General features: G+C 45.6%; 1 protein-coding gene across 1 annotated transcript; it reads left to right on the top strand.

Moving 5' to 3' along the window:
- The first annotated feature begins 24,382 nt into the window (after positions 1-24,382).
- On the top strand, positions 24,383-57,891 carry LOC134345845 (RING finger protein 145-like). Its single transcript, XM_063047147.1, has 10 exons — positions 24,383-25,187; positions 28,443-28,551; positions 33,447-33,538; positions 38,432-38,667; positions 39,873-40,051; positions 45,636-45,776; positions 47,410-47,592; positions 52,178-52,325; positions 53,287-53,643; positions 55,178-57,891. Exons 1-10 carry the CDS (start codon positions 25,019-25,021, stop codon positions 55,865-55,867), a joined length of 2,304 nt encoding a protein of 767 aa, XP_062903217.1. The 5' UTR covers positions 24,383-25,018; the 3' UTR covers positions 55,868-57,891.
- The last annotated feature ends 14,198 nt before the right edge of the window (positions 57,892-72,089 follow it).

Below are 72,089 nucleotides of genomic sequence, written 5' to 3'. Positions count from 1 at the left end.
GAGTGTTAAAAGCTGTTTTCCACTCATCTCCCTCCCTTATCCTAACCAGGTGATAGGGACTCCACAGGTCCAACTTAGAGAAAATTGTGGCTCCATGAAGGGGCTCGAAAGCAGAGTTGATAAGGGGCAATGGATACTTATTCTTTATGGTGATGCTGTTCAGGTCATGGTAGTCAATGCAGGGGCACAGTGAGCCGTCTTTCTTCCCCACACAGAAGAAACCTGTGCCTACAGGGGAAGATGACGGTCGGATAATGCCAGCCACGAGACAGTCATTTAGGAAAGCCTGCATTACTTCCCTTTTTGGTCGGGAGAGGTTATACAGCCGACTGCTGGATAGAGGGGCTCCGGGGAGAAGGTCAATTGCGCAATCGTAAGGGCGGTGTGGAGGCAGGGAAAGAGCGCATTGTTTGCTAAACATTTCTCCCAGATCGTGATACTTTGCTAGAAACTTGGATAAGTCGGTGGGGGCAGGGGGAGTGGTGGGATTCAGAGGCAGACGAGGTTCTGATGACCTCCACTGGGGAAAGGGCTGATTGTAGACAAGTAGAGTGCCAGAACGAACTCCAGCTGACTATCTTCCTGGTGGACCAGTCAATGTGGGGGTTATGACGGCTTAACCAGGGGTACCCAAGAACTATAGGAGCTTGAGGAGAGAAGGAGAGACAAGGGTGGTGTGCAGTGTGTGACTCGGGCCAGTAGTCTACTGTCCAGTGCCTGGGCTTGCAGGGGGGCCTCAACGGCTCACGAGGAATTCTAAGTCTTCATCCAAAAGTTTTCCTTCAGTGCCGGAGTCTACTAGCTGACAGAGGCAGGGACTTTTTGTTGTAAAGTAGCTGGAAGCTGCATCCGGGTTTGGGGAATGGAAAGGAATGTTGTCTGGCTCACCAGGGTCCTCCTTTCTACTGGTGAGCCTTCTCTTTTTGGCCGAAGGTGACAGGTAGCAAGGAAGTGGCCGGTCTCGCTGCAATATAGACACTCAACCCACTCTCAATCTCTGTAGTCGTTCTGTGGGAGAAAGGCGGTTCCGTCCCAGGTGCATGGGTTCCTCTCCCAGGGCGGTGGAAACAGCAGGGCTGGGAGCTACTCTAGGAGCAGGAGGAGGAGAGATGCTTGTTCTTGCAGGAGGCAGAAATGAGTGCCGAGAAGTGGCCAAAGGTGGTGGACGGCCAGTTCTTTCTCTATGGCGTTCTCGGAGACGATTGTCCAACCTGGTAGCTAGGGAGATCAAGGAATCCAGGCTGTCAGTGTCGTTTCTTGCCGCCAACTCGTGTTTCACCAAGTTGCTGAGACCATTCCGAAATACCCCTTGGAGTGCCTCATCATTCCACCCCGAGTCAGCCACTAACGTCCCGAACTCAACGGAATATTCCGCAACACTGCGTGAACCCTGACTGACAGTGATTAGATGCTTGGCGGAGTCTTAACCACGGACGGGGTGGTCAAAGAGCTTTCTCATTTCCGTGATATAGGTGGTGAAAGAAGAGCAGATATCTGGTTGGTTATCCCAAACAGCTGTGGCCCACGCTAAGGCACTTCCTCGCAACAACCCCATGATGTAAGCAATCTTTGACTTATCTGTGAAGTACGTGGATGACTGCTGTTCGAACACCAAGGAGCACAGAAGAAGGAAGTCCTGGCACTTCCCCAAATAATAATTTGGCTTCAGCATTTTTTTTAGATTTGAGGACCTGGCCACAATACTGCAGGGGCCCTGACAGAAATACAGGCCCAAGTAACAGAAATATCCACTGAAATGATTGCAATCCGGCAAACAGACCTATAGAACCGGATGGCTATTGATTTCATTCTGGCAGAAAAAGGAGGAACATGCGCCATTTTTGGGGAAAGAATGGTGTACCTACATACCTGACGAATCTAGTAACATATTGTCCCTTTCTGAGCATATAACCCAGGAAATACGAAAGATTCATAATGTAGGATAGAGGTTGCATTGGTTTGGCAGCAGGACAGGATGGTGGTCGTTTGGGAGCTTCTTCAGGAATATCGGTGGTATGCTATTGCATTATGGAAGTATTGTACTTATTGTAATTGCTGTCATTCTTGTATTGCGATGCTTGTGGCTACTGGTGACTGGCTGCTTCAGCCGTGGGATCCGATTGTAACCTTTGGGCCCTGAGAGTTATCATGAAATGATAAAAAGGAGGGAATGAGGAATTGAGGATATAAAAAAATCATTTTGAACCTATGTAACCTCTGGCTAAAAGAATAAATGGGACTGAATAGGAATTTTTGAACTGAAGAAAACTCTGTCTTCAGCAGTTAGCTAAAACCGGCTTATACTAGTTCTCCCTTGGTTTGCAGAGTGACATTGAGAGTTTTCATAACATAGTACATTGTATCCTCTTTTGAGTAGGGGAGGAGAACTCACTGATAAGGACAGGAATGAACATCCATCTGTAATTAAGTCAGGGCCTAGCAAAAGGAATAACTGATGAGGACTGGACAGCACATCCATCTGTAATTAAGCCTTGATTTAGTGGACTCTCTTACCTGTAACTACGTTTTGCACCAACAGACTTGATGGGCGTACCAGTTCAAGTGACATCTTGCAACAGTAATGCATGGGGCTTACTATGTATAAATATACGGCTGTAACCCGAGAGAGTGGCCCACTTGTCGGATGGTGGCAGTACTTACGTGCCTTCCCTTTGACAATTGGGTCTCAAACTCCTGCAGGAGGGTGCGCAATAAACTGTGGTAACTATAAGAAGCTGGTCTCCCGAGTTTGATTCAGATTCGACGTTAACACATTAACCAAATTGTTAGCAGAACTTCATGACTGTTCGTACAGCAGCATTACAGAACTTTGGATATTATTCTATCAGAAAAAGAGGCACTTGTGTTTTTATTTTTTTAATGATTTTTGTGTGAAATAACAAGACACAGGAAGAGGATATTAGGGAAACAAATGGGAACTCATTAAAGTGAACAAATGAAAAAGGAATTTTGAGTTGGGCTTTGAAACTGCATCGTTGCTTTTATAAATATATGATTATTTCAGTTACTGTATTTAGTGAAATATACTGTTGACATGAAATGACAAAAAGGAGGGAATGTGGAAATGTACTTTACTTGTGGTAACAAAATGGCGATTTTGTCTGTAACAAAATGGAACCTGTATTATACCAGAGTGCTTTGCTAATAGTGTTCATGCAATATTACGCCAATGGAGGTGGGGTTCTTGACAAATTGTAGACTGGCAGATGCCATTACTGGAAGAATGCCAAATACACTGATTAAGCAGACAACCAGAATGCACCCTGTCCTCGAACTTGTGTATAAAGGAGTGACTATGCTGTTTCTTGTTCCAAAGCCCTCAATTGCTCTTATGCGGTGCTAGTCATCCCTTTCTGCAAGTAAGATAAATGTGCCTATGATTGAGCCACTGTGAATTAATTGTTGTTTGTTATGGGACATAGTGAAAAGTTGCTCAATGCCACCCACCTCCCCACAGCCTCACGCTCTCACCACTATACCATAAGACATTGGAGAAGAATCAGGCCATTTGATCATAGGTAATAGATTTCCCTCTCAACCCTGTTATCCTGCTTTCTACCTATAACCTTTGACGCTCTTACAAATCAATAACCTAGCAACCTCTACTTTAACTAAACCCAAGGTCTTGTCCTCAGCTGTCTGTGGTAATGAATTCTATGGATTCACCACCATCTGGCTAAGGAAATACTACCTCATCTGTATTCTAAATGGGCATCCCTCTATTCTAAGGCTGTACCCTCTGGTCCTAGACTCCCCCGCTATAGGAAGCATATTTTCCACATCCATTCAAAAGAGGTCTTTTAACAATTCGATAGGCTTCAATGAGATCCCTTGTCATTCTACTAAACTCAACTAGTACAGGCCCAGAGCCATCCAACCCACCTATGCCACCTTTCTTAGAAAAGGGCCCAAAACTGCCCACAGTTCTCCAAATGTGTTCTGACCAATGCCTTATAAAGCCTAGGCATCACATCCTTTCATGTTATAGTCCTCTGAAAATGAATGCAAACATTGCATTTGCTTTCCTTGTTATAGACTCAACTGGCAGGTTAACCTTTGGGAATGCTGCACCAGGATTCCCACGTTCCTTTGTGCCTCTGAATTTTGAATTTCGTCCTTGTTTTGAAAATAGTCTAAGCCTTTTGTAGGAGCCATAGATCTACTTTCTATCTGTATTGTATTTTGTATCGCATGTTTGTTATGGTAGTTAGTGACGTGGCTTGGGGCTTGGTAGAAGCAAATAATTTAGTTATATCATCATGCCTTGTCTTTCGGAGCCTGCCTAGTTTGGTTAGAGTTGGAGACAGCCAGGAATGATGTATTTTTTGTTGACCTCTTACTTACACTGCAAAAAACTTAAACACATTTAAAATCGCTCGAATAGGCTTAAAGATGCTTGAATATTCGTGAATACATTTAAGAACGCTTACCTTAAGAATGTTTAAAATGCAACGTTGTTTATTTTGTTATGTCAGTCGTTTTAGTTTCATTAGTGTTTATCGATTCAAGGTTATTTGTTTTGGTAGTTTCTAAATAAGAGATTGAATGTACAAGGGGTGATTGATAAATTCGTAGCCTAAGGTAGAAGGAGATGAGTTATACAGCTCTCGTTACATGCATATGCAGGTCAACTCTTTGAGTGATTATGCAGAAAGTTTAAAGTTAATAACTCATTTCATTCTACTTTAGGCCACGAACTTATCAATCACCCCTGATGAGTTATTAACTGATGAGTTATGAACTTCAAACTTTCTGCATAATCACTAACTCATCTGTTAATAACTCATCAGGGGTGATTGATAAGTTCGTGGCCTAAAGTAGAATGAAATGAGTTATTAACTTTAAACTTTCTGCATAATCACTCAAAGAGTTGACCTGCATGTGCATGTAATGAGAGCAGTATAACTCATATCTTTCTGTCGTAGGCCACGAACTTATTAATCACCCCTGCTGTGGACACTTTCTGGAGGTCCAAGATCCGTATGCTCCATGAAGGCTGGACTAAGTTTGTAAATGTAGGAGGGGACTATGTAGAAAAATAAATGTGCTAGGTTTTCTAAAATTGACTCCTTCTACCTTAGGCCACAAACTTATCAATCACCTCTCGTATACTTTGACTTTGGAGCCTTGTTATTAGATTGGAGAGCATGTCATACAAGATTAAACCACCCCCAAGTGCCCTTAGTCTTTATACGGTGTTGATTCGTTTGAGTAGCCACTGCAACTTTTATCCATCTACCAAAGTGCATGACTTCTGGACATTGTATTCCATCTGCCACTTCTTTGCCCATTCTCCTGCAGACTCCATGCATCCTTCACATTACCTGCCCCTCCAGCCATCTTTGTATCATCTGCAAACCTGGGCACAACGCCATCAATTCCATCATCCAGATTATTAACATTTCACATGAAAAGAGGCAGACGTAACATCAACCCCTGCTGAACCCCACAAGTCACCAGTAGCCAACCAGTAAAGGTACTTACCCTTGCAAGTGCCTCTACACCTCCTCCCTCACTACCATTCAGGGCCCTAAACAGTCCTTCCGGGTGAGGTGACACTTCATCCATGAGTCTTTTGGGGTCATATACTGTGTTCGGTGCTCCCGGTGTGGCCTCCTATATATCGGTGAGACCCGTCGTAGATTGGGAGACTGCTATGCCGAGCACATATGCTCCATCCGCTAGAAAAAGTGGGATCTTCCAGTGGCCATCCATTTTAATTCACCTCCCATTCCATCCCAATATGTCTATCCATGGCATCCTCCACTGTCATGACGAGGCCACATTTAGGTTGGAGAAACAACACCTTATCCAGTACCATAAATTCTGTCATTTGTCCCGCCCCCAGTATTAGTTTAGATGTGTCCCCTGCTAAGTGCAAAGAACTTTTAAAATTCTTCATTAACAAAGTTGAAGACAGTGGAATGAACATTCCTTCCGCCCCCCCCCCCCCAGCACCTGTGACCTAACTGTCTCACTGGTCTGTTCATCTAAACTGGACTCTTTCCAGCCCCTCCCTTACAAAGATTATTTCCACCATGAAACCTGCAACCTGCCCCCTTGACATTGTCCCCACTGCCCTCCTGAAGGATGTCTTTGACATAGCCGGTCCCAGCATCCTCTCTATTATCAACAGTTCCCTGGCCACTGGTACCGTTCCAACCTGCTTCAAGCGTGTCGTGGTCCAGCCCCTCCTGAAAAAACTCAACTTAGACCCTACCTTAACTAGTAACTACAGACCTATTTCTAAACTTCCATCCCTGTCAAAGGTTCTCGAAAAGGTTATTCTTAGTCAATTGCTGCCCTACCTATACCAAAACAACATCTTGGAGATTTCAGTCAGGTTTTAAGGCTTATCATAGCACAGAGTCTGCCCTGCTGTACAATGATCTCCTCCTCTCTACTGACTCAGGCGACTCTGCCATCCTAATTATTCTTGACCTCAGCGCAGCATTTGATACTGCGGATCACGCCATTTTAATAGACCATCTCCAGTACGGGGTTGGTGTTGACGACGCTGTCTTGAACTGGTTCACATCCTACCTCAAAAATAGAAGCTTCTCTGACAACATATGCAAATGTTCCTCTTCTCCAGCTAGCTTCTCCTGCAGGGTCCCACAAGGTTCCATCCCAGGTCCATTCTTTTCTCTATATACATGCTTCCCCTTGGTCAAATCATTCAAAAACATGACATTTCCTTCCATTGTTATGCTGACTACACACAGCTTTATCTCCCCTTGAAACCAAACGACCAGACAAATCTAGTCAGCCTCATGAACTGCCTTGAGGAGATAAAGTGTTGGATGGTACAAAACTTCCTACAGATGAATAAAGGTAAGTCTGAATTTGTCCTATTTGGCGCTCCTGACTCCATCAAAGTGATTACCAACAGTCTTGGTAACCTGTCCACCCTTGTCAAACCCCATGTCAAAAACCTTGGTAAGATATTTGATTCCGCCTTTAAGTTTGACAAGCAAGTTAATGCAGTAGTAAAAACCATTTTTTTCCAGCTTCGTACTATTGCCAAAATCAAGTTGTTTCTCTCTTTCAAAGATCTCGAGAAAGTCATCCACACCCTTAATCCTCCAATTCCCTGTATTCTGGGATTAGTTAGTCGTCCCTGTCCCGCCTGTAACTGGTTCAGAATGCCGCAGCAAGGCTCCTGACAGGTGCCCGGAAGAGGGACCATATTACTTCTATCCTGGCCTCTCTCCACTGGCTACCAGTACAGTTTAGAATTGATTTTAAGGTTCTCCTGTTTGTTTACAAAGCCCTAAATGGGCTGGCCTGCTTCCATATCGCAGACCTCCTAACCCCTTATTCTATTTCCAGGTCCCTTAGGTCGGCTGACTTAGGGATCCTGGCTGTCCCGTGATCTAAATTTAAGTTCAGGGGTGACCGCGCCCTTGCTGTTGTCACCCCCAGACTGTGGAACAGCATTCCCCTCCCTATCAGATCTGCCTCCTCCATTGACTCTTTTAAGTCCAGGCTCAAAACTTACCTTTATTCACTCGCGTTTGAATCTTCCTGATGTGGCTGATTTTTGGCGTGCCTAGGTTCATGTGTTGTTTATTTTGTGCCTATAAGCTGTGTGCCTTGTTGTTTATATCTGTGTTTCTTGTATTTGTGATTTTAGCTACCTGTTATGATTTGTACAGCACTTTGGTCAACTTGGGTTGATTTTAAATGTGCTTCATAAATAAATTTGACTTGACTTACATGCCATTTAGGTAGCCTCCAACCTGATGGCATGAACATTGATTTCTCAAACTTCCGGTAATGCCCCCCACGCCCCTCCTTCACCGTTTCCCATCCCCTTTTCCCTCTCTTACCTTTTCTCCTTGCCCTCTCATCGCCTCCCTCTGGTGCTTCTCCCCGCTTTTCTTTCTTCCATGGCCTTCTGTCTCATTCACCAATCAACTTCCCAGGCCTTTACTTCATTCTTCCGCCTCCAGGTTTCACCTATCACCCTGTGTTTCTCTCTCCCCTTCACTGCACTTTAAAACTACTCCTCGGCTTTTTTCTCTCCAGTCCTGCCAAAGGGTGTCGGCCCAAAACGTCGACTGTACTTTTTTCCATTGATGCTGCCTGCCCCACTGAGTTCCTCCAGCATTTTGTGAGTGTGGCTTGAATTTCCAGCATCTGCAGATTTTCTCGTTTGTTTATTTGTTATTTGTGCTAGTATATTTCCTGTAATACTATGGGCCCTTATTCTTGTTTGGTACCCTCGTGTGCAACATCTTATCAAAGGCCTCAATAAAATCCAAGTGAACAACTTCTCTTTTGTATATCCTGCCTGTAATTTTCTCAAAGGATCCCAACAGAATTGTCAGGCAAGATTTCCCCTTAAGTAAACCAGGCTGACTTCAACCTGTTTTATTGTGTGCCCCCAAGTACCCCACCGCTCATCCTTAATGATGAACTCTAATTTCTTGGCAACCACTGAACCTAAATGACCTATAATTTTGACTTTCACCTCCAAGAGTAGAATGACAATAGTCCAGTCCTTGAGAACCACTCCAGGATCTACAGATTCTTGAAAGATCAGAGCTGATCCTCACATTCTGTTCACCTGTCTCATTCAGAAACCTGGGGTGTAGTCCATCCGGTCCAGGTGACTAATCTACCTTCTCCTTAGTAATAGTGATGACACTCACTTCTTCCCCTTGCCGGCAAAATCCTTATTCAGTTTATTCACCATTCCTTTCTCCCCCACTACTCCCTCTCCGGTGTCATTTTTAGTTGTCCAATGTCCACTCTGCCCTGATTTTATTCTTTATACCTCTGGCATTTTGGCACCCTCTTCTATGTTATTGGCCAGCTTACCTTCATATTTCATATTATTTCTCCTTATTGGTTTTTAATTGGCTTTTGTTGGTTGGTGAAGCTTCCCAATCCTTCAGCATCCGACTCATTTTTGCTATATTGTATGCTCCCTTTTGATTTTATGCTGTCTGTGACTTCCCTTGTCAGCCACAGTTGCCTCATCCTCCCTTTAGAATACTTCATCTTTGGTTGTATCTATCTTGCACCTTCTAAATTGCCTCCAGAAACTCCAGTCTTTGCTGCTGTGCTGTCATCCCTGCAAGTGTCCCATTCCAACGAACTTTGGCCAGCTCCTCTCAGATGCTTCAGTGATTCCCGTTACTCCACAAAGGGGGAGAGAGGAAGAAAGAGCAGGAGGGAGATGGGGAGTGAGGAGGAAGCATGACGGAGGGGAAAGGGGTAGAACGGGGAGTGGCAGTGAGAAGGAGGGAGGATGGGGAGGAGGAAGAAGCAAGAGAAGGGAGTGAAGGAGAGGGGGATGGAACAAGAGGGGGTGGGGAATGAGAAGGAAGAGGTATGTGGAAGGCAATGTGGTGAGGGGTAATGGATAGAGGAGGGGGATAGAGCAAAAGGGGAGGGGGAGGGTGATGGAGCAAGAGGGAGGGGATTGAGGGGGGGAGAGGTGGAAGGGGAAGAATAGTAGGAAGGGGGATTGAGCAAGAGGAGGGAAGAAGGGGAGGGGAGGGGATGGGAGGGGGAATGAGAATGAGATAGGGGAAGGGGAGTGACGAGGAGGAGGAAGGGTACTGTTGAGGGGAGGGAGGGAAGGGGAGAGGAAGGGGAGAGTTGAGGGAAGGAGTGGCAGGGAAGTTGGAGGGGAGGGGGAGGGGATGTACAGGGAATGGGAGGGGTGAGAGGAGGAAGAGGGAGGGTAAGGAAGGGGAGGAGGAGGGTTGGGAGGGGTGGGTGAGGGGCAAGGGGAGGGGGAGGGAGGGACTGGGGAGAGGGAGTGGGAAGGGGAGTGAGGAGGAGCAAGTGGGAGGAAGATGGAGAGAGGTCTCCCTCAAAAGGTACCAGACCCCCACCCCCTTTCCCTCCCCACCTTCCCCTATCCTCGCCCTCTGGACTTGGCCCCATTCCCTACCTGAGGCTAGGGGTGAGCATGGAGATGCCGAACCTGCAAGAAAATGAATCGTTTGATAGTATATGGTTAACATACTTGGATAATAAATTTACTTTGAACTCCAACTTTGAAATGTATTGTCTGTAAAATATGTTCTGATGAGAAATGGTCTCAATGAATGTCTGAGAGTGGAAAACAAACCAGTGTTCAGTCCCACTGCTCTGTACCAGACAAGAACTTCCTCCTGAGTCTGTCCCATCTGCCTGTACTTGACCCGTCTCTCTCTAAAGTTTCCTGTCTGCATACCTGTCTCAGTGTCTTTTATTTTCTATCTCAAACCAGTTCTTCTGTCTTCTCTCCATAAACTTTGACAACCTTGACTAAACAAACACCTATTAACCTCTGATTTAAATATACCCATTGACTTGAATTCTGAGCCACCTGCGGCAATCAATTACACAGATTCACCAACCTCTGGGTAAAGAAATTCCTTCTCATCTTTAAATGAATATCCTCTGTTATTAAACAGTTTGACTCTGGGGGAGAAGAAGATACCGGCTATCTATGCCTCTCGTAATCTTATCACATTTTTTTCAGGTCTCCCCTCAGCTCCACCACTCCAGACAAAATAACCATAATTTGTCTGACCTCTTCTTAAACAGTAGCTCATGCCTCTAATCCAAGCAGTGTCCTGGTGAAGTACTTCTGCATCCTCTGCCACGTATCAGTGTAGTGTAGTGCTGGGGATGGGGAGAGGGGAGAAGTGGAGGTGTGGGAAGGCAAGAGCAGCGAGCCGGCAGGTGAGAGAGGGTTAGGAGGGAGAGTGTAATTAGGAGGGACACAAGGGGGGCACAGTTGGACAGAGGGAGGGGAGCGGCTGAGGAGAAATGCGGAAGGGGTGTCCATTTGGCGCAAGGTTTGCTGGTATGCACAGGAGTTTCAGTGCACCCAGTGGTGTGCAGCGTACATGGGGATTGAAGTGGCTGTCTAGGGTTGCAGTGCACATAGGAGAGAGTGATGCATGTGGGGACTGCAGAGTGCGCGGGCTGCATACAGGGGTTCCAGTGTGCGCACAAGTTGCAGAGTATGTGTAGGATCGTGGTGTGTACAGTGGTAGAGTTGTGCATGTGGTTTCTGGTGTGTGTTTGGATTGCGTGGCACGTGGGCCTTGCAGTGTGTATGGCATTTGCTGTGTACACAGAAGGTGCAGTATACCTGGGAGGAGTGAGCGAGGGTTGCGGTGTGTGTTGATATTACCGTACGTGCAGGAGATGTGATTTGGTAGGGTGGTTGTGGTGTGCACTGGGGGTTGTGATTTAGGCAGGGGAGGGTGAGTTGCTGTGGTTTGTGGCATGTGCGACGATTCCAGTGTGTGTGAAGGTTTTGGTATTGTGGAGTTGCGGCAGGGGCTGGTCTTGTGTGGCGGGTTACGGTGGTCATGTGAGTTTGTGGTGCCTGTGGGGGGAGGAAAGTGGAGGTTGTGGTGCGTGTGGGCCATTGTATTGTGCGCTATGTGCACAGGGGTCATGGTGCCTGCAGGATTTACGGTATGCACACTATCCACAATACTCACAACCTTTGTGTCATCAGCAAATTTATTAACCCTTCCCTCCACTTGCTCACCCAAGTCAATTATAAAAATCACGAAGTGAAGAGGTCCCAGAATAGATCCCTGAGGCACACCACTGGTCACCAACATCCATGCAGAATATGACCCGAATACAACCACTCTTTGCCTTCTGTGGGCAAGCCAATTCTGGATCCACAAAGCAAGGTCCCCTTGGATCCCATGCCTCCTTACTCTCTCAATAAGCCTTGCATGAGGCACCTTATCAGATGCCTTGCCGAAATCCATATGCATTACATCTAATGCTCTTCCTTCATCAATGTGTTTAGTCACATCCTCAAAAATTTCAGTCAGGCTCCTAAGGCATGAACTGCCTTTGACAAAGCCAAGCTGACTATTCCTAATCATATTATGCCTCGCCAAATGTTCATAAATCCTGCCTCTCAGGATCTTCTCCATCAACTTACCAACCACTGAAGTGAGGCTCACAGGTCTATAATTGGTTTAGGTTGGTGGTGTGGAATGTCTGTCTGGGTCTGCTCCACTCTCACAGGGGATGGCCAGGGTGGGGTGGGAAATGTCCGCCTGAGTCTGTCCCATTCTCACTGGCGATGGGTCAGGGTGAAGGATGTCTTACTGGGTCTGTCCCATTCTCACTAGGAAATGGTCAAGTTAGTGGTGGGGAATATCTGTCTGCGTCCGTCCCAATCTCCCTGGGAAACTCACAGTCTGGGAAACTCTGCTTGGGTCTGTCCCACTGTCACTGAGGAATATTACATCCACTGTGATGACGTGCTTTGAAAGGTTGGTGATGGAACGTATTAACTCCTGCCTGAGAGTGACTTGAATCCACTGCAGTTTGCCTGTTGTCACAAAACTCAACTGCAGATTCTTTGGCTCTTCACTCAACCCTAAAACATCTGGACAGAGAAGATACATACATCAGGATGCTCTTCAGTGACTACGGCTCAGCATTCAATAATATAACCCCCCCAAAACTAATCAATAACATTCAAGACCTCGGCCTTAATACCTGCTTGTTCAACTGGATCTTCAAATTCCTCACTTGCAAACCCCGGTCAGTTTGGATTGGCAACACATCTTTTCCACAATTTCCAGCAGAACAAGTGCACCACAAGGCTGTGTGCTTAGCCCCTGCTCTACTTGTTTTAAGCCTGTGACAGTGAGGCTAAGCACAGCTGTAATGCCCTATTTAAGTTTGCTGATGACACCACTGTCATTGTCCAAATCAAAGGTGGTGATGAATCAACCTTTAGCAGAGAGAATTGGCTGAGTCCCCGGAATCATTCCACTGCCCTGATTCTCCATAAACCCTGTGTCAGTCCTCAACTAACCCCATTCCCCATTCACTGCCCACAGCCATGTCAGCCCCATATCAGAGCCTCAAAAGAAATTCAACATCAGCAAGACAAAGGAGGTGATCAACCTCAGGAGGAGGAAACCAGAGGTCCATGAGCTCTCATCAGAATCCTCACCAGGGGGTCAGCAACATTAAATTCCTAAAATTCCACAAGATTTCTCAGATGGGTCACTGACAGGATGCAGAACTAGGATGAGCATTCAATCTAGAAAAGTTTGAAGTGATACACTTTGAAAGTTCAAACTGGATGGCAGAATACAATGGCAGGAATTTTAATGCAGAGGAACAGATAGATCTTGGGGTTCAAATCTATAGATTACTCAAAGTTGACATGCAAGTTGACAGAGTGGGTGACAGCCCCGTGCCAGTCCCCAAACTAATGCCACTGCTCCCCATCTCTCCCCACAGCCCTGTATCGGTCCCTAAATTAATCCAACCAAGTATTTCTCCCCACAAACTTGTGTCAACTCCCAGACGAAACCCACTGCCTAACTCCACGCCTCTGTGTTAGTAAACAAACTGATCTCACTGCCCCACCCCACTCTTGCCCCATAGATCTGTGCATCCTGAAAAAGATCCCATTCCCTACTCTGTTGCCAGACCCTAGTGTCAGTCCTCAAACTAATCCCACTGCCCCGCACTCTCTCTGCGGCCCTATGGCAGTCCTCAACATCATATCAGTGACTAGCTATCACCCAACAGTCCTGCATAGTCCCCAGAATCATTCCACTGCCCTGATACTCCATGAACCCCGTGTTAGTCCTCAAGCTAATCCCACTACCCCACTTCCTTCCACAGCCATGTCAGAGCCTCAAAGGTAATTCAATTCCAGAGTCCTCTGTCCGAAAATGTCTACATTCTTCCTGTGTGTGCGTGGGTTTCCTCTGAGTGCTCTGGTTTCCTCCCACAGCCCAAAGATATACTGGTTAGTTGGTTAATTGGACATTGTAAATTGTCTTGTGATTAGGCTAAGATCAAATAGGTGGGTTGCTGGGTGGTGTGGCTCGTTGGGCTGGAAGGAGATGTTCTGCACTTTATCTCCAAATAAAAAGGTAAATAAATAATCACATTGCCCCACAGTCTCCCAACAGCCCTGTGTTAGCCCCAGACTAATCCAAATCTCCCATTCATTAACCAAACTAATGCCACACTCTCCTCACAATCCACTGTCAGGCCCCATTTAATCCCACTGTCCCACTCTCTCCCCAAAGCCCCATGTCAATCTACAAACTATTCTCAATGCTAGTATCTCTCTCTCTCCCCACTGTCTTCTATTGACTCTTAAAGAACTTACACACTCAGTTCCCTCCCCACAGCTCTGTGTCAGTCCGCTGCGATCACTTCATCATCCTTGCTAGTCCGAGTTACCCACTTTCTTCCCAGATCCTTCCAACACCCATCCCTCCATGTACTGTATCTATCTAAGTGCTTCTTAAATGATATATTCATATCTGCATTAACCAGTTCATCTTGGAGCTCATTCTATCGTGACGGGGTCCTGAGTTACCCCTATGAACTGTGCTGGATTACCCCTATGAACTGTGCTTTTGAAAAGAGAGAGAGAGAGAGAGCGAGTTATCTAACACTGACATTTTGGTTTGAAAAGAGAGAGAGACGAAGACTAACTGTTGGACTGTCACTTTAAGGCACGAGTAACTTTTGGATTTCTGCTGAGTTGGAGAGAGAGCACCGAGCAGCTCATAAGTCGCTATGGTGATCGAGGGCGGCGTTATTTGATGGACAATCAATGTTATAATTTCTCTGGAGTGTGTTTATACTTCCCAAGGACATTTGCCTGCTGTACATTCTTACACAGACAGAGATGGGAGGAGTTACTTGAGAGACAGCTGGTACTCAGTACGGTGAGATAAATAGGAGGTCAGGTGATAGACTTCAGGCACATCTTTTGGACACTGAATGAGCTTTGCTGTGCCCACAGAAAAAGTGGGCTTTGGAGGATCGATCGGGCGGATCGATCAGTGGCTCTTGCAGTAAGGAAAAGGAGTGACTGGTGGGGAGTTGTCCATGTGTCCAACCTTTGCCTGGGTTGATGATTCCACAACAGAAAAACGGTCCCCTTTGTTGAACTCACAGGCAGTGACTTTTAAAGGATTTTGGAGGACAACGAGAAGATCGATGGGGTCAGCTCACCTGAAGACTCAAATCTCTCCCCCTCTCTCTCTCTCCATCACTACTCAACTCAACACCACGAACTGAACTGAACTTCACTCATTGTCATAAGTGGGCTGGACTGGAACCAATGTCCTAGGGGGAGCGTTTGCTACTGTTGTTCAAGAGGATTTAAACTAATGTGGCGGGGGATGGGAACAAGTGCAGAGAGACAGAGGGGTGTAAAATGAAGGTAGAAGGAAAAAGTAGTAAGGTGAAAAGTAAAAGTGGCAGGCCGGCAAATCCAGGGCAAAAATCAGAAAGGGCCACTTTTCAACATAATTGTATAAGGGCTAAGAGTGTTGTAAAAGCAAGCCTGAAGGCTTTGTGTGTCAATACAAGGAGCATTCATAACAAGGTGGATGAATTGAATGTGCAGATAGTTATTAATGAATATGATATAGTTGAGATCACAGAGACATGGCTCCAGGGTGACCAAGGATGGGAGCTCAACATTCAGGGATATTCAATATTCAGGAGGGATAGACATGAAAGAAAAGGAGGTGGGGTGGCATTGCTGGTTAGAGAGGAGATTAACGCAATAGAAAGGAAGGACACTAGCCAGGAGGATGTGGAATCGATATGGGTAGAGCTGCATAATATTAAGGGGCAGAAAACGCTGGTGGGAGTTGTGTACAGACCACCGAGCAGTAGTAGTGAGGTTGGGGATGGCATTAAACAGGAAATTAGAAATGCGTGCAATAAAGGAACAGCAGTTATAATGGGTGACTTCAGTCTACATATAGATTGGGTGAACCATATTGGTAAGGGTGCTGAGGAAGAGGATTTCTTGGAATGTATGCGGGATAGTTTTCTGAACCAACATGTTGAGGAACCAACTAGAGAGCAGGCCATTCTAGACTGGGTATTGAGCAATGAGGAAGGGTTAGTTAGCAATCTTACCCTTGGGTAAGAGTGACCATAATTAAGATGGAGAGTGATATAGTTAATTCAGTAACAAAGGTTCTGAACTTAAAGAAGGGTAACTTTGAAGGTATGAGACGTGAATTAGCTAAGATAGACTGGCAAATGACACTTAAAGGGTTGACGGTGGATATGCAATGGCAAGCATTTAAAGATCACATGGATGAACTACAACAATTGTTCATCCCAGTTTGGCAAAAGAATAAACCTGGGAAGGTAGTGCACCCGTGGCTGAAAGGGAAATTAGGGATAGTATCAATTCCAAAGAAGAAGCATACAAATTAGCCAGAAAAAGCGGCACACCTGAGGACTGGGAGAAATTCAGAGTCCAGCAGAGGAGGACAAAGGGCTTAATTAGGAAAGGGAAAAAAGATTATGAGGGAAAGCTGGCAGGGAACATAAAAGCTGATTGTAAAAGCTTTTATAGATATGTGAAAAGAAAAAGATTGGTTAAGACAAATGTAGGTCCTTTACAGTCAGAAACAGGTGAATTGATCATGGGGAACAAAGGACATGGCAGATCAATTGAATAACTACTTTGGTTCTGTCTTCACTAAGGAGGACATAAATAATCTTCCGAAAATAGTCGGGGACCGAGGGTCTAGTGAGATGGAGGAACTGAGGGAAATACATGTTAGTAGGGAAATGGTGTTAGGTAAATTGAAGGGATTAAAGGCAGATAAATCCCCAGGGCCAGATGGTCTGCATCCCAGAGTGCTTAAGGAAGTAGCCCAAGAAATAGTGGATGCACTAGTGATAATTTTTCAAAACTCTTTAGATTCTGGACTCGTTCCTGAGGATTGGAGGGTGGCTAATGTAACCCCGCTTTTTAAAAAAGGAGGGAGAGAGAAACCGGGGAATTATAGACCGGTAAGCCTGATAACGGTGGTGGGGAAAATGCTAGAGTCAGTTATCAAAGATGTGATAACAGCACATTTGGAAAGCGGTGAAATCATCGGACAAAGTCAGCGTGGATTTGTGAAAGGAAAATCATGTCTGACGAATCTCATAGAATTTTTTGAGGATGTAACTAGTAAAGTGAATAGGGGAGAACCAGTGGATGTGGTATATTTGGATTTTCAAAAGGCTTTTGACAAGATCCCACACAGGAGATTAGTGTGCAAACTTAAAGGACGCAGTATTGGGGGTATGGTATTGATGTGGATAGAGAATTGGTTGGCAGACAGGAAGCAAATAGTGGGAATAAACGGGACCTTTTCAGAATGGCAGGCAGTGACTAGTGGGGTACGGCAAGGCTCAGTGCTGGGACCCCAGTTGTTACAATATATATTAATGACTTAGACGAGAGAATTAAATGCAGCATCTCCAAGTTTGCAGATGACACGAAGCTGGGCGAAAGTGTTAGCTATGAGGAGGATGCTAAGAGGATGCAGGGTGACTTGGATACGTTAGGTGAGTGGGCAAATTCATGGCAGACATGATTTAATGTGGATAAATGTGAGGTTATCCACTTTGGTGGTAAGAACAGGAAAACAGATTATTATCTGACTGATGGCCGATTAGGAAAAGGGGAGGTGCAACGAGACCTGGGTGTCATTGTACACCAGTCATTGAAAGTGGGCATGCAGTTACAGCTGGCGGTGAAAAAGGCGAATGGTATGCTGGCATTCATAGCAAGAGGATTCGAGTACAGGAGCAGGGAGGTACTACTGCAGTTGTACAAGGCCTTGGTGAGACCACAGCTGGAGTATTGTGTGCAGTTTTGGTCCCCTAATCTGAGGAAAGACGTTCTTGCCATAGAGGGAGTACAAAGAAGGTTCACCAGATTGATTCCTAGGATGGCAGGAGTTTCATATGATGAAAGACTGGATCGACTAGGCTTATACTCTCTGGAATTTAGAAGATTGAGGGGGGATCTGATTGAAGCGTATAAAATTCTAAAGGGATTGGACAGGCTAGATGCAGGAAGATTGTTCCTGATGTTGGGGAAGTCCAGAACGAGGGGTCACAGTTTGAGGATAGAGGGGAAGCCTTTTAGGACCGAGATGAGGAAAAACTTCTTCACACAGAGAGTGGTGAATCTGTGGAATTCTCTGCCACAGGAAACAGTTGAGGCTAGTTCATTGGCTATATTTAAGAGGGAGTTAGATATGGCTCTTGTGGCTAAAGGGATCAGGGGGTATGGAGAGAAGGCAGGTACAGGGTTCTGAGTTGGATGATCAGCCATGATTGTACTGAATGGTGGTGCAGGCTCGAAGGGCTGAAGGGCCTACTCCTGCACCTATTTTCTATGTTTCTATGTAAGACTATCTATTTACCCCTAGACTTGAAGAAGCTTGGTTTTCATATATATTTTCCACACTTACTGATTTACTTACCTATATATAATCATTGCTAACCTGTTTGATTTATCTACATTTATATTAATGTATTGCGTAGTTACTAATAAATATTATTTGTTAATAGCAATACTGGACTCCAAAGTGTTTTCCATCTCTGCTGGTTCTTTAACCTGTCACGGGGTACGTGACAGTATATACTCACCAGCCACTACATGAAAAAGTAACTCCTCAGGTCCCTTTTAAACCATTTCCCTCTAACATTAAACTTGTGCCCCTGAGTTTTAGACGCGCCCAGGTTGGGGAAAAGACTCGCCTCTCCTAATTGTACACACTTATCTAAGGTCACCCATTATTCTCCTGTTTTACCTTGTTCTACCTCAGTGCACTATGGAATTATTTGATCTTCATGAACAGTATGCAAGACAAGGTTTTCGTTGAACCTCAGCACGTGACAATATTAGATTTTTTAGATTAGATTATGAGAACACTCAGTCCTCCTTTTATTGTCATTTAGAAATGCATACATGCATTAAGAAATGATACAATGTTTCTCTGGAGTGTTATCACAGAAAACAGGACAAACCAAAGACTAACACTGACAGAACCACATAGTTATAACATATAGTTACAGCAGTGCAAAACAATACCATAATTTGATGAAGAATAGACCATGGCCACAGTAAAAAAAGGTCTCAAAGTCCCAAGTCGATCGACTCCCGAGTCCCCAATAGCAGGCGGCAAAAGGGAGAAACTCCCTGCCATAAACCTCCAGAAACCATCAACTTGCCGATGCCTTGGAAGCAGCTGACCACAGCCGATACTGAGTCCATCCGTCTGAAAACTTCGAGCTTCTGACCAGCCTCTCCGATACAGCCTCCTGAGTGCCAACCTCTGCCGAGCACCTTCGACCTCTCCCCAGCCGCTGAAACACGTAAAGCTGAGGATTTTGGGGCCTTCAGCTCCAGAGATTCCGGTTACCACACAGTAGCAGCGGCAGCGAAGTGGGCATTTCAGAAGTTTTCCACATGTTCCTCCGTGCTCTTACGTCTGTCTCCATCAAATCAGAATTGTGCATGGTCCCCTACTTGACAGATTACAGACATCATCACCAAAGTGGCTGCGCACGCTGCCGTCGCACCGCCATCTTCTCCCCCCTCCCCGGAGGATTAAATATTAAACTAATTTATCAATGGTTTTATACATCTCTACAACCTGTGCAATCTCCTTCCACGACTCAGTCCCAGCATCAGCATTGGAGATCTCCTTTGCTATTTTTTTCAACAACCATTCACTTTGAACTCCCTGATCCACTCCCATCTACCCCCAACCAACCCCCCCGTCCCATCCCCACTCTTCTTATTATGGCCACTGCAATGTCCTCAGAACAGAAATATCAACATTATGGAATTTTTATCTTCCTTTTAGAATAAAACGCAATGCTAACACATTTTGGGAACCTTGGTTTTTGAGGTTATATTGATGCCCTGGATAAGAAGAGGGATATCAGGTGTAGGCAGTTGAGTGAAGTGAGGTGTTTAAGGAGTATAAGAAAAGTAAGAGAACACTTATGAGAGACATCACCTTAGTAGACAAGGTGAAAGGGAATCCTAAAGGAATTCTATAGCTATATTAAAGGACAAAAAGAAAAACAAGGGATAGAATTGTTGGCTTTGAATATCAGTGTGGGGTTTTATGTAGGAAAATAAGATGGAGGAAACCTTAAATTAATTTTTGGCATCTGTATTTACTTGGGAGCCAGACACTAGTTCTGCACAACTGAGGGAGAAGCATAGTGAGGTGATGGACCGAATCCTAGTTACAGAAGAGGAAATGCTTCCTGTATTGAGGCAAATTAGGGTGGATAAATCCACAGGGCTGACAAACCATCCTTCAGGTCTTGTGCGAAGTGAGTGCAGGAATTTCAGGGGCCTTGGCAGAGATATTTATAACATTCTTAGCCACAGGACTGCAGGATAGCAAATGATGTTTCATCGTTTAATAATGTTTCTTTTCTTTTCAAATCTTTTTATTGTATATATAGGAAAAATAACATGAGTACATTGAAGTAACAACACTTACAATGCCTCAAAAAAACCATCATCTTAAAGATTGAAAACAAAATTTTGTGATAACAAAAAAAACCTACTGAGCAGAAAAGTGGGAAAAAAAAGAGAACCCATTAGGTGTACAACCCCAGAGCCATGCGTCATACAAAAAGTTTCTAAAAATAAACATTAAACCGCCAGTAAGAAAATATACTAAAATAATTTACAATAGATCGTGGAAAAATTATATCAATTAACTCAAATGATAATAACGAGCAAATGAGCCTCATCTTTTCTCAAAATCAAATAAAGGTTCAAAGGTTTGACTTCTAATCTTCTCCAAACTAAGACATAGCATCACTTGAGAGAACCATTGTGACAAAGTGGGAGCGTTTAATAATGTTTCAATGAATAAACCAAGCAGTTATAGGATGGAGAGCCTGACATCAATTGTGGGTAATTATTTGAAGGTATTCCAAGGAACAGGATATATAAGTAGCTATGTCCTATAGTCAACATAGGCTTGTGCGAGGGAGGTCATATCTAACCAATCTTATTAAGTTCATTTGAGGAGACAACGAGGAAGACTGATGAAGGAATGTTGGTAGAAATTGTGCACAGAGACATTAGCAAGGGGTTTGATAAAGTTGTGTGTGAGAGGCTGGTCAATTGGCATTCAGAATGAAGTATTAAATTGGATTCAGCATAAGGTCATCTCTCTGACTGGAGGCATGTTGTTGGAGATGTGCCACAGGGATCGCTGCTTGATCTGTTGTTGTTTATTATTTATATTCATGATTTGGATGATGATGTGACAAACTGAATCATTAGATTAATCTATGGTTTCTATTAGATTTGTGGAAGACACCAAGATTTGGGATGTAGTGGTTAGTGAGGAAGGCTATGGAAGTTTGCAGTGGCATGTGGATCAGTTGGAAAAATAAGATGAAAAATGGAAGATGGGATTTAATGCAAATGTGAGGTGTTGCGCTTTGGGAAGACGGGCCAGGGTAGGACTTACACAGCAAATTGTAGGTGTGCAGTAGAACAAAGGGATTTGGGAATACACAGCCATAATTTCTTGAACGTGGTGTCACTGGTAGCATGGGTCGTAAGGAGACCTTTTAACACATTGACCTTCATACATCGGAGCACTGAGTACAAGAGTTGGGATGTTATAGTTGTAAAAGACTTTGTTGAATTTGGAGTATTGTGTGCATTTCTGGTCACCCAACTACCGAAAAGATATCCAGAAGCTTGAGAGAGTGCAAAGAAAATTTACAAAGATGTTGTCAGCACTTGAATTATCGGAAAAGGTTGATTAGTTTAGGACTTTATTCCATAGACAGTGGGAGAATGGGAGAATGACCTGTCAACAGAGACTAGATGGGCTGAAGGGTCTGATTCTGTGCTGTATTTTCTGACTCTCACCTCATCCTGCTCCCAGGTCAGGGACCTGTACTTTTCTTTCAGATGAATCAGTGATTCAGTCATACATTTTTCCAATCTAGTCCACCACGTTCAGTGATCATGTCGTGGTTTCTTCTTCACTGGAGAAACCGAATGCAGATTGGGTGAGCACCTGGATTCGGTTTACGGGAGAGATCCTAATCTTCTTTGTTACTATCACTGGAGCAGTCATTAATCTGCTGAAGCTGAACATGGTGAACGTGCCATCTCAGCGCTGGAATGTTGGGCGACACTTCCGGGCTGTTCCAGCACACTCTGAAGTGCTTTGGTTGTTCAAGCATTTGATGCAGTTTACTGTATGTTTCAATGTACATGTGATAAATAAATCAAAGTCAGAAATGACAATGGGGGAGCAGTAAGCGAGGGTCTCACTCAGTTTTTACCATGTACTTTCTCCGTTTTTACCCCTTAGTCCCTGTTTTAACCCTTTATCCCTGTTTTACCCCACACCCCATTTTACCCCTCATTCTCTTCCTGTTTTTAACCCACACTCCCATCTTTATCCCTCACTGTCTCTGTCTTACACCGCTCTGTTTTCCCACACACTCCCCCATTTTTACCCCTCATACACTCCATTTTTACACTTCACTCTCTCTTACCCCCTCTCCATTTTATCCCACTTCCTGTTTTCACCCACTCATCTGTGTTTACCCCGACCCTGCTTGTTTTCCGCCTCACTCCATTTTTACCCCTCACTTCCAATATTTTTACCCCAGTTCACTCCCTATTTTGCCCCTCACTCTACCTGTTTTAACCCTTGTTGTCTCTGTATTCCCCTCACTCATTTTCACCCTCACTCCCCATTTTATCCCTCATTCTCTCCATTTTACCCCTCACCTCATGTTTTTACCTCAGTCCTGATATTTACTTCTCCCTGTTTTTATACCTCACACTGTTTTTACCCTCACATTCCTATTTTACCCCTCACTGTCTTCTTGTTTTACACTTCACTCTCTCCATTTACCCCTCACTTCTCATTTTTACCCCCTCTCTGTTTTATCCTCCACTCCCCATTTATACCCCTCACTATCTCCATTTTACCCCTTCCTCCCCATTTTTACCCCTCACTCTCTCCATTTACCCCTTCCTTCCCGTTTTTACCCCTCTCTCCATTTTACCCCTTCCTCCCCATTTTTACTCCTCACTCTCTCCATTTTAGCCCTTCCTCCCCATTTTACCCCTCACTCTCTCCATTTTACCCTTTCCTCCCCATTTTTACCCCTCACTTTCTCCATTTTACCCCTTCCTCCCCATTTCTACCCCTCACTCTCTCCTTTTATCCCTTCCTCCCCATTTTTACCCCTCACTGTTTTACTCGACTGTCTCTGTTTTACCCTTCATTCTTCCTGCTTTACCCCTCAATCTCTGTTTTACCCCTCACTTCCTGCTTTTACCCTGAACTCTCTCCACGTTTTACCACTCACTCTCTCCGTTTTTACCCCCAGTCCCCATTTTACTCTTCATTCCCACTGTTTTTACCTCTCTCCCTATTTTACTACACTCCCTGTTTTTACCCCATATTCCCTCCATTTTACCCCTCACTCCCCATTTTTACCCGACTCTCTCCCTGCTTTCTCCAACTCTCTCCCTGTCTTATCCCTCATTCTCCATTTTACCCCACTTTCCATTTTCACCCACTCGTCTGTTTACCCAACTCTCCTTGTTTTCCCCTTCACTTCCCCATTTTTACCTCCCACTCTCCCTATTTTACCCCTCACTCTCTTCCTGTTTTTACCCCCATTCTCTCCGTTTTACCTCTTGCTTCCCGTTTCACCCCAGTCTCTCCATTTTATCCCTCACTTCCTGTTTTACCCCTCAATCTCCGTGTTTACCCCGCCCTTCCCGTTTTACCCCTCACTCCTTTACCTCCTCGGTTTTTAACTCTCATTCTCCCCCGTTTTACCTTTCAGTCGCCCCTTTTACCCGTCTCCCCGTTTGTCCCCTCACTCCGTTTTGCTCATTATTTCACCCCTGACTCCCCGTTTTACTCCTTACTCACCCTGTTTTAACCCTCACCCCCTCTTTTTCTTTCTTTTTACTTTTCAAGCGCCCTCAGTTTTTAACCCTCACTTTTCCCTCTAACTCCGTCCCCGCCCCCACCCGGACTAGCCCCGCCCATTCCCTTGTCAATCATGCCGAGTAATCCTCTTTGGAACGCTGGGTCAGCCCCCGTACAGCGCGCCGACCAATCAGCGCAGGCGGGGGTGGAACCACGCTGCGCTTTCTCAGCAGGGTAAAAGTTCAGAGAAAATGGAGGAAATGGCAGCGTTGGGAGAGTGAGCAACCGGAGAGGGTGCGAGGTGGGAGAGGCCGGAGGGGAAACAGAGAAGGGGGGCTGAGCAGAGCAACCGAGGGGGGTTCAACTGCAAGGAGAGCAAGGGTTGGAGGGTGTCCCTAGAAGAAAGTGGGAGTGCTGAGAGTTGAAGAGGGAAGAGCCGGACAGGCACTGAGGAGTGAAACAGCAAGGAGGGAACTGTGTATGTGTGTAGGGAGGGAGAGGGAAAGAAAGAGACAGGGACGGGGAGAGTGAGGAAGAGCTACGGGAGGGAGAGGAGAGAGGGTAGGAGAAGAGTAAGTGGGAGAGTACAGGGGAGGGAGAGAGGGTAGGGGAAGAGTGAGGAAGGGAAACGAGAGGGAGAGAGGTGAGGGTAGGATAGAAAGGGGAGGGAGAGTGAGATAGAGTACTGGAGAGAGAGAATTGACTCAGTTTTGCTGGGTCAGAGGAGAGGGAGAGGATAGGCTCGATTTAAGTCTTTAAAGAGAAGGTTTTAGAGTGCATGACTGTGGATTGAACAGTGACTGGGAACTAGACAGGGCAAGAGTGAGTGCCCTGTGTCTTATATTGGATAGCTGGGCCTTGGGAGTGAGATGTGTTGGGTATTTACTGGATGTATGTTGGGGGGTGGTGTGTATAAGGCTTAAGCAGTGAGGTATTTGTTTGCCAGTGTGGGTTATTTACTGTTCAGTCATATATGTGGCCCAATCAAGAGGATAGTGGATAGGTTTTCACATTAACGGGTGAGCAGCCATTTGAAGGGATGGGGGTGTACAATTTAATGGATGCAGGAGCTGATGTATACAGGGCTGATTGCGAATGCAGGGTATACCCAAGGCAGGCCTGAGGGGGCACTGCATGTTACTTGCTAGTACACATCACACTGGGGTTTTCAGGCCACCTGCTGCATACTCCTGTGACTCTCAGCCCGAAGGCTACGGTGGTAAGGCAGCAGTTCGTGATAATCCGGGAGGATGTCTCTGACAGAAACGGTGGCTAATGTGGCCCTGCGGCTCCCCACCCTCGTGGTGCTCAACTTGCTGTACAAGTGGGATGTTGGTCTCTTTGCCGAGCAGATCCGAGCCAGGAACGAGGAGATGCTGATCAAGTACAAGTATGTCCTGTGGAATGTCTACTACCTGGGTAAGCATTGCATATAGCCTTCTCTTCTGTATGAATCCTGGTGGACTTATCAAGGCCAAAAGTCGAGCATTGTGGGCATGCTGCAGTACTATGCAAAAGACTTGGGCACCTTAGATTTTTTATATGGTTTCAGTTGGGATGGCCTCCACGGAGCCCTAATCTCAACATCATTAAGGCCGTCTGGGATTATCTGGAGAGACAAACGCAAGCGAGATAGCCAAAGTCGGCAGAACTGTGGCATGTCCTCCAATGTGCTTGGAACAACCTACCAGCGGATTTTCTTATAAAACTGCATGACAGTGTACCTGAGAGAATTGATGCAGTTTTAAAGGCAAAGGTTGATTACAGCAATTGTTGATTTGATTTAGTTTTCTACTGTTTCATTCGTTTGTTATGTGCCATGTCATATGACGTAGGCATTCATGGTCTTTCCATCACTGTGATTGTTCTTGGCAAACTTTTCTGCAGAAGTGGTTTGCCATTGCCTTCTGGGTAATGCCTTTGCAAGACGGTTGGCCCCCAGCCATTATCAATATTCTTCAGAGATTGCCTGGCGTCAGTGGTCACATAACCAGGACTTATGATATGCACCACGTGTGTATATGACCATACACCACCTACTCCAATAGCTTCATGTGACCCAAGGGTGACCCGCAGGCTAGCGGAGGGAAGAAGCACCTTACACCTCCTTTAGTAGAGATATACCTCCATCCTGCCACCTTTTCACTGTTTCCTGCCCTTTATAGTAATTTTTTGATATTTGGAAACTTTTCGGGGTCTTGAACCTCCACCCTGATGGTGGGAATGAGAAAAGGGCATTTCATGGGTGGTAGGGCTCCTTAATGATGGATGCTGCCTTTTTAAGGCTCAGATGGTCAAAGGGACCAGTTGGGCCAAAGGGCCTGTGTTGGGTCTGTCTTAATCTGTGACTGCTGTAGTTGTGAAGTCTGTTCATTCTTTGGTAATCTGTTTTCAATCTCTGAAAAATATTGGTAGGCTAATTGACCACCAAGTTAACCCCAGTGTAGTCAAAGTATCGGGGTCCAGGATCTGAGAGCATGAACATTGATTATTCCAATTTCTAGTAATTTTTCCATTTTTTTTCCATTTCCCAATCTGTCTCCTCTCTTACCCCTTTCCTGCTTACCTGCCCCCTCTTTGGTGTTCCTTCTAGACAGGTATAAGAGACAACTAGACAGATATATGGAGGAATTTAAGGTGGGGGGGGTTATATGGGAGGCAGGGTTTAAGGGTTGGTACAACATTGTGGGCTGAAGGGCCTGTACTGTGCTGTGTTCTATGTTCTCTGTCCTTTTCTGCTATGGTCCATGCTCCTCTCCTTTCAGATTCCTTCTTCAGCCTTTTACCTCTTCCACCTATCACCTCTCAGCTTCTCACTTCAACCACCTCCCCCCTTTCCACCTACCAACCTCCCCCTCATCTGGTATCACCCATCATCTGCCAGTTTGTACTCCATCCTTTCCCCCTACCTTACCGTGAATTCCTCTCCCTTTCCAGTTCTGATAACAGGCCTCAGCTAAAACATTGATTGTTTATTCCCTCCACAGGTGCCGAGTTCCTCCAGTGTGTTGTGTGTGTTACAGCACCTGCAGAAATCTCTTGTGTTTATCAATTTACAACAGTCAGTTCACCCACCAGTGCACAGACCTTTGCGATTGTGGGGGAGGGTGAAATTAGAGCGTCCTGAGGAAACCCGTGCAGTCTATTGGTTTCAAAATTAGACTGGGAATACAAGGATATCCCTTTAGAACAGATGAAAAGAAATTTCTTTAGCCAGATGGTGATGAATTTGTGGAATTCAGTGCCATAGAAGGCTGTGGAGACCATGTCATTGGGTATATTTAAAGTGGAAGTTGATAGGTTCTTGATTAGTAAAGACGTCAAGGATTACAGAGAGAATGGTGTTGAGAGGGATAATAAATTGGCCATGATGGAATGGTAGATTGGACTCGATGGACTGAATGGCCTAGTTCTGCTCCTATGTCTTAGATTAGAATAGGATTAGATTAAGTCAGCAAGGATTTATGACTGGGAAATGGTTTGATATACATTATAAAATTCAGCAAACATTTTAGGATTTTTAAGGGTTGAACTAATGGAATAGGAAGTAAAGAAGGCTAAGGGCCAGATTGGTTGTTTATTGTTACATGTACCATGGTAGTGGAAAAACTTGCTTTGCGTACTGTTCATGGAGATCAATTCATCACATCAGTACAAGAGAAAATGATAACAATGCAAAATAAAGTGAAGGTGGGGTGTGGAGGTTTTGCTGGCTCCTTGCTTTGCAGAACCCGCTCTTTCCTTGGCATTACGGGATTGGGGGGTGGTTCTCTAAAGAAAAGAGCCTTCAGGACTGTGGCTGAACGAGCCTCTGGACGTCTATGGATCAAGAAGTGTGACTCATAAACCAAGTCTATTGGGACACAAGCCAGGACCTGACCAACCCTGGCTGGGTCACCTGGCCGAGAGTGTCTGATGTTGAAAGACCTGAAACACCTGATGACCTCAGCTTATATCACTGATGTGTCCCAATGCATCCTGGGGTGTATATCAGCATCGTAACAGCCACACAGAGAGTGTGGTGCAAGATGGTGAGGTCAAAGGTTCATCTTATCATAGTAGGGAACCATTCAGTAGTCTTAATGGGGGGATAGAAGCAGATATGTGCTTTCAGGCTTTTTGTATTTTCCGTCTGATGGGAGCTGGGCTGAAGAGAGAATGTCTGGGGTGGGTGGGATCTTTGATTTTTTTGACTGCTTTACTGAGGCAGCAAGAAGTATACACCAAATCCATAGAGGAAAGCCTGATTTCTGTGATGTGCTGAGCTATGTTCACAACTGCACTTTCTTGTGGTTGTAGGCAGAACAGTTGCCATGCCAAACTTGTGATACATCCAGACAGGATGCTTTCTATGGTGCATAAATGAGAACTGGTGAATGTCAAAGGGGACATACAGAATTCCTTTAGTCTGTTGTGGAAGTGAGCTCTGTTGGCCATGGTGTCAATGTCATTGGACCAGGACAGATAGTTGGTGATGTTCACTCATAGGAACTTGGAATACTCAACCCTCTCAACCTCAGCACCATTGACATAAACAGGAGCATGTGCACCCCTCGCCCCATAAGACAGAATTAGGCCACTGTGGGAAGTACTTGAGATGTGGCAGAGTATTTCAGGAATTGCTGACAGTGAGTTGCTTACCTTCGTTGCTGAATTTCATTGTTTGATTTTCAGGTCACTTCCTTAGCGTGGTGGTTCTTGTGCTACCTCTCCAGCACCTGGTGAAGTTTTACCTCTACCTGCTGACCGCTTTACTTCTGTACGTCGGACACCGGACCTGCAGGTTAGTCTTGGATAACTTTTTGGTGTAGACCCCACTTAAAAGACCGCGCCGTTTGAATCTGCACTTGTTCCTTCATTCCTCATTATAGTGTTGGGTTATTATTGTCAAATGTGAAAAGGCTGTTGTCAAGTAAAATTTTTGTATTTGTTAATTTGGAGATACGGCATGGTAGCAGGTCCTTCCGGCCCAACGAGCCCGTGCTGTCCAAATGCACCCATGTGACCAATTAACTTACTAATCCGTATGTCTTTGAAATGTGGGAGAAAACTGGAACACCTGGAGGAAATCCACATTGTCGCTGGGAGAACATTGCAGTCAGCGGCGAAAACTGAACCTGGGTCTCTGGTGCTGTCATCTCTGTGGCTATCCATCCCATAGGATGATGATGCTTCCTTTCAGTCAGTCAGTGGGGTGATACCCAACTCCTCAGAAAGGAACAGCGTGTGTGTGAATGAATTTTAGGTGATTAGTGGGTTGCACAGGTCCAGACCCGCCCTCTTGACATCCCCTCCCGGATCCAGTGGCATGGTGGGGTCCAAGACGGCTGGGGGAAGTTCTGTGGCAGTGAATGGCCAGGCCAAGCTTCGATGCAAGGGATGTCCTTTCCGCGCTTCACAGCACGTGTCTGCTAGATGGCCGTTGACCCTACGAGAGGGTTCATCCGCCCTTTGACAGGTCTTGTTTTTCATCCTGCAGGGTGTCTAGCCACCCTCCTCACCAGGTAAGCCTGGTGGGGGAGCCGGTTTAGTTGCCAACCACCCGACCATGCGACAGGTGGTACTGGGTTACGTGGTACCAGTAGCACTCAGACCAGTGACCTGCTGTAATAGTGTTATGTGAACCATTAGACTGCCATGCCATCTATTTTACATGCCATCAATGGAGATAATTTCATCACATCAGTGCATTGAGGTGGTACAAGGGAAGAGCAATAACATAATGCAGAATAAAGTGCTACAGTGCCAGAGAGAGTGCGGTGCAGCTGGACAATAAGGTGCAGGGCTGTAACAAGGTAGATTGTCGAGTCCATCTGATCATACTAGAGACCCGTTTGATAGTGTTATAGCAATGTGATTGAAGCTATCCTGAGCCTGGTGGTAGGTGTCTTCAGGCTTTTGTATAGAATGTTAAAGTAGAGTGCAGGCCCTTCGGCCCATGATGTTGTACCTATCATTTAACCACCTCCATGATCAATCTAAACTTACCCTCCTACATTTTTTTTTAAAGATTCAGAGTCTGAGGCTTGGGGAGCTCAGGGCAATCAATTGCAGAGGTGAAAGATGAGGGAAGCACAGATGGCCAGGGTTGATTTAAACCGAATTGGGAGGCTGGAAGAGATTACAAGGTTAACAAGAGAAGTAAATGTGCAAATTTTAAATGGTAGCATTGTGAATTGGGAGCCTGTACAAATGAATGAACGACAAAGGATTATTGCTCCAAGCTGTTTGGGGTGATAATTGTCTGCCCAGTGGATGTAGGGAGAGGAGACAATATTTGGGGTATGTGTGGTGTTTGATTATGCTGGCTGCTTTACCAAGACAGCAGGAAGTGGAGGTAGGACTGTTTTCTGTGATGTGCAAAGTCTGAGCAGAGCAGTTGCCACCCTAAGCTCTGATGCATCTGGCTAGGAATATGGAAAACCTCTTTGCCGTAAACCTCACCGAAAACAAAAACTAGCATGATTCTTAGGAATTCTCGACCCAAGAGAATTGTGAAGTCCAGTCGTCATATGTTGAGATGGGCAAATATTGGAACTACAGAGCAATCCTGGTGCAATAAAAATAGTTTGATTTTCACACTGTGAAGGGTGGTGGTAGAGGCAGATACACCAGGAACGTTGAAGAGGCTCTTAGGCACACGGATGAAAAAAGAATGGTGGTACAGTATATTTAGGAGGGAAGGATTAGATTGATCTTTGAGTAGATTAAAGGGTTGGTACAACATCATGGGTGAAGTACATGCTGTAATGTTCTGTTCTGTTTCCTCATTCTTACGGTCAAGAAATGTTGTTGTATTGTCAACATAGAGTTGGCTGCGTTCTTACCTACAGCATTGTAATGGCCCTTACCATCTCACCTCGGCAACAAGCACAAGACGTGGAAGCAGAATTAGGCCATTTGGCCCATCGAGTCTGCTCCGCCATTCCATCATGGCTGATTTATAATGGCGAACTGAACCCAAGATCAGAGCACTGTGATCTCATTTAATGACAGAACATGAACAAGGGAAAGAAACAACAAACCCTTACAATAAATAATTGAAGCATGCCGTGAAATACATTGTTTGTGTCATCGACCAACACAGTCTAAATATGTGATGGGGCCGCCTACATGTGTTGGCATGCTTCTGAAATAAAAACAGGAAATGCAGATAGCAGGCCACGCGACACTCTGTGGAGAGAAACACTGAGGAAACGTGAAGGAAATACAGCATTTCCCCAGTCTTTCAGGTGCAACTTAGAAAGTGTCCTTTTGGGATGCACACCGCTCTGCCCAAGACCACAAGAAGCTGCAGAGTAGTAGTGCAATCACTTGTGTCGAGTATGATGTTCTCCTCAGAAGTTGTCTGTTAGTGAGTCCTCAGGTGGATCTAGAGGCTGATCCGGGATTCACGTGCTCTGCTACAGAGTGGGCAAGAGTAAGTGGTGGCTGTGGTTAGGGATTGGGTCTTTTGGTTGTTCAGTCTCTCCTTTCACTCAGTGGATGTCACTCTCAATGTGGCCCAGCTCCCTCTTGAACAGATTTCCTCCAGGTATATCTATTAAGAATCAGAATCAGGTTTATTATCATCATCAGCATATGTCATGAAATTTGTTAACTTAGTGGCAGCAGCACAATGCGACACATAATTATGTAGAAAAAAATAAGGAAATCAATTACAATAAATATATATATTAAATAGTTAAATTAAAATGCAAAATCAGAAATAACAAAGTGAGACACTGTTCGTGGGTTCAATGTCCATTTAGGAATGGGGTGGCAGAGGGGCAGAAGCTGTTCTTGAATGGCTGAGTGTGTCTCTAAATGCAATGTCTTTCCAGTTTTAGATGTAGTGTTGAATTTCTTCAGGCTGATCTTTTTTCCCTTGCCCACCAGGGCAAAAACTTCCTTTGACTGGGAGTGAAGGATTTGTCTGGGGAGGTGTGAGTTAGGCGTCCGGATGACATGACGTGTCCATCAGAGTTGGCGTTGCTTTATCGCAGTGGAGATGTTATTCATATGGGCCGCTCCAGTACTCTGGTGTTAGTGTGTCTACGGAGAGTTGTGGACCTGACCCAATCGATGATGAAAACCAGCCTCCCCTCTATGGGCTCTGTCTACACTTCTCGCTGGCAACATACTAAACTACCTCTCCCACTCTGGACATTCTCCCTCCTATTGGGCAGAAGCTACAGAAGTGTGAAAATGCATATCACCAGGCTCAAACAAGAGAAACTCTGCGGATACTGGAAGTCTGAGCAACACACAAAATGCTGGAGGAGCTCAGGCTAGGCAGCACCTTGGAAAAGAGTACAGTCGACATTTCGGCTGCCTGGCCTGCTGAGTTCCTCCAGCATTTTGTGTGTGCTGCCAGGCTCAAGGTTAGAAGACTATTGAATGGACCACTCATTCGATAAAGATAAGGTATTAACCTCATCATCTACCTTGTTATGCCTTTCCACCTGACTGTCTCCTGCACTTTCTTTGTAACCGTAACACACTATTCTGCACTGTTATTGCTTTTCCCAATACTCAGTCCTAATGAGTTGATCTATATGGATTGCGTGCACAGTAGTTTTCACTGTACCTTGGTACATGTGAGAATTGTTCGTTCATTATGTGCTGTGTTATATAATGCTGGCTATCATGGTCTTTCTATGACCATGGTTATTCTTGACAGATTTTTGGACAGAAGTGGTTTGCCATTGCCTTCTCCTGGGCAATGTCTCTACAGGACGAGTGACTACAATCATTATCAATACTCTTCAGAAATTGTCTGCCTGGTGTCAGTGGTCACATAACCAGGACTTGTGATGTGCACCAGCTGCTCTCATGGCCTCGTCTGACCCTGATCAGGGGGCTAAGCAGGTGCAACACCTTGTCCAAGGGTGACTGCATGCTAGCAAAGGGAAGGAGAGTCTTGTGCCTCCTTTGGTAGAGACATATCTCCACCCCATCACCCCACATGTGACAATAGTAAACCAGTTTCCAACAGTCAAAGTTTATCGATAGATTTTTCCTTCAGGTAATGACCTGCGTGAAGGAAATAGAACGTGTAGAGCATAGAACAAGTTTAATTGGTCAGATGAGTGTAATTGAGTGGCGCGAGCCTGTTGGGTTAGAAGGACTTGTTACCATACTGTATCTCTGAATAAAAAGATAGATAATTCAGGCCGTTTAGTCCATTATAGGTACTGTCGTTGTAACCTACTTCATGGTCAATCTAGCTTACCTCTCTGAGACAGCCCATAAACCTCCATTCTTCTTTCCAGGCCTGTATCTAAGGTTTAACTTGCAACAACAGTGATTGTGTGGTATGATGCTTGGAACTATAATCATCAATAAACTTGCCCAAATCTTCTGGAATAAATTTTACTATTATTTTATTGTTAGTTTATTTGTGGTAGTTTTACTTAGTGTGTGTAACTTATATGTACTGTTCTGTGCATCTTGGTCTGTAGGAACAGTGTCTCATTTGGTTATATACATGTATATGGTTGAATAACAATAAACTTAAACTTGACTTGACAAAGAGTAGCGGAACATGGACCTCACCACCATGTACAGGAGCTGTGTCGTGTGGAGTAGATGTAGGAGCTGTGTGTGGAGTAATGTGTATACATGGATGTCACCACCATGCATAGGAACTGTGTTTGGATTAGCTGTGTGCACTGGTCTGATTTGTTCTCTCTGCAGGGACTATGTTCTCCGAGAGATCGAGTCCGGGTACGACGGAGCGGTATTCCTGGACCTGGCTGCCCTCCAGCGCTTTGTCAGTACACTAACAGGTGGGGCTTCCGCACCATCATTGCCTGTAGGGTGTCTTTGATTTCACCGAAAGGCTGAAATGAGCGGATTCTATGGCCAAGAGGCCTGTGTAGTACACAAGGCCATTTGGCCCGACAAGTTCTGCTATTTCTGCTTGGTTGGTGCTGTCTAGCTGTTTCTACGCGCCCCCCTGCCCCAGATTTGGTTGTACCCTCAGTCAGTCCCCTTTCCTGCTATAAAGATAAAGATTAGCTTTTTTTGTCACATGTACATGGAAACAAACATACAGTACAATGTGTGGTTGTATCAGCAACCGGCTTAATCTGAAAGGATGGGTGGGTGTAGCTTGTAAGTGTTGTCATGCTTCTGACACCGACATAATGTGCCCACAACTTACTAATCCTAACCTGTATATCCTTGGATTTATGGAGCAAACCAGAGAACCTGGAGGCAATCCACATGGTCACGGGAAAAAACGTACAAACTTGCAAGCAGCAGCAGGAATTGAACCTAGGTCACCTGTACTGTAAAGCATTGTGCTAACCTCCGTGCTGTTGTGCTGCCTCATTCCCAAGCCATTCCCCCTTCTTTCCTCGTTAAGCAGTGAATGATTCTCTCACCCTGCATCTCCTTTGATTTGAGAAAGCTCTGATTTCATTTCCACTGTCTGTGTAGATGAGTTGGTTGTCACCACTCCCTGTGTGTCTTCGTTACTTGCAAATCATTCTGCTCCCTGAATCAGCTGCTCAGAGAACAGCTGTTTGTCTTCCTAAGTTACACCACCAGATTCAGGAACAATTATTACCCTTCAACCATCAGGCTCCTAAACTAACGTGGATAACTTCACTTTCCTCAACACTGAACTGATCCCATAACTGGTGGACTCACTTCCAAAGATTCTGCGACTCGTGTTCTCAGCATTTATTTATTTACTTTTTAGTTATTTGCATGATTTGTCTTTTGTACATTACACTTGCAAGTAAAACTTTGTGAACCCTTTGCAATTATGTGGTTTTCTGCAGTAATTACTCATTGTTGGCACGTGGACAAATGGTTAAGGCGTCGGTCTAGTTATCTGAAGATCGTTAGTTCAAGCCTCAGCTGAGGCAGCGTGTTGTGTCCTTGAGCAAGGCACTTAACCACACATTGCTCTGCGACGACACCGGTGCCAAGCTGTATACATGTATATGGTTGCCCTTCCCTTGGACAACATCGATGGCGTGGAGAGGGGAGACTTGCAACATGGGCAACTGCTGGTCTTCCATACAACCTTGCCCAGGCCTGCGCCCTGGAAACCTTCCAAGGCGCAAATCCATGGTCTCACGAGACTATCGGATGCCTCTATGTGTATGTGTATATGTGTGTGTGTGTGTGTGTGTGTGTGTGTGTATATATATATATATATATCTATCTCATTCTCATAATTACTGGTACTCATAAAATGTGGTCTAATTTTCATCTAAATCACAATAATAAACACGCAATCTGCCTAAGCTGATAATACATGAACAATTGTACTTTACATATCTTTATTGAACACGTTGTTTAACCGTTCACAGTCCAGGCTGTAAAAAAAAATGTGAACCCATGTATTTAATAACTGATAGAACCTCCTTTAGCTGCAGTAATAGCCACCAAACTTCCTGTAGATGCTGACTAGAGATGCATAATGGCGAGGAGGAATTTTAGACCATTCCTCCATACAAAACTGTTTTAGTTCATCAATATTTCTGGGATACCTTGCATGAACAGCCCTCTTCAGGTCATGCCACTGCATCTCAATTGGTTTAAGATCTGGACTTTGACTTGGCCTTTCCAAAACATTTTTTTCTCTTTTTAAACCATTCTGTTGTTCATTTACTCTTGTGTTTCAGATCATTGTCTTGTTGCATCATCCAACTTTGATTAAGCTTCAGGTGACAGACTGCTACCCTGACATTCTCCTGTAAAATGTCTTGATACAATTTTGAATTCATTGTTCCCTCACAATTACAAGCTGTCCAGTCCCTGTGGCAACAAAGCAGCCCCGAACCATGATGCTCCGAGGTTTTAGTGTTCGTGTGCAGTGCCCTTTTTCCTCCAAACATAGAGTGCATTTCTGCTAAAAAGTTCAACTTTTGTCTCATCTGTCCACAGAACATTGTCCTAGAAGCATTGTGGAACATCCAGGTGGTTCTTGTTTTGCGAGTTTGAGACGTGCAGCAATGTTTTTTTTTTGGAGAGCCGTAGTTTTCTCTGTGGTGTCCTTCCATGAACACCATTCTTGTTCAGTGTTTTTCTTGGAGTGAACACATGAACAGAGACTTTAGCAAGTTCTAGAGATTCCTGTAGGTCTTTTGCTGTTGCCCTTGGGTTCTTTTTCGCTTCTTTCAGCATTGCACGTTGTGCTTTTGGTGTGATCTTTGCAGGACACCCACCCCAAGGGAGAGTAGCAATAGTACTGAATTTCTTCCATTTGTAGACTCTTTCTGTTACTGTGGACTGATGAACACTCAGGTATTTAGAAATTCTTTTGTCACCTTTTCCAGCTTCATGCATCTCTACAGTTCTTCTTTGGTCCTCTGAAAGTTGTTTTGATCGAGGCATGGTGCACATAAACAGCTCTGTAAGCAACCTGACTCTGTAATTTTTTTTATAGGGTAGGGAACCTGTACAGCCCACACCTCCAAATTCATCTCATTGATTGGAACACCTGGCTCCAAATACCTTTTGTAGAAGCCATTACCCCAGAGATTCACATACTTTTTTTGAATATAGATAGTGATTGTTTAAATGGTGTACTCAGTATTGACAAAAAGAAGTACACTTGGTGTGTTATTAGTTTAGGCAGATAGTGTTTGTCTATTATTGTGACTTGAGATGAAGATCAGACCACATTTTATGAGTAATTAATGCAGAAAACCAGGTAATTGCAAAGTGTTCACAAAATTATCTTGCAACTGTACGTTGTTCGTTAGTCTTTATAGTTTTTCATGAATTGTATTTGTTTTCCTATAAAGAAAACTAATCTCGGTGTAGTATATGGTAATATTTGCATATTTTAATATCAAACTTAATTTGAAATGTGAGCTATCTTAAGGTGAGTTTGATGGAGCACACAAAATCATTTCTTTATTCCGGGGAGGAGGGAAGTTTTGCAGGTTGTTATTTGTAAGACATGCGAGAGACTGCAGGTGCTGGAAATCTGCAGCAGCACATACAAAATACTGAGGAACACAGCGGCTCAGGCAGCATTTATGGAGGAAAATGGACAGTTAATATTTCAGGTTGAGACCCTTCATCTGGTCTGACAGAGAGGAGATAACTGCCATAATGCAGTGAAGAGAAGAGGTGGAGCAAGAGCAGGCCGGTGATAGGTGGATCCAGGTGAGGAGATGTTGGGCAGATAGGGTGGGAGGAGAGTGGGAATGGTGTCAGAAGCTGGGGGGAGATATTTGGAACTGGAATTGATAACAAACTGAAGAATCTGATAGGAGCGGAAGGTGGAGGGGAATAGAAGCAATTTAATTATATATAAATGCTAGAGATTCTGCTGTAAATCCAGAGTAACACACACAAAATGCTGGAGGAACTCAGCAAGTCAGGCAGCATTCATGGAAATGAATAAACAGTCAACATTTCAGGTTGTGACCCTTCATCAGGACTGAAAAGAAAGAGGGGGACGGACTGTTTTAAAAATTTGGGGGGAGGGGTGGAGCATGAACTGGCAGGTGAAAGGTAGGTCCAGGTGAGGGAGTTGATGTGGGGATGATGTGATGTTAGAAGCTGGCAGGAAGTAGGTGATAGATAGGGTAGGTACATGGATAGGAGCGGTTTAGTGGGATACGGGCCAATATGGACAAATGGGATGAGCTTAGATGGGAATCCTTGTTTGCATGAAGCAGGTAGGCTGAAGGGCCTGTTTCTATGCTGTGTGACTCTTGGTGGAAGTGACAAAGGGAGCAAGATAATATAGTGGTTAGCGCAATGCTTTATAGCGCCAGCTGTCAGAATAGCGAGCTTCAATTTCTGCTGCTGTCTGTAAGGAATTTGCACATTCTCCCCGTGACCACATGGGTTTCCTCCCATGCTTTCCAAAAAGACATTAAGTTGTGGTTAATCAGTTGTGGGCATGCTATGTAGGCACTGGAAGCATGGCGACACTTGTGGTTAGCCTCCAGCACACCTTTGGACTGTGGTTGTTGACATGAAAATGACACATTTCACTGTTTTGATGTATGTGTGACAAATATAGCTAATTTTTAAAAGGACTGAGGCTGATGGAATCTGATAGGAAGGGACAGTGGAGCATGAAATAAAGGGAAGGAGGTGGACAGGGCAGAGGAAAGTGATGGGGCCAGTGGGATAAGGGGAACAGAGGGGGAGCGGTTAGAGAAACTGAAGTTCATGCCATCAGGTTGGAGGCTACCCAGATGGAATATGAGGTGTTGCTCTTCCAACCTGAGAATGGCCCCATCTTGGTAGTAGAGGAGCCCATGGACGGCATGTTGGAATAGGAATGGGATTGGAATTAAAATAGTTGGCTACTGGGAAGTCCGACTGGTTTGGATGATGCCAAGGTACTCGATAAAGTGGTCCCCCAAATATACATTGGGTTTCACTGATGTAGAGGAGACCACTCTGGGAGCACCAGATACAGTAGATGACACCGACAGACTCGCAGGTGATGTATTACTGGAAAGACTTTGGGGCCCTGAATGGAGGTAAGGGAGGAGGTGAATGGGCAGGTGTAACACTTCCACTTGCAGGGATAAGTGTCAGGAGGAAGATCAGTGGGGAGGGATGACTGGAGAAGGGAATCACAGAGTAGCAAGGTGTCTGTCTTGATATTAAACAAATGTGTTTTAATACTCTTTGCATCTAATGAATTTGATCAGGATTTTCTAACCTTAAATTTTTTTTTTCCTTCCTAGGTCAACTCTTGATCTCCTCATTCTGTTCTTACTTCATGAAGTCCAAGCCATTCTGGTTGTTCAGTGCTCATCTGCTCCCCCTACTGGCCCGACTTTGCATGATGCCCCTCAATGTCCTTCTGTTCCTCAACAAGTTGACTGTGGCCCTCACCACCTTTGAGGTCATTTACTTCTTGCTATGCAACATGTTTGTGCCCTACTACCTGGCCAAGTCAGCTTACCGAGAAATTGTGCAGGTAGGCCCCTTCTGAGGGTGATTGAGCTGTTAACTGTGGGAGTGTCCCAAGGCATCACAAAACCAAGTCTTGGGAGCTGGCATTTGGTGGTGGTAAGCTGAGTCCTTAAACTGCTGCTTTTCTTAGACCATAAGGCCATTCAGTCTATCCAGTCTCCTCTACCATTCTATCATGGCTGATTTATTATCCCTCTCAACACCATTCTCCTTCCTTCTCCGTGTAATCTTTGCCGCCCTTAGTAATCAAGAACCTATCCACCTCCAGTTTAAATATACCCAATGACTTCGCCACTACAGCCATCTATGGCAATGATTTCCACAGATTCACCACCCTTTGGCTAAAGAAATTTCTCCTTGTCTCCATTCTAAAGGGACATCCTTGTATTCCGAGACTGTGTCCTCTCATCCTAGACGCCGCCACTTTAGGTAACATCTTCTCAGTGTCCACTCTATCTAGGCCTTTCAGTATTCGGTAGATTTCAATGATTTCTTTCTGGTGTGTGGAGTGAAGTGAGGATTTAAAACCGAGTGATAGTATATTTTCAGTTCCAGGTGAAATGTGACTTGCAGGGGAGTGTCTGTTGATGATTGTGTTCCCATGTGTCTGCAGCCTGTGTCCTTGATCACTGTGGGATATACTGTTTCTGAGGAATTGGAATGGGTTAATTATTGTCAAATGTATAGAGGTACAGTGAAAAGATTTCATGCTTTTGTATCTAAGGGGGTGGGGGGGGCGAGGCGATATGGTAGTGTTGCGGCTAGTAACACTAAGGTGATGGGGGTTGAAATCCCATCACTGTCTGAAAGGGGTTTGTACATTCTCCCTGTGGCACTGTGGGTTTCTTCTGGGTTCTCCGATTTACTCTCACCTTCCAAACACTTATGGATAAGGATTAGTAAAATGTCGGCACTGGGCGCATAGCACACTTGTGGCTGCCTCCAGCAGATTCTGGGATGATGTGGGTCGTTGATGCAAACAATACATTTCACTGTCTGCTTTGATGTATGTGTGACAAATAAAGTTAATCTTTATATATTTTTTTTAAACTTCTGGGTTGGATGAGGCCTTTGGCTAAGTTTCATCGGTTCATTCAAGAACCAGTCGTTGAAAGGAAATGAAGAGATGGGACTGGTTTCGGTGATAAGCTGGGTGTGCGTGGTGCTCTTGGTGAAAACAGGTGTTGACTCCTTGCGGTTTTCGCGCAGGGGAGCGAGCTGTATGGGATGCTGGGCCTTGGAATAATGCTGTGGAACCAGTTTGCTGTGCCTGTCCTCTTCACCGTCTTCTGGTTGGTGCTGTTTGCCGCCGAGATCTATTTCTACCTCAGCTCACAGAGCCAGACAGCTGCTTCCAATGAGGGCCTCATCTTTGTCTTCCTCACCAGGTATGGTTGACCCTCCTCTCCCCTGTCTACCTTCCGTTGGAGACTACCAAGCTTTTCAAAGGCGAGAGGGAGTGGCATAAGTTCAAAGGAGGTATAGGGGCCAATCTTTTTTTTAAACACAGTGGGTGCCTGGTATAAACTGCTTGAAGTGGTGGTGGAGGCAAATGCGGTAGAGGTGTTTTAAGAGGCTGGGTAACACTTGCAGGTTCCCCCCAGCATATCCTTGGACTGTTGTTTGTTGATGCAAACAACGCATTTCACTGTATGTTTCAATGTACTTGTGACAAATTAACATAATCTTTCGCCAGTTCCTAAATTCCCATGGATGTTGCGCAGCCCACTGAGATCCTCCGGCAGATTGTGTTTTGCTTCAGATCCCAGTGTCTGCAGTCCAGAAAGAAGTGGACATTTTGTTACTCGCTGGCTGGCTGGTGACTGCTTGGGATGCTCTACCCTACTCGCTCAGTTATGGAGCCTCTCCTCTAAGGCATTCAGTGTAGAACTCACTAGGTTTCTGAAAATTCAGGGAATTTGGGGAATAGTGCAGGAAAATGGCACTGACAAAGAAGACCTTGGATGATTGAGAGTATACTGTATGGTTCAACACAAGACTTGCAGATACTGGAATCTAGAGCAACAAACAATCTGCTGGAGAAAGTGGCTGGGTCATGAGACCATAACATATAGGAGCAAATGAGACCATTTGTCACATTGAATCTGCTATTCAATCATGGCTGATTTTTTTTTTCCCTAATCCACTACCAATCAAGAATCTACCAATCTTTGCCTTAAGTACATATAACTTGGCCTCCACATCCCTCTGTGACAATATATCCCACAGAATCACCACCCTATGCTAAAGAAATTCCACCTCATTTCAGCTTACACATCTTTATATCGAATAGACTGGATTATTGCAATGCACTTTTTACTGGCTTTCCAAAACAATATCGATAAACTTAAGCTCATTCAGAACACCGCTGCTAGACTTTTAACCAAAACCTGGATGAGAGAACATATCATGTCCTGACTACTCTGCATTAGCTTTCTGTGTCCTTTAGAATTGATTAAAGTTCTCTTACTTGTTTTAAAGTTCTTAATGGTCTGGGACTGGAATACATCACAGAATCATTTTTGTTTTATAATCCTGCTTGAGCTCCCAGGTCATCTTCGTCTGGTCTCTTAAATTTAAACAATCGCCCTTAAAAGATAATTGGTAGGTCATCTTTTTTGAACTACACTCCTAAAGTGTGGAACTCGATACTTAAAACTACAAGGAATGTAGATTCAGTCTCCCAATCTATATGGGCTCTCACCGATACACAGGAGGCCGCACTGGACACAGTATAAGACCCCAACAGACTCATAGGTGAAGTGTCACCTCACCTGGAAGGACTTTTTGCGGCCCTGAATGGTAGTGAGGGAAATGGTGTAGGGGCAGGTGTAGTACTTGTTCTGCTTGCAAGGATAAGTGGCAGGAGGGAGATCAGTGGAGAAGGAAGAATGGACAAAGGAATCATGTAGGGAATGAGCCCTGCAGAATGCAGACTTCATCCACTTGGCCTCCAACTTCCACGACCCTCAAATTTACCTGGTCCATTTCTGACACCTCCCTCTCCTTTCTCGATCGCTCTCTGTCTATCTCTGGAGACAATTTATCTACTGATGTCTTAGAAGCTCAGCAACCTGGACCATACCTCTTTTCCCCCCTGTTACTTGTGAAAATGCCATCCCCTTCTCTCAATTCCTCTGTCTCCACTGTGTCTGCTCTAAGGATGGGGCTTTTCATTCCAGAAAGGAGGAGAGGTCCTTCTTCAAAGGAAGGGGCTTCCCTTCCTCCATATTCAATGCTGCCCTCAACCGCATCTCTATTTCGCGCACATCTGCTCTCACCCCATCCTTCCTCCACTCTACCAGGGATAGGGTTCCTCTTTTCCTCACCTACCACCCCCACCAGCCTCTGCGTCCAGCATGTAATTCTCCGCAACTTCCACTATTTCCTATGGGATCCCACCGCCGAGCACATCTTCCCCCCCACCCACCTCAACTTTCTGTGTTCCACAGGGATCGTTTCCTATGCGACTCCCTTGTCCGTTCGTCCATCCCCACTGATCTCCCTCCTGGCACTTATCCTTGCAAGCAGAACAAGTGCTACACATTCCCCTACACCTCCTTCTTTACTACCATTCAGGGCTCCAAACAGTACTTCAAGGTGAGGCGACACTTCACCTGTGAATCTGTTGGAGTCTTGTACTGTGTCGGTGCTCCCGGTGTGGCCTCTTGACTATCGGTGAGACCCAACATAGAATGGGAGACTGCTTCACCACGCATCTACCAAAACAAGCAGGATCTCCTAGCGGCCACCCATTTTAATTCCTCTTCCCGTTTCCATTCCAATATGTGCGTCCATTTCCTCCTGTACTATGCGATGAGGTCACACTCAGGTTGGAGGAATAACACCTTATATTCCATCTGGGTAGCCTCCAACCTGATGGTACGAATATCGATTTCTTGAACTCCTGGTAAGACCTCCCCACCCATTCACCATTCCCTATCTCCTGGCCTGTCCATCTCTGGTACTCTTCTCCCTTTCTTTTTTCCAGGACCTTCTATCCTCTCCCGTTAGATGCCCCCTTCTCCAGCCCTGTGTCTTTCACCAATCAACTCCCCAGCTCTTTACTACACCAGTTCCCCACCCCCTCCTGGTTTCACCTATCACCTCGTGTTTTTCTCTCTCCCCTCCCCCTACCTTTTAACTCTATTCCTCGAGTTCTGTTGAAGGGCCTCAGTCTGAAAAGTCAACTGTACTCTTTTTCCATGGGTGCTGCCTGGCCTGCTGAGGTCCTCCAGAGTTTTGTGCACAGCAAGTACCATTGCCTTGATTTACTACTGCTTGATCTCCAATGACCTGGATGATTGAGAGCCTTCATAGACATAAAGTTACTATTTTTTATTACTGATTTTGGAGGGATATCCTTTTATTAAGGGGCTGTGCCCTCTGATCTTAGTCTCTCCTACTAATGGAGATATCCTGTCCACATCCACTCTAGCAGGTAGGTTTCAATGGAATTCTCATTTTTCCGCTTCCATTGAGTACAGGTCTAGTGACATCAGACACTCCTGATACGTAGCCACAAGCAATTCTGCAGATGCTGGAGATCTTGAGCAACACCAACAAAACACTGGAAGAACTCAGCAGGCCAGACACCATCTGTGAAGGGAAGTGAACAGTCAACTTTTGGGGAGAGATTCTACATGAGGACAGTCCTTTTCCCTCCATAGATGCTGCCTGACCTGCTGATTTAGAGGTACAACATGGTAGCATGCCTTTTTGGCCCAATGAGCCTGTGCTACCCAGTTACGCCCGTGTGATTAATGAACCCACTAACCTATGTGGGACGTAACTGGAGCACCTGCAGGAAACCCATGCAGTCACAGGGGGAATGAACAAACTGCTTACAGACAGCAGTGGGAAATGGACCCGTGCTTTGCGTTTGCGCTCCTCGTATGTTAACCTTTTCAATCCCAGGATCATTCTTGTGAACCTCCTCTGGACTCTCCAGGGCCAACGCACTCTTGTTGGATATGGGACCAAAATTTCCCCCACTATTCCAAATGCTGCCTAAACAAAGCCGCATAAAGCCTCAGCAGCATCTATGATACGAAATGGACTGTTGATGTTTCCGGCTGAGACCTTTCTGGACTGGAGGGTTTTGCTTTGCCAGAGTAATGGGTAACAGCTAATTTCCCTTGGGCAGTGAGACTAACAAATACCCTTTCTCAATTAAAGAAGCAGCCAGCTCCACTGCACCACCACCCTTCTCTGCCTGGCGCAGCTGGTCCTCACCCTCAACAATTTTTCCTTTGGCTCATCCCACTTTCTCCAGACTCAGGGGATAGCCATGGGCCCCAGGTCTGCCTGCCTCTTAGTTGGCTATATAGAACAGTCCATGTTTCAAGCCTTCCCTGGTAATACACCCCAACTCTTTCTGCACTACATTGACAACTCTATTGGTGCTGCTTCATGCTCTCCTGCTGAGCTTGTCAATTTCATCAACTTTTCCCCTAACTTCCATCCTGCCCTTAAATTCACTTGGTCCACTTCTGACACCTTCACTCCCTTTCTTGATCCCCATCTGTGGAGGCAAACTATTGACAAATATATTTTGTAAACCTACTAATTCCCGCGGTTATCTTGACTATAGCTCTTCCCGCCCTCACTCCTGTAAAAATGCTATTCTCTTTTCTCAGTTCCTTCATCTCAGCTGCATCTGTTCCCAAGGTGCGGCAATCCTTTCCATGATGTCGTCCTTCTTCAAAGAACGAGGTTTCCCTTCCTCCGCCATTGATGCTGCTCTCACTCGCTTCTCCATTTTCCTGAACATCTGCGCTCACCCCATCTTCCCACCACCTTAACAGTGATAGGTAAGGACAAGAGAAACTATCACCTCACGAGCCTCCGCATCCAACACAACATCCTCCTCAGTTCCGCTATCTCTAAAGGGATCCAACCAAAGATATCGTTGTCTTCCCCACCCCTCCGCTTTCCACAGGGATAGCTCCCTTCGTGATTCCCTAGTTCATTCATCCCTCCCCACTCATCTCCCTTTCAGCACATCCCTGCAAGCATCCAAAGTGCTACACCTGTCCACTCATGTCCTCCCTCAGCTTCATTCAGGGCCCCAAACAGTCCTTCCAAGTGAGGCAGCACTTCACTTGTGAATCCGCTGAGGTTGTCCAGTGCTCACGCTGCAGCCTCCTCTACATCGGTGAGACCAGTTGTGAATTGGGAGACTGCTTCGTTGAGCACCTCTGCTCCATCTGCTAAAAGTGGAACTTGCTGGTGGCCAAACATTTTAATTCCAATTCCCATTCCTGTTCTGATATGTCGATCCACGCCCTTTTCTTATGCCACAATGAGATCAGCCTCAGGGTGGAGGAGCAACACCTTGTATTCTGTCTGGGTGGCCTCCAGTCTGATAGCATGAATATTGATTACTCCTGGTTTTAAACAATCCCCCCACCCCTCCTCCTATTCCCCACTCTGGCCTCTTAGCTCTTCTCACCTGCCTATCACCTCCCCTGGGTCCCCCTCCTCCTTCTCTTTCTCCCATGGTCCACTCTCCTCTCCTATCAGATTCCTTCCTCTCCAGCCCTTTTACTTTCCCTACCCTTCACCTAGCAGCTACCAGCTGTCCTCCTTCCCCTCCCCCTACTGTTTTATTCTGACGTCTTCCTCCTTCCTTTCCAGTCCTGCAGAAGGGTTATGGCGGAGACGTCGAATGCTTATTCATTTCCATAGATAGTGCTGAGTTCCTCCAGCATTTTGTGTGTGTTGTAATGAACACACTCCCACCATGGGGGTCTTGCTACTAGGACAGCGAGCTGTTTACTCTTTACCAGTGCTGCCACCTGCATGAACTTTGAATTATGCTTTATTAACTTATAAGTAGTGTAATTTTGGTTTGTGTGCTGCGTGAGATTTGTTTTGTACATGTTCTGAAAGAACATTATTTTGTTTGGTTGTGTACATGTACAGTTGGATGACAGTAAACTTGATTCTTTCCCCTTTGCCCTCTGACAGTGTGGCCAGTTGCTGCGTGACACCGTACTCCATAATTGGCCTTACGTTTGCTGTCTCCCGCCTATCACTCGGCCTGCTGGCTCTCTGCAAGATTTACCTCCAGGGCTACTCAGGCTTTCGTAATGGCAACCTGATGCACAGGTAAGGAGGGAGGTTGGGCTCTCTGCCACTTAGACCCCTTTGGCAGCCATTCTGTGCATAGCATGATCCGTGTGCTGAGGAATCCAGAAATCAGGCAAGAGATACAAAAGGCTGAAAGCATGAATCACCAGGCTCAAGGAGAGCTTCGCTCCCCACCGATCTCCCTCCTGGCACTTATCCTTGTAAGCGGAACAAGTGCTACACTTGCCCTTACACTTCCTCCCATACCACTATTCAGGGCTCCAGATAGTCCTTCCAGGTGAGGCGACACTTCACCTGTGAGTCAGCTGGGGTTATATACTGCGCCCTGTGCTCCCGATGTGGCCTTCTATATATTGGTGAGACCCAACGCAGACTGGGAAACCGCTTTGCTGAACACCTATGTTCTGTCCGCCAGAGAAAGCAGGATCTCCCAGTGGCCACACATGTTAATTCCATGTCCCATTCCCATTCTGATATGTCTATCCACGGCCTCCTCTACCGTAAAGATGAAGCCACACTCAGGTTGGAGGAACAACACCTTATATTCTGTCTGGGTAGCCTCCAACCTGATGGCATGAACATTGACTTCTCAAACTTCTGCTAATGCCCCACCTCCCCCTCGTACTCCGTCCATTATTTATTTATATACATGCATTCTTTTTCTCACTCTCCTTTTTCTCCCTCTGTCCCTCTGAATATACCTCTTGCCCATCCTCTGGGTCCCCCCCGCCTCCTTGTCTTTCTTCCCGGACCTCCTGTCCCATGATCCTCTCGTATCCCTTTTGCCTATCACTTGTCCAGCTCTTGGCTCCATCCCCCCCCCACCCCCCTGTCTTCTCCTATCATTTTGGATCTCCCGTTCCCCCTCCCACTTTCAAATCTCTTACTAGCTCTTCCTTCAGTTAGTCCTGACGAAGGGTCTCGGCCCGAAACGTCGACTGTACCTCTTCCTAGAGATGCTGCCTGACCTGCTAGGTGGACAAGGTGCTAGATTACATGAGGTAGATTGAGTTCAAGAGTCTATCTTGTTGTACTGCGGAAACATTTAATAATCTTATAACAGCTGGTAGAAAGTGCTCTTGAGACTGGTGGTGCATGCTTTTAGGTTTTTGTAACTTCTGCCCGGTGGAAGAGGGCAGACGAGAGAATGTTCAGAGTGGGTGGGATCTTTAATTATGTTGGCTACTTTACCAAGGAAGCAAGAAGTATAGACAGTCCATAGAAGGGAGGATACTTTTATTGCGATAAGCTGAGTTGTGACCACTACTATCTGTAGTTTCTTGTAGACATGTGCACAGCTATTGTCATACCAAGCTGTGATGCATCTGAGTATGATGTATCGATTAAAAATTGGTTAGGGTTGATGGGGACATGCCAAATTTCTTTAACCTCCTAAGGAAGTTGAAGTATTGGTTCGCTTTCTTGGCTCTAGTACCTATATTGTTGGACTAGGACAGACTACTGGTGATGTTTGCATCTGGGAACTTGCAGCTCTCAACACTATTGATCTCAGCACCGTTGATGCAGGCATGGTTGATTGATGTTGATTGGGTACTGAACCTTTGATGTCACTGGTTGAAGATTGAAGGTGGGGTTCTGTTGGTGGTGTGCTGGTACCTATTCCCTTGTGCTAATGCACTCTTCCCTCTAGAGGCGTGACGGAGGGCGTGACATTCCTGCTGTTGGCCCTGCAGACGGATCTGATCGACCTGCACGTCCTGCAACGCACCTTCCTCCTCAGCATCATACTCTTCATCATTGTCGCCTCAATCCTGCAGTCCATGTTGGAGATCACAGACCCCATTGTCCTGGCACTCGGAGCCTCCAGGAACAGGTGAGCAGCAGGGCAGGGAACCACTTCTCACTTCCCCTCCGTCCGCCTCCGGATGGCAATGTCCATCTTCCGAGACCCCCACCATCTAGGCCACGTCATCTTCTCAATACAGGAGGTATTGGAGCCCGAAGACCCACAACTGAAGGTTCAACAACAGCTTCTTCCTACAGCTCTCTGGTTCCTGAACCAACTTGAAAATCCCCAATTCTATCTTTAACTATATTTCTCCATCCCTCACCCCTTCCTTTCACTCATTTTGTTGGCTTTATTTTGTCATGGAAGTTGTGTAGAATTTGTTAATTGTTTTTGTCCTCTTATGTTTGCAGTATTCTGTACTGCTGCTGCAAAAAGCTAACTTTCATGGCATTTATGTCTTGTGTGTATGTCTATGCCAGTAAACTTGAAGTTCAGCATTCCTCACCAGCAGAAAATGAGAGGGGATTTTGTTTACCAGTCTCTCAGGTTTGTATTTCAGGGTTGTTTCTCGAGGTTTGAGATCCAAGCACCTATGTTTCACAGTGAAGCATTTGCTCAGTCTAGGAGAGAAAGGAGGAGAAATGGTTTTGATTTTCTGCTTTAGAATCTGAGTTTGTCTGATCCATGGCACGATCAGTACTGATTTCACTGCCTGAAATGTTGACTGTGTATTCATTTCCATACAGTAAATACAGTAATTACCTGACTTGCTGAGTTCCTCCACCAATTTGTGTGTTTCTCTGGTCATGGCCTTTTTCTTTGGATTAACACACTTAATCCATGCTGTTTGTATACTTGAGACTGATAACAGTGAAATCTTGACAGACGTTGTTCACCAGGGTATTCAATTAGGAGGTACGAGTTGTAAAGAAAGATTGGACGAAAAAGAATCGTTTTCTCTGGAGTGCCAGAGGCTGGAGCACTGTGATAGAAGTTTATAAAGTTACAAGAGGCCTAGATTGCGTAATGGGTCAATCTTTCTCTCCCCCCAGAACGAAAATATCAAACACTTAAAGGGCATAGCTTTAAGGTGAGTGGGGAAAAGTTTAAAAGAGGCAAGTTCCATCCAGTTTCAAAGTTCAAAGTACATTTATTGTCAAAGTATGTACTGTGTACCATATAGAACCTTAAGATTCAAATTCTTGCAGGCGGCCACAAAACAAACAATAGAATCCAAACTCCACACCACAAAGACAGTCAAACATCCAATGTGCAAAAAAAGAACAAATTGTGTAAATAATAATACAGATAAATAATGCACAGATCATGAACTGCAGAGTCCCTGAAAGTGAGCCTACAGCTATGGAGCCAGTTCAGCGCTGAGGTGAGTGCTGATTGCTGCAGGTCACGGCTGCAGAATCAGTTCAGTGCTGAGATGAGTAAAGCCTCATGGAGTAGTGAGCTGAACACCAGTTTGTCCTTCACCCTCGACCTCCACCTAAATCGTTTCAATCTGGCTTGGTGTTTAAATTGGCTAAAGATGGGTTCATTTCTTGCTCTTGGGCCTGGGTGCTGCTATTTCATTCTGACCAGAAGTTTCAAACCGGCCCAATATTCACTCCAGCGATAGCCACCGGGGCCTTTCCTGCGTTCCTCAGAATCCAGTTTGCCAAATCCTCCAGCAAACTGCAAAAATGGGTAGGCGGTACAGGGGCACTGGGTCCCACACCACCAGATTCAGGAGCAGTTGTCACCCTACAACCATCAGGCTCCTGAGCCAGCTTGGATAACTTCAGTACTGAACTGATTCCACAACCTACAGGCTCGCTTTGAAGGACTCTGCAACTCTTGTCAGTATTATTTATTTACTTTTTGTTATTATTTGCACAGTTTGTATTCTTTTGCACATCGTCAGTCTTCGTTATTTATAGTTTTTTCATTAATTCTATTGTATTTTATTTTTCGGTAAATATTTTCTTAAACAAGATCATATATGGTGCCATATACGTATGTTAATAATTGAGGAACACATACAGATGCTGGAAGAACTCAGCAGGTCGGACAGCATCTGTGGAAATGAATTTTCACAAGTGTCGATGTTTCAGGCTGAGGTCCTTCTTCAGGGTTTCCAGCATCTGCAGAATCTCTTGTGTTTAAAATTTATTTTGAACTTTTCTCACACAGAGGGTGGTGTGTGCATGGAGTATGCTGCCAGGGTGGTGGTGGCAATCTAACCAGAGACGTTTAGACAGGACAGGTACGTGATGCCTGGAATGTGTTACCAGGGTTAGTGGTGGAGGCAGATGTGATAAGAGGCACTCATGAGACTCCCAGGTAGTTACATGAGTGTGCATGCATTGGAGAGATATGGACACTGTGACGGCAGAAGGGATTAATTTAGTGAGGCATTTATTTTCATTATTTTTAAAGATAAAGCATAGTAACAGGTCCTTTCAGCCCCATGTGCCCATGTTGCCCAATTACATCCATGTGACCAACTAACCTACTAACTGGTATGTCTTTAGAATGTGGGAGGAAACCAGAGCACCCGGAGGAAACCCACGCGGTCACAAAGATTTTACAAGCTCCTTTGAGAGAAGCAGAATTGAAACTCAGTCGCTAGTGTTGTAATGGCTTGTATGGAAATTTGGTTTGTTGCTGGCCCTGCTAACAGCCACGGGACTCGGCAGTGAGAAGGCCGTTTTTCATAAACAATATATATCTAGGGTCAGTATGATCTGGAGTTTAACCAAACAGGAACGTCATGATGTTTTGTTTAAGGAACCTTGATTGGAGCAGATGCTGAATAAATATTCCCCATACAGTTCAGTCGGCGAGAAATAACAATTTGTACACGGCAGAAAGTTAAAGGAAATATTTTGACAAATTTCCGCTTTATCAGGCAGTTAGTAGGAAAAAGAAAAGGGGGAGAAAATTAAAAGGCCCATTACAGTTAACCAGTCCAAATGTGCACATACAGTTGGGGCTTATCTTGAAATGGTCCATTTTACTCAGGCGCTGTGTGTGAAAACATACACCACGTCCCAAAAATCACTGGAAATCCATCTCGAACAAACGGGTGCTCTCTCTGGAGTATTGGCCCGTCCTTGGAGCCATTCACCATGGAGCACAAAGCACCTTGTGCGGGGGGTGGGGGGGGGGCACTCCTTCCAACGGCATCCTCAGCCATCTTCCCTCCTACCCTCTCCGCAACTCCCACCAAAGAGACCATGATCCCCACCAGTGTCCACCACAAATGACTCTCCTCCCAGCTTTCTCTAGAATAATCTTCCAGTTCCACCCTCTGGCTGAAACAACATTCCTAAGTTGAATGTCATAGCCCCTTATCTTTAGCCAAAACCCAAACATGCTATCAGCTTCTACAGAAAGCTACTAAATGAAATACCCAAACAACAGGAATTCTGCAGATGCTGGAAATTCAAACAACTCACATCAAAGTTGCTGGTGAACGCAGCAGGCCAGGCAGCATCTCTAGGAAGAGGTACAGTCGACGTTTCAGGCCGAGACCCTTCGTCAGGACTAATTGAAGGAAGAGTTAGTAAGAGATGCTGCCTGGCCTGCTGCGTTCACCAGCAACTTTAATGTGTGTTAAATGAAATACCCTATAGCATTAGCAGTAAAAGTCTTAACCAAAGCATTACATAGCGTTCCATTAACCTGTCCATTACTGTGACACCCCATCTTAAACTTTATCCTCTGTCCAGCTCTTGGCTCCATCCCTCCCCCTCCTGTCTTCTCCTATCATTTTGGATCTCCCCCTCCCCCTCCCACTTTCAAATCTCTTACTATCTCTTCTTTCAGTTAGTCCTGACGAAGGGTCTCAGCCCGAAACGTCGACTGTACTTCTTCCTAGAGATGCTGCCTGGCCTGCTGTGTTCACCAGCAACTTTGATGTGTGTTGCTGGATATTTGATACAGTTAGGCACAGTTATGAGGGATAATTATGATAGGGCTGGGTGAGACTAGCAATATAGGTACCATATACAACGGTGTGATCCATTTTCTTGTGGGCATATTCAATAAATAGAATGATACCTGTGATAGAATCAATGAAAGACACATCAACTTGGGCATTCGTCTGTTGTGCAAAAGACAACTAACTGTGCAAATACAACAAGAAAGATATATTGAGAACATGAGATAAAGAGAGCTTGAAAGTGAGTCCATTGATGGGGACATTTCAATGATTAGGCGAGTGAATCTGGTGGTGTGAGTCCTGAAGCTCCTGTACCACCTTGCTGATGGCAGCAGTGAGCAGAGCACATGTCCTGGGTGGGCAGGATCCCTGATAATGGATACTGCTTTCCTGTGACAACGTTTCGTGTAGGGAGTGGGGAGGGCTTTACCCGTCTGTTGTTGTGAATGGGAAAATATTTAAGAGGAATCTGAGGGGGAGCTTCTTCACGTGGTGGCACGAGCTATGGAAGTGCTCAATGCAGGTTTCATTTCAACATTTAAGGGCAGATTCGGTAGGTACATGGATGGGCGAGGTTTGGGGAGCCATGGTCTAGGTGCGTGTCAATGGGACTAGATGGAAGACCAGGCTGGTATAGACGAGGTGGGCCAAAGGGCTGTGGAGCTCTATGACTCCCCTGATTGCCATTACTAGTTACTTTCCTGTTTGTTTTTTCTCTCCCCCCTCTACCAGGAGTTTGTGGAAACACTTCCGAGCAGTCACCATGTGTCTTTTCCTGCTGGTCTTCCCAAGCTTCATGGCCTACAAGATCTCACAGTTCTTTGAGATGGACTTCTGGCTGCTCATCATCGTCTCTAGCAGCGCCCTAACTTCCCTGCAGGTGGGTCAGCACCAAGGGGTGACAGGTGGGCCACATGTATAGTGTCTGCCCCATTTCTGGATGGCATGATAGTGTAGCGGTAAGTTCAATGCTTCATAGCACTGGGGGCTGGGGTTCAGTTCCTACTACTGTCTGTATGTTCTCTCCATGAGCTCTGGTTTCCTTCCACATTGCAAAGCATTAATAAGTTGTAGCATGCTATGTTGGCATGGGAAGCATAACAACACTTGCCGACTGCTCCCAGCATGTCCTCGCTCTGTGTAGGTCATTGATGCAAATGACACATTTCACCATACATTTCAATATACATTTTTATAATTTTTTTTAAACTTTGAGATTCAGCACAGTAACTGGACCATCCGGCCCAAAATCCCGTGCCACTCAATTACACACATGTGCCCAAATACTAATGCCGTATATCTGTGGAATGTGGGAGGAAGGTGGAGCACCTGCAGGAAACCCATGCAGTCATGGATTACGTACAAATGCCTTAGTCAGTGGCAGGATTTGAACCCCGATCGCTACTGCTGTAATGGCATTATACTAACTGCTACACAGCTGTGCTGCCCGCACAACAAATAAAGCTGATATTTATTACTAGGAGTGGATGTTTCCTATAGTGGGGGAACCTCAGACCAGAGGGCACACTTCGGAATAGAGGGACGTCCATTTGGAACAGAGATGAGGAATTTCTTTAGCCAGAGGAAAGTAAGTCTGTAGAATTCATTGCCACAGACAGCTATAGAGCCCAAGTCATTGGGTATATTTAAAGCTGAAATTGATAGGTCCTGATTACTCAGGACATCAAAGGTTACAGGGAGAAGGCAGGCGAATTGGGTCGAGAAGAATGTTAAAGGATGGAATAGTGGAGCAGACTCGATGTGGGCCTAATTCTGTTCTTATTGTGTTGTATTTAATCTATATCATGAATAAATTTTATGTTTAAAATTAACGAAAACAGGTAACGGGGACCCTCTTCATCTATGGGCTGTTCCTGGTGGAGCACCTGCGGCGAGACCCCATTGAGGACCTGGAGGACGTGATCTACTACGTGAACAGTGGGTGCCGGGTGCTGGAGTTCCTGGTGGCCGTCTGCGTGGTGGCGTACGGCGGCCTGGAGTCGGTGCTGGGCGAGTGGAGCTGGATGGGGGCCTCGGTCATCATCGTCCATTCCTACTTCAATGTATGGCTGCGGGCGAGGGCTGGCTGGAACAGCTTCCTCCTCCGCCGGGAGGCTGCCAGGAAGATCAGCGCCCTGCCCCACGCCACTGCCCAGCAGCTCCAGGACTATGGCGATGTCTGCGCCATCTGCTACCAGGTAGCATCAGAAAACCATCCACCTCCTGTCCTTCCTCCCGCTGTTCCCCCTGTCAGAGACTGTTCTTGTGCAGTGTTCCCACAGGGCTATCGGAGGGGTTAGGTGGGCGTTGGCACCAGGGAGGGACTGGTGATAAATTTCATAGTCAAATGCTGTAATTGGAATACTGTGTTCAGTTCTGGTCACCTCGTTATAGGAAGGATGTGGAAGGTTTGGAGAGGGTACAAAGTAGATTGCATTAGAGAGTGTGTCTTGTGTGGATAGGTTGAGCGAGCTAGGGCTTTTCTCTCTGGAATGAGTGACTCGATGGAGTTGTACAAGGTGATAAGAGGCACAGATAGAGTGGACATCCAGAGACATTTTCCCAGGGTGCAAAGGGCTAGTATGAGAAGGCGTCACTTTAAGGTGATTGGATTAAAGTATAGGGGGGAATATCGGAGGTAGGTTTTTTGTAAGAGTGATGTGTGCGTGGAGACGCCACCGGGGTGGCGGTAAACCCAGAAACATTGGGGACATTGAAGAGACTGTTAGATAGGCACATAGATAATAGAAAAATGGAGGGCTACGTAGGAGGGAAGGGTTGATTAACGTTACAGTGGGTTTTATGTTCTGTAAGTATATTGAAGTAGTACAAAGGGAAAACAACAGAATCTAGTATTCCAGTTAGAGAAAGCACAGTGCAGGTAGACAGTAATATGACAGGGCCCCAACAGGGATGTTGTGAGATAAAGTCTATCTTGCCGTACCAGAGCTCTTTTCAAAATACTCGTAAGTTATCCATGCTTTCAGAACCATGGGAGAATTTGCAGATGCTGGAAATCTTGAGGAACTCAGCGGGTCCGGCAGTGTCTGGGGAAGGGAATAAACAGTCAATGCTTTGGGTTGAGACTAGAAAAGGGGAGAAGCCAGAATAATGGGGAGTGGGAGGAGTACAAGCTGGCAGGTGACAGGTGAGACCAGGTGAGGGGGAAGGTGGGTGTGGGGGTGATGTAAGAAACTGGGAGGAGGTGGGTGGAAAAGGTGATGGAGGTGACAAAGGAAGAATCTGGTAGGAGAGGTGAGTGGAGCATGGGAGAAAGGCAAAGAGGGGATGGGCTGGTGACGAGAAGAGAAGGGATGAGAGGGGGAACCAGAATAGGGAATGTGTACAGGTCACAGAACCTTCCACTCCTCTGTCCCAGTGTCTTTTCCCACCCCACCCCACCCCAATCCCCAGTTTCCTCATCAGGTGACTCAGGGGCAGACTGTTCTGCCCCTGGAATCCTTGCGTGTTCTGTTAGAGGGATTTCACTGCGTTCTCCCCTGACTGGAGCCGTTGACCTGTCATCTCACACCTTATCCGTGTGTGTATGTGGGTATGTGTGTTTCTCCAGATTCCAGCATCTGCATTCTCTCTACACTGGTATTGTTGTTGGCCTGGGGAAGGAGCCACAGCACGTTCTGCAGGTGGTGAGCAGAGAGTGGGGGTGATGGTGAACATTTATGTGTGTGTGTGCTTGCTGTGCAGACTTTAATAGTGGGTTCTCTCTGACAGGTGATGAGGATGGCTGTCATCACTCTGTGTGGCCACTATTACCACTCCTCCTGCCTCCGCCGCTGGCTGTACGTGCAGAAAACCTGCCCCATGTGCCACCAGCTCATAAAGCCGTCCTCCCCTCTGCAGGAGCCTCCTCCGCCGGCCGGGGACGACCATCAGGACGGCGGGATCCCAGCTGCAGCGGACAGTTCCGGCTCAGCAAACCCCGAGGGGTCAGGCGTTCAGGTGGAGGTCCCTGTTTTCAAGGCCGGTTCTTCTACCTGGAGCACTGAAGGCGGAGAGAGTTCCCAGCTGGATCAGGGGGACGGAGAGGCTCCAGTGTCTGAGACGGTACAGACCCCTGAGCCGTGCATGGACGAGTCGGAGAGAATCGAGTCTCCAGGAGGCGGGGACTGGGTGGAGAGGGAGAGCCCAGACATCGAGACGGCTCCACGTGGCGAGTTGGACCTCCAGCCTGGCCCTCAAGGAGGGAATGTTGTGGACAGCCTGGGCGGTGGACTGCTGGTCACAAGCTTGGATTCAGAACACCCAGCAGACTCGGCAGGGACACTGACGGAGAACGTGGAACTTTCACCGTTCTCCCACGCGAGCAGCGACTCAGGAAAAGGACTCAGCTCACGGGTTGAGGAGGGAAGAGTTCGCGTGGAGCGCAACACAAATAGGGAAACAAATTATGAACTTTTATAAGCTGTATGGCTGAGAAAACACAAATTGCCTTATGTTGACAATCAGGGTTGCGAGGTCAGTCTAATTAAAAAAACAAAATGTGGTTTAATTCTGATCTTTTAATTAGCTTGCCACTTGTTGAGCAGGGGTAGAGGGTTCTTTTTGGCACAGACTGCCACTGACGGCAGGTGAGCAGAGAGGGACACGAGCCAAGTCTGTGTAGTCTCCAAGTACATTGGTTCACACCCAGTAGTTTAGTAATGCTGGAGGAGCTGAGCAAGTTGGGCAGAATCTGTGAAGGAGAATAAACAGCCGACATTTCAAGTGGAGTCTCTTTTGTCCACTCGTCTGAGGTGGTCTCTAATTTTAATTTGGGTCTCCTTGCTCTTTATACAGGGCAGCAGTTGATACTTGAGTCTTAGTTCATAACTCAAAGAACCAAAATTTACTGAGGGTCAATAAAATTAAAGCCTAAATGGTCAACAGTTCAGCTCTAGATAATGTTCGCTAAGGGCAGAGCATTAAAGGCTATCTTTATTTGTTACATGTACATCAAAACATACAGTGAGTTGTGTCGTTCTGTGTCAATGGCCAACACAATCGGAGGATGTTCCCACAATCAATGATCTCACTTTAAGGGCTCTATCTCATTATCTCATGTCCTTGGTATTTATTACTACTGTATTTATTTATATTTGCATTTGCACAGTTTGTCATCTGCATTCTGATCTCTCCTTGATCCTATTATAGTTACTATTCTATAGGTTTGCTGAGTTGCCCACAAGAAAATCAATATCAGGGTTATATATGGTGACGTATATGTACTTGGATAATAAAATTTACTTTGAACTTTGGATGTACTGTGGGTATCTTGGAAATGTTGTTAACTTGTTTACCCCAGCCTATGAGTCTCTGAAATGTGGGAGGAAACCAGAGCACATGGAAGAAACCCTGGTGGTCATGGGGAGAATGTACAAACTCCTTAAATACAGCAGCGGGAATTGAACTCCGGTCGGTGGTACTATGAAGAGTTATGCTAACTGCTACCCTCGTCTTTGCAGCATCTTACTGCCATTTCTACTCTTGCCACTAGATGGTGGTATTGATCACGGTTTTGGATTCAGCATTAGGTTGTCGTATGATAGACTCATCAAAATTCAAAATAAATTCATTATCAAAGTATATACATGTCACCATATACGACCCTGAGGTTCATTTTCTTTGGGGCATTCACAGTGGATACAAAGAACAGAATCAATGAAAAACTACACAGAGAACCAATATATTAAGTCAAATTTTATGACTATAAAATAAATATATAAGTAATAATATTGAGAATGAGTTGTAGAGTCTTTGAAAGTGAGTCCTGTGGTTGTGGAATCAGTTGAGTGTTGGTGAGTGAAGTTATCCACGCTGGTTCAGGAGGCTCCTGTACTTCCTTCCTAATCGTAGCAGCGAGAAGAGAGCATAGCCTGGATGATGGGGGTCTTTGATGATGGGTGTTGTTTTCCTGCGACAGCATTCCATGTTGATGTGTTCAATGATGGGAGAGGGCTTTATCCAAGGTGGACTTTGCTGTATCCACTACATTGGGTAGGCTTTTCTATTCTTGGGCATTGGTGTTTTAATATCAGGCCATGATGCATCCAGTTAACACACTCTCCACTATGCATCTAAATAAGTTTGTCAAGGTTGTAAATGAGATGCTAAAACTGTGCAAACTTTTAAGAAAGCAGAAGCACTTCAGCGTCTTCTTTGTGATGGCGCTTGCATGCTGGTCCAAAATAACGATGGCAAGGAATTTAAAGTTGCTGACCCTCTCTACCTCTGATTCCTCTGATGAGAACTGGCTCATGGACCTCTGGCTTCCTCCTCCTGTAATCAATAATCAGCATTTTGGTTTTGCTGATGTTGAGTGAGAGGTTGTTGTACAATCCCACCAGATTTTCAATCCCTCACCTGGGCCAAAGAAGTTCAATTCTGCAAATACAAAAAAAAAAGTGAGTATTAAACAATATTGAGAATGAGTTATAGAGTCTTTGAAAGTGAGTCCATCGGTTGCAGAATCAGTTCAGTGTTGAGCAGATGCTCATCATCATTGTAGCTTGTCACACCAGACAACCAGCCACTCTGGTGTTGTTTGGTTGATGTTGAGGTCAGTGTCAGCTAAATCAGGTGAGAGTGGGCAGTTGCGCAGAATGTGTTCAATGTTCTGCACCCTTTCGCCACAATCACAGGATTCGCTGGTCTTTAAACCCCACTCCACCATATTGTCTCCCATCCTACAAACTCCCGCTCTCGCTCTGTTGAAAGTGCACCACTTCCGTCTGTCAAGCAGTGCCCCGTCTGGTAACATTTCTGTGAGGTCTTGCACTGTGTTGTTTGGTGGGGTTCTGGCTTCTGTTTGTTGCCAGAGGTCAATCCTGTATGTTTGGAGGGATGCTCCGTGCAGTAGTTCCTCCACTGTAGCAAGGCTTTTCCTCGATTCTAGGTGGTTGGAAACTGGCATGTGATGATGTAGTGGGTGCCGTGGATCTGAGTTCTGTTTTGCTTTTTCAATTTTTGTTGTAGTGTGACTTCGGATCTCAATGCCTGCAAGTCTGTAAATGATGTTACTGGGTGTGGGGCAAAGTGTGCTCGTGATTATTCGGTAGACTTCGTTAAGCAACGGGTCTATTTTCTTCGCATGAGCTGATCTGCCCCACACAGGTGCACAGTATTCTGCAGGTGCATAGCAAAGTGCGAGGGCAGTTGATCTGAGAGTGTGAGCATTAGCTCCCCATTTCGTGCCTGCTAATTTTTTCAAGAGAAAATTGCGAGAGCCAACTTTCCTTCGGAGTTTTTGGATGTGGGTGGCAAATGAGAGCGTCTTATCCAGTGTCTCGCCCAGGTAAATTGGAGTCGGATGGTGTTCGAGCTCCTTCCCACACCAGAAGATCTTGAGTTTCCAAGCTGCTTCTCGATTCCTCGGGTGGAGTGCACACGCTTGAGTTTTTGATGGATTTGGGTTCAGAGACCATTTTTCATAATACTGCTGTAAGTCGTACTTCAACTTTTTGGAAGGAGTTAGCTTGTGTTGCTATGCATAGGTCATCTGCATGGATAAACCTGCGTGTGTTAGGAAAGGTTGGTTGGTCGTTTCTGTAGACATTAAATAGAGGTGCCAGGACTGATCCCTGTGGTAGTCCATTCTGTTGTGGACGCCATCTACTCTTAATTCCATTCATTTCTACATAAAATCTACGATTTTCTAGGCGACTCCTTATTACTTTGACTGTGGTTTTGTTCTTTAACATTTTAGATAATTTCAGTAGAAGGCCTCTGTGATTCACAGTGGCATATGCTGCTGTTAAGTCAACGAATACTGCCCCTGTACTGTCGCATTTCAAAGCCATCCTCAATATACTGGGTTAAGTTCAGGACTTGACCGCAGCAAGAGTGGCCTGGCCTGAACCCGGCTTGGTCTGGTGTTAGAAGATCTTCGACTGGGGGGGATATTCTTTTCAGTATGAGTCTCTCGTAGAGTTTATAGAGGGTGCAGAGCAAGGAAATCAGTCTGTAGTTTTTAGGAATGTTGGGGTCTTTATTGGGTTTTAGGAGAGCAACAACTTTGGCTGTTCACTTTTTAGGCATCTTTAATGATCTCAGGCAACAGTTAAAAAGGGACAGAAGCCAGTGGAGTGCTTTAGGTCCAAGATGTTTAAGGAATTCATTAAGAATCCTATCTATGCCAGCAGCTTTGTTGGATTTTAGCTGTGATACTTCATCCTTTAATTCTTCTAGGGTGAGAGGTGGGAAGTTGTTATTCCTGTTTGAGGGAGCTGACTCCATCTCCTGATGTTGCTTTTTCTTTTGCCTCCGTTCCTTGTTATTTGGTCGACTATTTAGTATCAGTTGGTGGGCAACCTGATTGGGAGTTACGGCAGCAGTTCTCTGTGGTGGTCTCCTGTCTGATCCTCTAACTATTTAACCACCTATCACAACTGTACTCTATCACTTCCTCCAAACTAAAGGTGTAGCCATGGGCACCCGTATGGGTCCCAGCTATGCCTGCCTTTTTGCTGGCTTTGTGGAACAATCCATGTTCCAAGCCTATACTGGTATCTGTCCCCCACTTTTCCTTCGCTACATCGACGACTGCATTGGCACTGCTTCCTGCACGCATGCTGAGCTCGTTGACTTCATTAACTTTGCCTCCAACTTTCACCCTGCCCTCAAGTTTACCTGGTCCAATTCTGACACCTCCCTCCCCTTTCTAGATCTTTCTGTCTCTGTCTCTGGAGACAGCTTATCCACTGATGTCTACTATAAGCCTACTGACTCCCACAGCTATCTAGACTATTCCTCTTCTCACCCTGTCTCTTGCAAAAATGCTATCCCCCTTCTCGCAATTCCTCTGTCTCCGCTGCATCTGCTCTCAGGATGAGGCTTTTCATTCCAGGACGAATGAGATGTCCTTTTTTAAAGGAAGGGGCTTCGTTTCCTCCACCATCAACTCTGCTCTCAAATGCATCTCTCCCATTTCACGCATATCTGCTCTCATCCCATCCTCCTGCCACCCCACTAGAAATAGGCTTCCCCTGGTCCTCATCTACCACCCCACCAGCCTCCGGGTCCAACATACAATTCTCCGTAACTTCCACCACCTCCAACGGGATCCCACCACTAAGCACACCTTTCCCTCCCCCCCCACCCCGCTTTCCGCAGGGATCACTCCCTACGCGACTCCCTTGTCCATTCATTCCCCCCCCCATCCTTCCCCACCGATCTCCCTCCCGGCACATATCATTGTAAGTGGAACAAGTCTCTCAACATGCCCTTACACTTCCTCCCTCACCATGATGAGGCGACACTTCACCTGTGAGTCGGCTGGGGTGATGTACTGCGTCCGGTGCTCCCAATGTGACCTATATATTGGCGAGACCCAGCGCAGACTGGGAGACCGTTTTGCTGAACACCTATGCTCTGTCCGCCAGAGAAAGCAGGATCTCCCAGTGGCCACACATTTTAATTCCACATCCCATTCCCATTCTGACATGTCTATCCATGGCCTCCTCTACTGTAAAGATGAAGCCACACTCAGGTTGAAGGAACAACACCTTTTATTTTATCAGCGCGGCAGATTTAAAAGGAACAGAACCTCATAGAGCGGGCAGCGTAGTTTGCGGGCGGCGGAGTGAGCCGGGAGCAGAGTGAAGACTTAAGGGCTTCGGCTCAATGGGCTTAGGCGAGGAAGGTTTGGCATTCATTTTCTGTTGTTATTTGAGGAGAGGGGCAGTATGAGTGTGAGGGCAGTTTGCTGTTCTCGGTGTCGGATGTGGGATGCTCTGGAGTCTCCAAGCCTCCCGGACGTCTACATCTGCGCCAAGTGCATCGAGATGCAGCTCCTAAGGGACTGCGTTATGGAACTGGAGCTGCAGCTCGATGACCTTCGTCTGGTCAGGGAGAGTGAGGAGTTGATAGAGAGGAGTTGCAGGCAGGTGGTCACGCCAGGGCCACGGGAGGCAGACAAGTGGGTCACAGTTAGGAGGGGGAAGGGGAAGAGTCAGGTAATAGGGAGTACCCCGGTGGCTGTGCCCCTTAACAATAGGTACTCCTGTTTGAGTACTGTTGGGGGGGACAGCTTACCCGGGGGAAGTGACAGTGGCCGTGCCTCCGGCACAGAGTCTGGCCCTGTAGCTCAGAAGGGTAGGGCAAGGAAGAGGAGGGCAGTTGTGATAGGGGACTCGATAGTAAGGGGGTCAGATAGGCGATTCTGTGGACGCAGTCCAGAGACCCGGATGGTAGTTTGCCTCCCTGGTGCCAGGGTCCGGGATATTTCTGATCGTGTCCAAGATATCCTGAAGTGGGAGGGTGAGGAGCCAGAGGTCGTGGTACATATAGGTACCAATGACATAGGTAGGAAAAGGGATGAGATCCTGAAAGGAGAATATAGGGAGCTAGGAAGGGAGTTGAGAAAAAGGACCGCAAAGGTAGTAATCTCGGGATTACTGCCTGTGCCATGTGACAGTGAGAGTAGGAATACGATGAGGTGGAGGATAAATGCGTGGCTGAGGGATTGGAGCAGGGGGCAAGGATTCAAGTTTTTGGATCATTGGGACGTCTTTTGGCGCAGGTGTGACCTGTACAAAAAGGACGGGTTACACTTGAATCCTAGGGGGACCGATATCCTGGCAGGGGATTAGCGAGGGCTACTGAGGTGACTTTAAACTAGAATGGTTGGGGGGTGGGAATCAAATTAAAGAGGCTAGGCGTGAGGAGGTTAGTTCACAACAGGGGGATGGGAACCAGTGCAGAGAGACAGAGGGGTGTAAAGTGAGGGTAGAAGCAAAAAGTACTAAGGAGAAAAGTAAAAGTGGCAAGCCGACAAATCCAGGGCAAGCATTAAAAAGGGCCACTTTTCAACATAATTGTATAAGGACTAAGAGAGTTGTAAAAGAGCGCCTGAAGGCTTTGTGTGTCAATGCAAGGAGCATTCGTAATAAGGTGGATGAATTGAAAGTGCAGATTGTTATTAATGATTATGATGTAGTTGGGATCACAGAGACATGGCTCCAGGGTGACCAAGGATGGGAGCTCAACGTTCAGGGATATTCAATATTCAAGAGGGATAGACATGAAGGAAGGGGAGGTGGGGTGGTGTTGCTGGTTAAAGAAGAGATTAACGCAATAGAAAGTAAGGACATAAGCCGGGAAGATGTGGAATCGATATGGGTAGAGCTGCGTAACACTAAGGGGCAGAAGACGCTGGTGGGAGTTGTGTACAGGCCACCTAACAGTAGTAGTGAGGTCGGAGATGGTATTAAACAGGAAATTAGAAATGTGTGCAATAAAGGAACAGCAGTTATAATGGGTGACTTCAATCTACATGTAGATTGGGTGAACCAAATTGGTAAAGGTGCTGAGGAAGAGGATTTCTTGGAATGTATGCGGTTTTTTGAACCAACATGTCGAGGTACCAACTTGAGAGCAGGCTATTCTGGACTGGGTTTTGAGCAATGAGGAAGGGTTAATTAGCAATCTTGTCATGAGAGGCCCCTTGGGTAAGAGTGACCATAATATGGTGGAATTCTTCATTAAGATGGAGAGTGACATAGTTAATTCAGAAACAAAGGTTCTGAACTTAAAGAGGGGTAGCTTTGAAGGTATGAGACGTGAATTAGCTAAGATAGACTGGCAAATGACACTTAAAGGATTGACGGTGGATATGCAATGGCAAGCATTTAAATGTTGCATGGATGAACTGCAACAATTGTTCATCCCAGTTTGGCAAAAGAATAAATCAAGGAAGGTAGTGCACCCGTGGCTGACAAGAGAAATTAGGGATAGTATCAATTCCAAAGAAGAAGCATACAAATTAGCCAGAGAAAGTGGCTCACCTGAGGACTGGGAGAAATTCAGAGTACAGCAGAGGAGGACAAAGGGCTTAATTAGGAAGGGGAAAAAAGATTATGAGAGAAAACTGGCAGGGAACATAAAAACTGACTGTAAAAGCTTTTATAGATATGTAAAAAGGAAAAGACTGGTAAAGACAAATGTAGGTCCCCTGCAGACAGAAACAGGTGAATTGATTATGGGGAGCAAGGACATGGCAGACCAATTGAATGATTACTTTGGTTCTGTTTTCACTAAGGAGGACATAAATAATCTTCCAGAAATAGTAGGGGACAGAGGGTCCAGTGAGATGGACAACTGAGCGAAATGCATGTTAGTAGGGAAGTGGTGTTAGGTAAATTGAAGGGATTGAAGGCAGATAAATCCCCAGGGCCAGATGGTCTGCATCCTAGAGTGCTTAAGGAAGTAGCCCAAGAAATAGTGGATGCATTAGTGATAATTTTTCAAAACTCGTTAGATTCTGGACTAGTTCCTGAGGATTGGAGGGTGGCTAATGTAACCCCACTTTTTAAAAAAGGAGGGAGAGAGAAACTGGGGAATTATAGACCGGTTAGCCTAACGTCGGTGGTGGGGAAACTGCTGGAGTCAGTTATCAAAGATGTGATAACAGCACATTTGGAAAGCGGTGAAATGATCGGACAAAGTCAGCATAGATTTGTGAAAGGAAAATCATGTCTGACGAATCTCATAGAATTTTTTGAGGATGTAACTAGTAGAGTGGATAGGGGAGAACCAGTGGATTAGGGGACCAAATTTGGATTTTCAAAAGGCTTTTGACAAGGTCCCACACAGGAGATTAGTGTGCAAACATAAAGCACACGGTATTGGGGGTAAGGTATTGATGTGGATGGAGAATTGGTTAGCAGACAGGAAGCAAAGAGTGGGAATAAACGGGACCTTTTCAGAATGGCAGGTGGTGACTAGTGGGGTACCGCAAGGCTCAGTGCTGGGACCCCAATTGTTTACAATATATATTAATGACTTGGATGAGGGAATTAAATGCAGCATCTCCAAGTTTGCGGATGACACGAAGCTGGGTGGCAGTGTTAGCTGTGAGGATGATGCTAAGAGGATGCAGAGTGACTTGGATAGGTTGGGTGAGTGGGGAAATTCATGGCAGATGCAATTTAATGTGGATAAATGTGAAGTTATCCACTTTGGTGGCAAAAATAGGAAAACAGATTATTATCTGAATGGTGGCCGATTAGGAAAAGGGGAGGTGCAACGAGACCTGGGTGTCATTATACACCAGTCATTGAAAGTGGGCATGCAGGTACAGCAGGCGGTGAAAAAGGCGAATGGTATGCTGGCATTTATAGCGAGAGGATTCGAGTACAGGAGCAGGGAGGTACTACTGCAGTTGTACAAGGCCTTGGTGAGACCACACCTGGAGTATTGTGTGCAGTTTTGGTCCCCTAATTTGAGGAAAGACATCCTTGCCATAGAGGGAGTACAAAGAAGGTTCACCAGATTGATTCCTGGGATGGCAGGACTTTCATATGAAGAAAGACTGGATGAACTGGGCTTGTACTCGTTGGAATTTAGAAGATTGAGGGGGGATCTGATTGAAACGTATAAAATCCTAAAGGGATTGGACAGGCTAGATGCAGGAAGATTGTTCCCGATGTTGGGGAAGTCCAGAACAAGGGGTCACAGTTTGAGAATAAAGGGGAAGCCTTTTAGGACCGAGATTAGGAAAAATTTCTTCACACAGAGAGTGGTGAATCTGTGGAATTCTCTGCCACAGGAAACAGTTGAGGCCAGTTCATTGGCTATATTTAAGAGGGAGTTAGATATGGCCCTTATGGCTATGGGGATCAGGGGGTATAGAGGGAAGGCTGGGGCGGGGTTCTGAGTTGGAGGATCAGCCATGATCATAATAAATGGCGGTGCAGGCTCGAAGGGCCGAATGGCCTACTCCTGCACCTATCTTCTATGTTTCTATGTTTCTATTCCGTCTGGGTAGTCTCCAACCTGATGACATGAACATTGACTTCTCTAACTTCTGTTAATGCCCCTCCTCCCCCTCGTACCCCACCCGTGTGTGTGTGTGTGTGTGTGTGTGTGTGTATGTATGTATATATATATATATATATATATATATATATATATATATTATTTTTTTTCTTTCTCTCTCCTTTTTCTCCCTCTGTCCCTCTCACTATACCCCTTGTCCATCCTCTGGGCTTCTCTTCTCCCCCTTTTTTTTTCTCTCCCTAGGCCTCCTGTCCCATGATCCTCTCATATCCCTTTTGCCAATCACCTGTCCAGCTCTTGGCTCCATCCCTCCCCCTCCTGTCTTCTCCTATCATTTTGGATCTCCCCCTCCCCCTCCCCCTCCCACTTTCAAATCTCTTACTAGCTCTTCTTTCAGTTAGTCCTGACGAAGGGTCTTGGCCCAAACCTCGACTGTACCTCTTCCTGTAGATGCTGCCTGGCCTGCTGCGTTCACCAGCAATTTTTGTGTGTTGCTTGTACTCTGCTATTCTCTTCTGAGCTGCAGAGCCAGACTCAGAGTGCTGGAGACTTGCTTGCTGTAGCCTCAACTTTGCAGGTTGTTTCCCCACTCCCACCCCAATGGTATCCAAAGCGGTATACTTATTATTGAGCAGAACAGCCACAGGGGTACTCTGTATTAGCTGCCAATTCCTTTTTCCTCTCCCGACAGTCACCCTGGTACCTGCCGACTGCAACTTAGGGATGACTTGCGTCCCTGTTGATTCCATCATGTTCTCATTCTCTCATATGGGTCAAAGGTAATCTCTAACCCAGGACATGCCCTCTTATTACCATTGAGGAGGAGGTACAGGAACCTGAAGACACACTCATTTCAAAAGCAGCTATCTGCCCTTCACAATCAGAATTTTTTGAATGGACAATGAACCCATGAACTCTACCTCAGTATATTTTTCCTCTTTTTACACTCCTTACTTTAGTTTTCTTTTTTATAGATACTTATTGTATTTTATAGTTTGTATTGTTATGTATTGCAATGTACTGCCAAAAAAACAACAAATTTCACTATATATGCCAGAGATACTAAGCCTGATTTTTATTCTGAAGCATGGCAACACTTGCTTCCTGCATATCCTCAGACTGAGTTAGTCATAGATGCAAATCACACATTTCAGTGTATGTTTTGAGGTCATGAGCCAAGTAATCTTTATCTTTTTACCAAGGACTAAACTAAAATTTGATCCCTGGTTGAAGTTGCTGTACAGAGAATGACCACAAGGAGACAGTATTGAGCTGGAAATCATAATCTTGGGAGATAAAGCCATCAAATTTTAGCAAAGGAATGTGTGAGTTGTTAATGAGGCCCTCTGCCGGTTGGGGTCAATCACGGGTCTTGTGTCCTACTAGTTGTCTACATGATATGCAAACCAGTACAAAAGCTAGGGCTGTACGATATGGAGAGCAAGCTGTTGCCCATTGAGTGAGCACCCCTCTCCATGCAGCGGATTAATCCAAAGATGTGGCAGAGACCAAAATAGTTTGGCACCAGCAGCATCTCAGGAGTTGCCAGTCAGCATTGAACTCAATGTAGGGCTGCCTTAAGGGCTCCTGCTCTGCTTTTTTCCCTCAGGGTTTACTCCCAAAGCCTTCCCTGTGAGTTGGTATAGCTGCAAGACTGAAAGTTTGAGATCAGAGTTTTCCTTCTCCTAAATGAGCGGCCAAACATGACTGACAAGCCCCATCTGCCTGAAGTGACTGGTTTTAGAACATAGAAACCCCACGATGCTGTGCAGAACATGTACTTACTTTAGAAATTACCTAGGGTTACCCATAGCCCTCTATTTTTCTAACCTCCATGTACCTATCCAAGAGTCTCTTAAAAGACCCTATTCTATCTACCTCCACCACCATCACCGGCAGCCCATTCCACGCACTCACCCCTCTCTGCGTTTTTTTTAAAAAAAAGCTTATCCCTGACATCTCCTCTGTACCTACTTCCAAGCACTTTAAAACTCTTAGCCATTTCAGCCCTGGGAAAAAACCTCTGACTATCCTCACGATCAATGCCTCTCGTCATATCATCTCTAAGGCGTCAGTAATTTGCCTTTGCCCCTTCTCCTGTCAGTAGAGATGGTTCTGCTGGGCTTAGTAGCTAAGCCACACTTGAAGGCCAAGAGCTGGTCTTGGTCGTCAGAGGCTATTTGAGACGCACGCCATTGGGAGCATTTAATAAATAGTGGGAGCTTTTCCCTATTACCATCCCCAGCTCTGACAATGTTAAGGAACCATTTGTTAATAGTGTTATATTTTTCACAGTCTTTGAACATTTCTGGGAGTGTGTTTTTTTAAAAAAAACAACTGTTTCTATACTTCCTATTGCAGTTCAACCTGGAAAAGTGTGAAGTGATTCTCTTTGTAAGGTTGAATTTGAGGATGGAGTACAGGGTTAATGGCAGGATTCTTAACAGCATGGAGGATCAGAGGGATCTTGGGGTTCACATCCATAGATCCCTCAAAGTAACCACACAAGCTGATAGGTGAATGGTGTGAAGACCACCTTGAGTCGGCAGATTGAGTTCAAGAGCCACAAGGGTATATGTTGCAGCTCTCTAAAACCCTGATTAGACCACGCTTGGAGTATTGTGTTTGACTCTGATTGCTTCATTACAGGAACGACGTGGAAGCTTTGGAGAGGGTGCAGAGAAGATTTTTTCAGGTTACTGTCTGGATTGGAGAGCATGTCTTATGAGGATGGTTTGAACATGCTAGAGCTATTCTCTTTGGAGTGAAGGCTGATGCGCAGTGACTTGTTAGAGGTGATTAGAGGCATAGTTCAAGTGGATGGCTGGAGACATTTTCCGAATGTGGAAATGGCCAAAACAAAGAGCCATAATTTTGAGGTGATTGGAGGAAAATATGGGGGATGTCAGAGGTAGCTTTGTGGTAGAGGCAGATATATTAGGGACATTTAAAAGACCTTACATGGATGACAGCAAAATGGAGGGCTATGTAGGAAGGAAGGGTTAAAATTGATCTTGGAGTAGATTAAAGGATCAACACAACATTGTAAACCAAAGAACCTGTACTGTTCTATGATCTCTGTTCAGACCCCTTCATAATTTTGCCTTTATTATTTTTTCTCTGCTCTAAGCGCAAAGGGTTAGAGAGACTGTAGAGGAGTGTTATGTACAATTTTGGTTACAGGAAAGGTGTATGAAATGGTTAAAAGGTCAGCACAACATTGTGGGCTGAAGGGCCTGTACTGCACTGTAGCGTTCTATGTTGAATGTAATACAGTGCCAGATTTGCAGTGGGAGAGGGGTATTGTGTGTTTTACCCGCTTCAGCGATTCTCTCTGGAAAGTGTGTTTATGTTATGCTGGTCAATGCCAGATACTGCAAAATAATGGAAACAGGATAGAAAATATTGGAAATACTCAGCAGGTCAGGCAACATCTATGGGGAAAGTAGAAATTAATTTGCATTTACCTCATCTGAAAATGCTGTAGGTGTACTTTATTTATTTATTTATTGAGATAGAGCACAGAGTAGATCTTTCCAGCTAGGCCACACAGCAACCCACTGATTTAACCCTAGCCGAATCACAGGACAATTTGCAATGTCTCCAGTCAACCTACTAACCGGTACATTTTTCGAGTGTGTGGAGGAGAGTGGAACAGCCGGAGGAAACCCATGCAGTCACAGGGAGAAGGGACAATACCCTTATAGGCAGCGGTGGGAATTGAACCCAGGTCTCCTGTACTGCAAGGCGTTGTGCTAACCACTACGCTACTGTGCTGCCCCAAAGTCGTTGCTGGGGTGGTGGAAACACAGGTGACATAGAACATAGAAATCTACAGCACATTACGAGCCCTTCGGCCCACAATGTTGTGCTGACCATGTAACCTACTCCAGAAGCTGCCTAGAATTTCCCTAGCACATAGCCCTCTATTTTTCTGAGCTCCATGTACCTATCTAAGAGTCTCTTAAAAGACCCTATTGATTCCACTTCCACTACTGCCACTGGCAGTGCATTCCAGACACCCACCACTCTGTGGGAAAAACTTGCCCCTGACATCCCCTCGGTACCTATTTCCAAGCACCTTACAACTATGCCCCCTTGTGTTAGCCATTTCAGCTCTGGGAAAAAGCCTCTGGCTATCCACATGATCAATGTCTCTCATCATCTTATACACCTCTGTCAGATCACCGCTCATCCTCCATTGCTCCAAGGAGAAAAGGCCAAGTGCACTCAACCTATTCTCATAAGATGCACCATCCAATCCAGGCAACATTCCTGTAAATCTCCTCTGCGCTCTCTCGATAGTATCCACATCCTTCCTGTAGTGAGGTGATCAGAGCTGAACACAGTACTCCAAGTGGGGTCTGACCAAGGTCTTGTATAGCTGTAACATTACCTCACGGCTCTTGAACTCAGTCCCACGGTTGATGAAGGCCAACACACCTTTCACCTTTCACCTTATTAACAAACTGACAACCTGCACAGCAGTTTTGTGTGTCCTATTAACATGGACCCCAAGATCTCTCAGATCCTCCACACTGCCAAGATTCTTACTACTTATATTATATTTTGTCTTCAGATTGGACCTACCAAAATGAACCACTTCACACTTATCTGGGATGAAGTCCATCTGCCACTTCTCAGCCCAGTATTGCATCCTATTGATGTTCCTCTGAAAACTCTCCAGACTATCCACAACATCTCCAACCTTTGTGTCATCAGCAAACTTACTAACTCACCCTTCTACTTCATCCAGGTCATTTATAAAAGTCACAACGTGGAGGGGTCCCAGAACAGATCCCTACGGAATACCACTGGTCACTGACCTCCATGCAAAGTACGAACCATCTACAATCACCCTTTTCAAGGATCCACAAAGCAAGTCTGCTGGATCCCATGCCTAACTTTCTGAAGGATCCTTGCATGGGGAACCTTATCAAATGCCTTAATGAAATCCACATACACTACATCCTCTGCTCTACCTTCATCAATGTGTTTTGTTACATCCTCTAAAAATTCAATCAGGCTCAAAGGCACAACCTGCCCTTGACAAAGCCATGCTGACTATCCCTAATCAGATTACAATCTCTGCACAGCAAGTGCACGAGCAGTGTGGTGGCCCAAGGTCTCAGTCCATAGTGTGTAACAAGAGCAAACTCTTTATTGATGGTAGACAATGACTAACTTGCTGGGGTGGTTGATGTAGCAATAAGAGGAATAGATAGAGTGGATAGCCAGCGCCTCTTCCCCAGTGCACCACTGCTCAATACAAGAGGACATGGCTTTAAGGTAAGGGGTGGGAAATTCAAGGGGGATATTAGAGGAAGGTTTTTTACTCAGAGAGTGGTTGGTGCGTGGAATGCACTGCCTGAGTCAGTGGTAGAGGCAGATACACTAGTGAAATTTAAGAGACTACTAGACAGGTATATGGAGGAATCTAAGGTGGGGGCTTATATGGGAGGCAGGGTTTGAGGGTCAGCACATTGTGGGCCGAAGGGCCTGTACTGTGCTGTACTATTCTATGTTCTAATATAGCATCAGTAAAAATAGACAAACTCAGCAGGTCAGGCAGCATCTGTGGAAAGGATGAAGTGATCAATGTTTTAGGGGATGTGACCATTCTGTTGTCTTGTTTTTTTTTAGTTCTGTTGTTGTCACTGCTTGTGTTGTTCTGCTGAACATAGTGGGCATGCTATTTTGACTCTGGAATCAAATGGGCAAGGATTCTGCTGGACAGCCAAGTGTCACCACACTTCTGGCAACAACACAGCATGCCCACAACTCACGAACCCTAACCACACATCCTTGGAATGTGGGAGGAAACCAGAGCACCCAGGGGAGACCCACACGGTTACAGGGAGAAAGTGCAAACTCTGACAGTGGTCAGAATCAAACCCCAGTTAGTGATGGCTTGCGTCGTTCTACATCAACGACCAACACAGTCCGAGGATGTGCTGGGGGCAGCCTACAAGTGTCGCCATGCCTCCGGTGCCAACATAACATACCCACACTAACTGACCCTCATCTGTACGCCTTTGGAACGTGGGAGAAAACTGGAACTCCCAGAGAAGAAACCCACACAGTCACAGGGAGAAAGTACAAACTCCTTACAGGCAAGCAGGTGGGGAGACGGGGGTTGGTGTGTGGAAATCAAACTCTGATCTTGGAAATATCTAGTATCAGAGGGCATGCATTGGTGGTGAGGGGTGGGGACTCAAGGGGGATATGTGGGGTAAGTTTTTACTGAGAGAGTGGTGGATGCCTGGAATGTTCTACCTGGTATGGCGGTGGAGGTAAATACATCGGAGGCTTTTAAGGGACGTTTGGATAGGCACAAGGAAGATGGAGGGATATGGGCATGGTGTCAGTAGGAGGGATTAGTGTTTGGGTGTTTTTGATTTGCTGTTTAGCTAGTTTGGAACATCACTGGGCCGAATGGCCTGTTCCGGAGCTGTACTGCTCTACGTTCTTACAACTGGCGCTGTAGGAACATTATATGGACTGCTACTCTACACCCCCTTGTGATCAATGAATCTGAGTCTGAACTGGGGAAGACGGATGCAAGCTGGATTTCAGTGGTAAAGACTGGAAGTGCAGAGATGTGTCGAGCACAGAGAAAGCCAGGAATAAGATGAGTCTTAATGGTTTAGTGACGGAGTGCAGAAAAGATTTATAAGGATATTCCCAGGATTGAAGGTACTGGGTTATAGCAAGAGGTTGGAGAGGTGAGATCTTTATTCCACAGGGTGTAGGAGGCCGAAAGTTGCACAGGAGAAAGAATAAGATCTATTAGAGACCATAAGAAAAAGGAGCAGAAGTCGGCCATTCAGCTCATCGAGTCTGCTCCACCATTTTATCATGAGCTGATCCA

This window comes from Mobula hypostoma, chromosome 4, assembly GCF_963921235.1.
Source record: "Mobula hypostoma chromosome 4, sMobHyp1.1, whole genome shotgun sequence".
NCBI lineage: Eukaryota > Metazoa > Chordata > Chondrichthyes > Myliobatiformes > Myliobatidae > Mobula > Mobula hypostoma.
This window is presented reverse-complemented; position numbering and strand designations above follow the sequence as displayed.

Excerpts from the sequence above, each read along its gene's own strand:
- LOC134345845 (XM_063047147.1), top strand. The coding sequence starts at position 25,019 with ATGTCTCTGACAGAAACGGTGGCTAATGTGGCCCTGCGGCTCCCCACC. Across the intron at positions 33,539-38,431 it reads CTTTGTCAGTACACTAACAG|GTCAACTCTTGATCTCCTCA; the intron begins GTGGGGCTTCCG and ends TTTCCTTCCTAG. Across the intron at positions 40,052-45,635 it reads ATCTTTGTCTTCCTCACCAG|TGTGGCCAGTTGCTGCGTGA; the intron begins GTATGGTTGACC and ends GCCCTCTGACAG.